Here is a 72,089-nt window from a genome sequence, read left to right on the forward strand (position 1 = left end):
GCAACTATTTCCCAAATTTTCCATACCAGGCATTATTTTCAGAATTATGTGATGCTATCATTTCCTTATCCTCCTGTTTTCCCCAGGATGATTTTCTAGCTGTCTCCACATCAAGATAACTGGATGAAAAGTTCAGGGTTCAGAGAAGCATTTGGTCATGTAGTCATTTGACAATATTAAATAGTTTGACTAATTTCTTTTCCATTAAAATCTCCCTTTCTAAAAAAAAATGGGACCTAGAAATGATTGAATCAAATTGCTGGTTGGTTGATACAGTAGTTTGTACAGAGTAGGTCCTTAGAAAATGCTTATTGAATTTTCTTCCTATAGACATAGACACAATATCCATCAGGAACCGAGTACAATGAGATGGAAGTTGAAAGGAGGAAAGAAACTGTATATAGACGCACACATACCTTCTTAGGTACACACTACTCTCCCTTGACCAAGTTAAACAGTAGCTGTCTCTCCTGGACCCTGTCTTGAGAGGGAAGGTCTCCATTCTTTCTCTCCCTCTCTCTTTTTACCACCAGGACTAACCCTCTATTACACCACCCATCTGTGAAAGGGCAAGCACCGGATGTAGCCAATGGACTGGTTTGTAAATAAAGTGTATATTCTAGGTATACAATGTATTCAAAAGACTTATTGCTATATGATTTCACCCATGTGGTATGCTCTACCACAATGCAGAACACAAACTCATCCATACCTTATCAGAAGTTACTCAGGTCCATGTCCACCCTAAGGGTCAAAGCTGAAGTGACTTTCCTCAATTTTTCTTGATATCTTCTAGAAACAATGGAACACAGAAGCTGTCTATTGGTATTCCTTTCTCTTGCTAGGACCAATCCATCTTCATTTTTGTTTATTCATTTCTTTTTTTTTTAAACCCTTCCCTTCCATCTTGGAGTCAATACTGTGTATTGGTTCTAAGGCAGAAGAGTGATAAGAGCTAGGCAATGGGGGCTAAGTGACTTGCCCAGGGTCACACAGCTGGGAAGTGTCTGAGGCCAGATTTGAACATAGGACCTTCCATCTCTAGGCTTGACTTTCAATTAACTGAGCCATGTAGTTGCCCCTGTGATACCTATTTCTAATTCTTTGGAGACTGTAGTTTTCTGTATATGTATATGCATATTATATATATATAAATATTAATATATAGGTATGTATCTATATATGTGTGTATATATGTGTATATAGGTATGCTTATGTGTGTATATCTGTATATATACATCTACCTATATGTATATAGGTATATGTGTATTTATGTATTTGCATACATATGAATATGTCCCTGCCTTAACATCCCTCACCCTGCTCCTGGTCCCTCCTAGTCCTTCAGAAGTAGCTGGTGGGAGTGAAAACAATCATCTACTAATGGGAGCCAACATCGTTTGAAATGGTACCTCAGATAAATATTGCTATATTTTCTTTGTGAATTTGTCCTACAGAACTGCAGATGGAATTTATATGTATATATATGTATATATGTATAAATGGGACCCTTCATATTAAGAAATCTGACATATTACAGATTAAATGATTGGTCAATTATGTAAGGAGAAAATTTGGGTGGATTATGGGATTGTTAGAATTACATTACATATTTATAAACAATCTTTTCTCACCAAATGTCATTCATTTGAGGGCAATGAAAAACCTGGAACAAAGGAGTTGATGACTCCATTGTTCCAAAGCTAAATGGTATATCTAATAAGGGGGAAATGGAGGAGTATGGGCCAAATTCTTTATAGGAATATCAGAGTGTAGCAATTAAAATAAATGTGATTTTCCAGATCAAGAAAACTTCTGCCTGTTAATTACTCCATGGCACCTCTCCTAGTCATATGAGTTTCCCTCGCAGCTGTTTTTATTTCGTGCTACATGCTGAAATCCCCAGAGTTTTCTGGCCTGCGATTTGACATCAAGACAGTTTCTCTGAAAAGCAGGCTAGTTAGCCAGGGTTTATCATGTGTACAGATGAACTCTAAGTGGCAGGCTCACCAGCCCCATTCTCAGGCCATGTGCATGGCTCTCTCAATGTGTTTCCAATGAAGATAATTTATTGGTGTATACTTCTGCTGAAGTCTGTTGTTTTGCTGCCATATGTACAAGAGCCGAGGTGGCTGTGTATTCTGGTCCCAGATTCTGCCCTGTGTACTTTGGGTAGTCTTGGCAGAAACTCAGGCCAAGGAGCAAGTGTAGTTTTGGGGAAAATGCAACCAGTGCAGTTGCATCAAATGGACCTCTAATAATGTGGTTGAGGGGCTCCGCTTTAATTCTTTCTCTTATAAAAATCAAATGAAAATATCTTCTCCTTATCTACTAGTTGGTTTTCTCTCAACTTCTATAATCACTTTATAAGATTGCTTAATATAACATTGATTTGGGTTGTTCAATTGGTTATTGGGAGTTCAAATGCCTGCGAAGTACAGAACATTCCAACCTCATGTTTCATGTTACATTAGGAGAAAACATATCTTTAAAAAATTGCATATTATTAACGACACAATAAAATCTCATTAGTGGGTAGAGTGATAAATGTAGTTTATCTGACATTAAACAGAAATTGGCATCTTGAGGTAAGTATCAAGATTCAGTGATCTCAGACACTGATATTGAACAAGCAGAGGCCAGAAGCAATCCACTATTGATTAGCCAGTGGAAGTAATTATATTTGCCACTCTTTTTATTGGGTGGGGCAGAAGGTGAGGTAGTTCTCCTTTGGAGTTTAGAGAGAGCAATTCACAAAGATGCTGTCAGTAAATCTCCCCTTCCTTCTCTCCCCACCCCCATCCCCACTCCCTAGCCAATATGATTTTTTTTTTAATGTCAATAGATTTCATGTGGGCTCCTTTTTAGTCCAGAGACTTATTCAGAAATACAGAATATGCAGGAAGGTTCTTGTAGTCTTGCCTGGGCATTTGATGAAGATCCTTGTGTTTGCTTGTAGGGTCTTACCTCCCCCTATTTAGACAAGGCCAGGGTAAGTGTCTGCATTTAATTTCAGTCTTGGATCTTGCCCTATTTTGCCATGGGCTGTGTAGGAGGAAGTTTTTACAGTAGTAAGGAGGAAGGTTCTGAGTTAGGTGGTACAGTGAATGGGCAGATAGGTGGAAAGTGGATAAAATAAACTGGGCCTAGAGTCAGGAAGTCTCATCTTCCCAAGTTCAAATCTGGTCTCAGACACTCATGTGCCCCTGGGCAAGTCACTTCATCCTATTTGTCTCAGTTTCCTCACCTTTAAAATGAATGGAAAAGGAAATGACAAATCACTTTAGTATCTTTCCCAAGAAAACCCCAAATGGAGTCACCAAGAATCTGAGACAACTATAGTGATCTCTCATCTATCATGGGAGTTACTTTCCAGAGACTCCCCTGAAAGGTGAAAATCTGAGAAGTAGTGGTGTTCACTGTCAGAAGCCTTAGAAGGCACAGAATGTTGGGTGGCATAGGACTTGAAATAAATTCAAACTTTTATGAAAACTTCACAAAAACACAACATTGCACAGCAGCACTACACACAGCGACCAGACTTTGATGCGAAGTGACCAAGGAGAGATGCTGAATGTATGGGCACAGTGCTGGAGAACCAATAGACATGATACAGTCACTGAGCCAAACAGCACCCAGGATACAGAACACAGTGCTATGGTTGATTGCCTTTCATCCCATCAGCCAATAATGTGCCTCAAGTATATAGTATGGTATTCATCCTCAAAATCCCAAGATATTGCAAAAACTCCACCATACAGAAGTAGATAAATATTTTTTAAAGACCTGCAATACAGTGAAGCCACAATAAGTGAATCGTGATACAGTGAGGGACAATTGTATTTAGAAAATGACTGAACAAGTAGGATACTTACTAGTTGTGAGGCTCTGGGTAAGTCACTTAATCTCTGTCTCTATTTTCTCAAATGTAAAATGGAGATAATACCACCTTTTTTCCTTTTAAACCCTTATCTTTTGTCTTAGAACCAATATTAGGTATTGGGTTGAAGGCAGAAGAGTGGTAAGGGCTAGGCAATGGGGGTCAAGCGACTTGCTCAGGGTCACATAGCTAGGAAGTATCTGAGGCCAGATTTGAACCCAGGACCTCCAGGCTCTGGGCCTAATTCTCAATCCACTGAGCCAACCAGCTGCTCCAATTCCACCTTTTTCACAGAGTTGTTGTGAAGATGAAATGAGAATATTTTTAAGAGTCTTCATATGCAGTAGGTGCTTAATAAATGCTTATTCACTTTCCTGCTCTCCTCATGGCTTGGGATCTACCACCTCATTACCAAATGTCTCAATTCTGCCACAAAGTCAATTGTTTCCTCTAGCCTCTAGGGACTCTTTTTTTTCCCCTGACAATTGCAGTCTCTCACCCAGAATTCCTCATTTTCCATCTCATGATTATAATGACTACTCATCGTCAAGTGAGGTAGAAACTGAAGTGCTGCCAGTGTATGATAGAGCCATTCTTTTGTACTTGGGATGAGGCTTTTGTTTCCCAAAGACAGATGTTTTCTGACCATTACAAGAGAGTTTCATGAGAAAAGAAGAAATGTATCACAGTGAAATTTTGCAGCCTAGAGCACCCACAAAACGAGGTGGTGAAAGCCCTCTTACTAGTCTGAGTTGATACATTAACAGTCAAATAATTCAGCTACCTGTCTGAGACCTTCTCTGGCAGGTCCCTGGCCACAGTCACACACATTTAATGTACCATAAGTAATCATATAAAAATGTAAGATGATGCTTTTTAAAAAAGGGAAAATCCAGGTAGATAAGAGGCATATAAGACCCAAAAAAGTTCAGATCTGGCACACAAAATGTCTTAAGAAGAAAATCCCTGTCAAGAAGGTCTTGCTTTTGTAAGATCACCAGCACCAGGCTTTCTGTGTATATACATACTGTTTAAAATTCAGTAGAAGAGGTGGTGGAATTGGAGTTAGGAAAAACTGTGTCCAAATACTGCTGTATTCATTTACAAACTGTGTGACCCAGAGCATAGCATGTAACCTCACTTAGCCTCAGGAGAATCAGATGATATAATATTAGTGTTATTTTAAAATATATTCTTTATACACATTCGGGTACTAACTAATATTAACACTCTTGTTTCTTTAAAAATATATTACTTGATTATTTTATTATATTATTATTACATTCCTTATAACAAAGAATAAAACATGGAGATGAAAGGGCATTCAGGAAAAATGAATCAACATCAGCCATGTCAGAGTATATAGAGTACTCCACAGCCATAATTTCCCATTGCTGTAAATGAGGAAGTACATATTTTCAATTCTTCTCTTGAATAAAGTTTAGCCATTGTTATTACACATGGTTCAGTTAGTGAGAGGATTTTTCTTTTTGTCCTGTCCATTTATATTGTTGTAGTCATTATGTATATTTTCTTACCTTTGCTTTCTTCATTCTGCATCAGTTCATATAAGTCTTCACCTGATTCTCTGAATATTTTCTATTCATCATTTCTCATGACATAGTAATATTACATTACATTCTTGGGCTGTGACATCTTTAACTATTTTCCCAATTAATCCCCTCCCTTTCCTTTTTACACTTAGTCTCAAGACAATTGTCAAGAACAGGGAATTTTTCACTTCACATAAAGCTATTTTTACTGGGAGAGATATACACCAGCCTGGGTCTTGCAAGATTCTTCCTTCTCTAGGCTAATGAACTTATCTGGGTGAGAAATATGACTCTAAAGAACAAGGACTATATGACAGAAAGAAGGGTAATCCTTTCTTCCTCATAGGGGTTTCATGTCTACTTAGCAAATCCAGTCACTTTAGATTTGCATGATGCTGATTTCTAGGAAGGCAGTACAAAAGAGGAGAGAGCTCTTTAAGTAATCTGATCATTGCCCATATTATATATTGAATATAAAAGGGGAGACTAGGCACTATGACATAAATAGATGGCCATTGTAGCTGCAGATTCCAGGACTAATATCTTGAGTAAGACCAATGACCCAGTCAGGAATGAGGGCAGGATTGTAGCCTTGGGTTTCAGGGTGACTATAAGGATAGAACACAACTTATCCTAGTTTCTGGTGAATCTTAGCCTAAACATTCTTCTTTTTTGTGTACAAGGAAGTCATGACATTTCTTATCCATTCCAGAAGTTCCTAGACTTCTTTTTTGTACCTCACCTCTACCATTTGCAAAAAAAGAAAAAGAAAGAAAGAAAAGAAAAGAAAAGCTAAAAGAAAAAAATTCAAGTTCAAATTCCACTCACGAACTGATGATGCCTTATTTTGTACGTGAAACGAACTCTTTGTACCCAGAAGTAGTTGTGAACACTGTTAATTGCAGGCTTAGGAAATTACAGGCAGGAGATTGATAATGACTTCAGCCCAATGGAATTGGACAGAGGCCCTCCCTCATTAAGGTGAGACTGATCATTTCAGGCTTAATGGCTGATAAAGGAGTGAAACTGGGGTCAGAGCATCCCGATATGTGATTGGTTTAAATGGCTAGGCAGAAACACAACAAGGAATATTTGAAGAGGGTGGAATGGGATGGAAGGAGGTGAGGCAGACAGAAAAGCAGAGCACTCCCCTTCCCATTTCCCTCTAACCCCACTAGATCCCAAAGCAAAAAGAACAAAGATGGCTAACTGCAGCTTTAGTGATTTATGGTCCTCTAAAGCTAATCTAGAAATTACTTCGGCATTGATTAACACTGACATTTCATGTCAGTAAATCTCAATAGCAACCTAAAAATGGTGCCTGCACTTGAGAGGCACCTGCCAGAGAGAGCCAGGGCATCTTATTGAGTGATTTAAACCATAGTCAGACCCAGCACTGAGCTGGACTTTCTCTGGCCCCACTAACAAATGTTGCCATTCCCTACTAGGATTGTAGATTCCCTCCCTCTTCCAGCTTACAGATGGAAAGAGATTTCTCCCCTCCTTTCTGGGGCTATGGAAGCATCACTAGGAAAACATGTCAGACTTGCATCAGCACTGGTGGTAAAAGGAACACAGATAGAGGAAACAGATAAATATCAGTTGTTGGGAGGCTTTGTTTTTTCACATGATATATGGTTCCGGAGGAGTAGTTAGAAAACAAATTATTGTGTCTTCACCATAGGCAGGTCTTTTAGCTTCACAGACCAGAAAGATGAAATGCTGTAGATTAGCAGTTAGCTCACAATAGGGTTGGGCTACAGGAAAAGTGTCCTAAGTTTATCTATTGTTAAGTGATATAATTTATCGTCTTCAAGGGTTAAGGAGCAATTTCAGTCCTTTCCTACTTTTTGAAGCAGAGATTTATAAGACGATCCCCAGATTTAGACACAGAGGTAATACTTGCAGAAATCTCCCCTGCCCCAAAAGCTGAGTGATACTTGCTGTGTGTTGGAAGCCAAGTCATCCAGGGAGCTAATTTGAGGCTTGCCTCTAAAACTATATTTGCTTTCCGAGTGCATGGCCAGTTTTCATTTGGGCTGGGATCAGCTGACAGCTATGCAAGTTGGTAGATAGGAGTAATTGAATATAGATAACCTTGATTGTTGACCTACCCAGAGCCATCACTGGCGAGTCCCCATTGTTTCTTTCTTTCTTTCTTTCTTTCTTTTTTTTTGCTGGTTGATACCAAACTGCTGCTAGATGAATTTATGTATTAAGATTTCATTGCCCTGGGAATTGCTTATCATTTGTGGGTGTATCCTGTGAGAAGTTCCTCTTTACTTGATTTAGAGAGCTGGGATTGATTTAGAGAGCCACCAGTATGGCTTAGTAGTTGGCATTAGCGATGGGAGTAGACTTGGATGAATTTATTAATTAAAAAGGGGAGTTGTGCTTTTGCTTTGAAAAAAATCGATTCTGTTGTTGGTAGAACTATTTACCTCACAAGGCTATTTTATGATATTGTTGGTATACTAAGTACTTTCCAACAAACATTGAGCCAATCTTAATAGTTATCAGCTTTAATTTAAAAATCAAGGAAGGCTAAATAGCTGCACATTGCCATCACTATAGGGTTTCTCTCTTTTAAGAAAGGGATTCAGAGACATTGAGAGGATTCTGGGAAATACGAATATTTGAATAAAGATGGGAAAAGTCTAAAAAACAAAGGTAGTGCTATATAAATACTAGCTATTAATACATCTCAACTATCATTATTTCATCTATAAAATGAGAATAATGATACTGGCAGAGAATGACCAGAGCTTAGAGGTAAGGATACATTTGAGACCTCTATGTATCCCTCAAGCATTATAGGATATGCACAACAGGAATAGATATATATACACCAGGAGAATAATAAATAACCTCACAGGATTATTGTTGGGGAAGTTGGCATAATTTAAAGCATACTGGAAATGTGAATGATTACTGTTATCCCTCAAAAGATTACTGTTATCCTTCCTACTCTGAGAATGTATAACCCAGAAAGGGACTAGTCATTCTGTGCAAAATAGTAGGGCTGAGCCATTAACTTTTACTAGATGAGGGAACTGGGATAAATACTATATCTTTTTGTGGCCACTCTTTCTTCATCTGTAGTATAGGGAGAAGAGAATAGTAAGCTTTTATTAAGTGTCTTCTATGTGCTAGGCACTGGACTATTGCAAATATTTCATTTGACCCTCACAAAAACCTCAGAAGTTTATCCTACTTGTCTTATTCTGCCTTACAAAATAGTTGGGAGGAAAATGCTTTTGTAAGCCTAAGGCATAATACAAATTTGACTTATTTTTGTTATCATTAGTATTATTTCTTAGTTTTTGCTTCCCTAAGTAGACTGGAGGTAAGTTTTGTGATAGGGATATGTGTCTTTTTCATAGAGAGTGCTGGAGCCAGCTCGAACCAGCTCCAGAATGCTGATTGTTAAAGTTTCAGTGTAAATACTTTGTACTTTGGAAATGAACAAATACCACAAATCAGAAACTGATTTGTTGTTTTGTTGATTTCTAGCCTTAAGAAAGTTTTGGGGGAAATGTTAATAATACAGATTAAAGTTTTAAATGTTCTGAGAATATTTGAAGAGGTAGTTGTTCAACATTTACCACAACACCCCTGATTCTTCTGTATTATTCATAGTGGAGAACAGCGACAGACACATAATAGGAGAATGACAAATGACAGTTGATTGAATTTCTGGTCCTCTTCTGCTGAATTCCAGATCTTGAGCTGGATTTGACATAGGGGATAAAAAGGAAAAAACCAGTGCTCTACTAGGGGCTCCAACCATGAAAACCAAGATGGTAGGATAGACATCTGCAAAAGAATAGTCAGATTTTGTCTCTGACAGGCTAGTGAGATGTTGGTTAACAGGAACCAAGGATGATACTGAGGTTCTGAGTTTTTGAAATGGTGAGGTAGAGAGTCTCAGAGTATTCTCTCATCACCAAGTAACTGTGAGTGACTGCTCAGCTGAGGGGATCAGCCTTTGATGCTTTCAACATCACAGCAGCTCTTCATCCCTAGAAGGAAGGTTCAGGTTAGTCAGCCAGGGCAAATAGCTCAAGGGAAATTTCATTTTCCCTTTGTTGGTTATACTCCTTTCATCTGCTGTGAATACACACACTTCCATCTATACAATTTGGAGTAAATGAAACCTTCGGTCTCTCAGCCCTATCATACTGGCTTGGGTCTTGAATTGATAGGACATTGTCTACCCTTTAAAGGCAATGGCCTTGCATGATAGTATAAAATAGACTTCATGGCAGTCCTCCCATCAGTAAAAACAAACAAAACAAAACTTTGAAGTGTCCCTAGTCATAAAGTGATCTGCACTGGGGGAAAGTAAATGAGTAGGGAGAGAGATCTTTCCAATGGCATCGCACAGTTGCTGCTGTGGGTGCCCAGATTGCACTTATGCATGCCTTGAGAGGCCTATGCCTGGGGCAGAAGTTATTAGCCTAGCAGGCAACAATTATTTATTAAAGTCTTACTGTGTGTCAGGCACTGGGCAAAGGACGGGGGGATACAAAGTCAATTTAATGACTCCCATTTTTATTTGAATTTGACACCTCTGTTTTATAGCACTGAAAAGTTAAGTGACTCGTCTAGGGTCCCAAAGCTACAGTCTATTGTGAAATGTTATTGTTTAGTCATTTTTCAGTCATGTCCAATAATTTGTGACACTATTTGGAGTTTTCTTGACAAAGATACTAGTGATTTGTTATTTGGTTTTCCAGCTCATTTTGCAGATGAGGAACTGAGGCAAATAGTGCTGAGTGACTTGTCTAGGATTCCATAGTAAGTTTTTGAGACCAGATTTGAACTTAGGAAGGTGAATCCTTCTGACTTCAGGCCCAGCACTCTGCCCACTCTACCCACCTTACTCTTTGTGCTATGGGACCCTGTAGCTATTAGGCCAGTTCTCCATCCAGGATGCTATTGCTTCCGCTAGTGTAAACAAGCGGCATCATATTACCAATGAAATCTCACATATAAGAAGTAATATAAAGGATATGGGTCTGAAAAGGGGGTGAATTTCACATGCTTTGGGAAGAAGGTCTAATAGATGGAGAGACCAGAGGTTGTTCTGGTAACTATGCAATAATAAAGGATGAAGAGGGAAACCTCCAAATGTTTGGTAGCAACTTTCTGGAGAACTTGGAGAAAGATGTGGACCAGTATCTCCAAAGATGGGAAAGAGTGATGGGATTGTGATCTCTAGCAGTTCTTGAATTATTATCCAGGCAGCTGACAAAGTCTGTAATCTAGAAGATTAGGTACATGAGACCATGGATGGATGGAATGTCAAAGTGAACTTGATCTTGAGGGCTAGTGATGTTTGCCCTCTAGCTTCTTTTATACTTCCTGCTTGCTGGGTGTGGGTGACCTGATTCCCCAGGTATATGCAAGAAGTTATAGTGATTAGTTACTGAGTGACTGAAGGTGTGGCTTGATTCTTGTCATGGTGCATGTAAGAGAACTCAAATTATAGGGAGGTTTTTACATCTCCTGTTCGATCTTTGAATCAAGTCAAGATCAGGGTTGTACTGTGTATCCCATACAGATATATTCACAGGGTGAGAGAGTGTGGATCTGGATGTTGAGGAAGGAGCTATTACTGCTCTTCAAAACCAAGGGCTGGAAAAGTGATAGTCAATTGTCTCCTGTTATTTGAGAAAAACTAAGGCAGTGGTACCAAACTCAAATACAATAATAATCATGTACATGGGGATCCCTTCAGGTCATATATTGATTTAGAAAATCACAGATTAATATCATCCATGTTTCATTATGGTTTTTTTTATCTTGTTAACTATTTCCCAAATACATTTTAATCTGGTTTAGATTACAGTAGAAAATATTGTAGGCTATAAGTAACCCATGGGCCATGTATTTGGCAACTCTGGTCTAAGAATTTTGAGGATCTGGTAGTTCTGAAACAATGACTTAAGGATGGATAAGACTGTAGAAATGCTGTTTACAAAGGCATGTGGGGTTCATTTTGGAAACACTAGTCAGATACCTTATTCTCAAGATACTATATGATTTTTCACATATCTCAAGAAAGACATTAAATTCATGAAACTATAGAAAGCTTTACCAAATAAATAACTTCTCTAAAGATCTATTAAGTAATGGTTACCCACCATTCATATAATGATTTAAGATTTATTATTCCGTTGTGTATAATACTTTGTGACCCCATGGACTATAGCATGCTTTAAGATTTAGAAAAAATTTTACATATATATTATCATACTTACAATGACACTGAGGGAAATGCTATTATGATTCCCATTTTACATGGGAACATTGAGGCTGATAGAAGTCATATTTTCAGTCACACAGATGGAAAGTGTTTGAAGCAAGGTTTAAAGTCAAGTCTTCTCAACTCCCAAGTCCAGCTCTATCCATTGTTCTGGTACGCTGAAAAAAAGGAATGAGCAGTAGAAAAATAGGAACCTCTTACCACTTTCAATTTCTTTTTCCTTCCTTCCTTCCTTCCTTCTTTCCTTCCTTCCTTCCTTCCTTCCTTCCTTCCTTCCTTCCTTCCTTCCTTCCTTCCTTCCTTCCTTCCTTCCTTCCTTCCTTCCTTCCTTCCTTTCTTCCTTCCTTCTCTCTCTGTCTCTCTCTCTCTCTCTCTGTCTCTCTGTCTCTGTCTCTGTCTCTGTCTCTGTCTCTCTCTCTCTCTCTCTCTCTCTCTGTTTCTCTCTCTCTCTCTCTCTCTCTCTCTCTCTCTCTCTCTCTCTCTCTCTCTCTCTCTCTCTCTCTCTCTCTCTCTCTCTCCCTTTAACCTGTATTTCCCAAATCACTTAATTTGGAGGAACTTTTGTCTGTCTCTTTCCTGTTGAACCCAGAGCGTGAAGATCATATATAATTCACCCTCCGTGAGGGCTCCATGAACAGAATCAAGAAGGAGGGTTACCTTTCTCCTTACCCTTTAACCTTCTTTTTAGGGCTCTTGGCTTGAAGTGTTTGGGTTTCTATTTTTCATTTGTCCTTCAGTCAGAATACCAGCAGACTGAACCAGGGGTTTGAACCATGGCAGCCATGGAGTCTTGGTGCCAAGATTTCAAGTGGAAATTCTGTTGCCAGGTTCTACAATTAAGAGAGGATGTCCTGCATACTCTGGGACAATATCTGGAAAGGGGTTTGGGGTATGTGTGGTGGAATTTGGGGGTGGGCTTTAGAGGAACCAAGTTAAGCTATTTGCCAAATCCCTTCTCCTCTCTAAAGACTGAGCTGGTGGTTGGGGTGGGGATGGTTGAAGGATTATGCTTCCTACAGAATGTGTAGTAATTTTATATATTTGTGATCATACTTTTTCAAGTAAATATTCCTTTGTAACAGTTAATTTGAATAAGGGTGTGGGTATCCCTCCGCCTCTTCCCCATTTCCATTATTGAGGGAACAGCATAAATAGGGGTTAGAGCCATTTGCAGACAGCCTAGACATCCCTCAGTTCCCTTACAACTATGGGAGAACCCCAGGAAAGGCTGAAATGTATCATACCTGGGCTTCGGGCAATGGGGCCAAAGTACCCATTCCATTATCACTAATTAATAACACGTTTATATTAAGCTATAAGTTTGCAAATCCATTTATATATATTATCTCATTAGAAATAGTTCATTAAAAGAACAGGCAAACTCTTACCCTTCTGTCTTAGACTATACCAAGTATAAGTTCCAAGGCAGAAGAGTGGTAAGGGCTAGACATTTGGAATCAAGTCATTTGCCTTGGGTCACACAGCTAGAAAGTGTCAGGCAAGATTGAAGCCAGGACCCCCATTTCCAGATGTGCATCTCTCCAATGAACCATCTTGTTGCCACACAAAATATCAAATTTTGAGTTTTTGCCCAGAAGTGTGACCATTGGTTAGTTTGGAACCTAGTTGACCATATATTGAGTGGGCTATCATCAAACTATCAGCCCTGGTTAATCCCCAGGGCTAAGATAGTGTCATAGCAGGCACCTCACTTCCAGCCTGGGTGCCAATATCTTTTGTCATCCTGTGAGTTTGAACTGCTGTTTAGGATTTTCCCACAGTGAGTGAAATGTTTTCATTTCAGTCCCTGGTGAATTCCTTGGATCCAACAGAAATGTTGTTGCTTCTGTGAACCTTCCCTGAACTCCAATAGCCAAATGTGAGTGGCGTTCTCTGTCACCTGGCTACTGCTCAGAGCCCGGCCACCTATCCCGTGGAGCTAGGAAACCAAGACAAAAGAGGACTTCTGATGGCAGCCAAGGGTATTTTCTTCCCTTATGCACACACGTGTGATGGGAAATTGGGAGAACATTTTGTTTTGTAGGAATTTTAGCTCATGTTTCCTTTGGTGAAAAGGCAAGGTCCTTTGAAGGGTTCCTATGCCTGGTTACTGGCTCTCGGATCTCATCCCTGGCTCCATTTAGAATCAATTCCCATTGTAGCTGAAGAAATAGGAAGACGGTTCCAAACAGCAGCTGAATAATTCCAAGGCATCTGCAGAGATTTCCTCAGGAGTCACTGTTTACCAACACAGTTAAACCCAGCCTTCCCCTCCTACTGTATGGAACACAATCTTATCTACTTAACTTCAGTCGATTAAGCCATAAGCGGTTGGAAAAGGGTAAACAGACATTAATAACAAAACTATAAATGAGTCATTGGAGTGAGCTGGGATATTGTGTCAAGTTTTTTGCCTTGAAAGGGGGAGGAGGGGGGAAAAAGTTCGCACCTTCCTGACACTGCAGGAAAACACTGCAACATTACAACTTTTCAACCATATCTAAAAGGCCAATTTAAGTTTATTCCCATTCGCGGTTTATGGCCATGGTTCAGCAGGTGTAAACTAGTAATAGCTCTAGTCCGGCCCTGGAAAGCTGCCAGGACCAGATGTGTTCAGTCAAATGACTAATTGAAAACCTTAAACAAAATCAGCAGCTCGGCTATTTTGCCTGCATAATAAAGCAGCTCTGATAAAGGCAGTGGAAAAAAAACCACCCCTCTCATCATCAATGCCATTAACAATCATGAGTAAAGATGAAAACAACGCATGGTTTATTCTGCAAATGAAGGCATATAACGAGATGGCATCCCAGGAGCCCATTACCCATTTTAATAATACATCAAGGAGCCTGAGCAAACAGTTTGTATGTGAAAGCCAAACACAGCAAAGTATTTACAGTTACCGCATACAGAGACAACTCCCAGTACTATGAATTTAACAAATTTATAAAGGTACATAACATGATAGCTATTAGTGAAAATTAAAAGAAAGCCATTATGGGCTTACAGCCTTGCTTTGGCTTGTCAGTCAAATAATGGCACCGCCCCAATATCAACTTTCGAATCCCACAAATTTCCTTTTTTCCCCCCCTTCTCCAAGAGAGCTGCCTGAGTTCGGCTCAAATTATGTGCATGAATAATAAAATACAATCTAATTAAAAACTGTAGTTAAATATGCAAAAATTAATGATAATGAGATTGGGCAATGCCTCTGAGTATAGGCACTTTATGAATTACTCACAAGTGTTAGTTGGCTTTGACCTAAACAGAAGATAATGGAAGCAACTTTGAAAAGCCTTAGCCATAGCTTCTTACTTGCTTTGTGCTTCCTGCCAGGGTGGGGAGCTCCTTCCTACAGTTAATAGGAAGTGAAGTATTTAGAACTTCATCTGGATTCTCTCACATCCAGGATAATCTCTGCAAGTAGCCTTAGAGAGCGGAATACAGTCCTGTTCTAAAGGGTGAGCTGGAGAGGGTCCTCTTCTTACATAGAAAGGATTCACACCCACTGGACTTATTCCCTTTTCATCACAAGCACTGAGATAGACCAAATGAATTTGGGGGCAACCTCGAATTCTGAGACTAGAACTCAGTCAGAAGGGTCTAGCCCCTAACCTACTCATGGGAAAATGGGGTAGGATATTGTCATTACCTATCTAAAATCCATTAATTTCAGAAATTTTAGAGCATGCAGTGAATCATTTGGAGAAATTCTGGTATGTTCTCTGGCATCTTTTCTAGTTTAATATTGACTTTGAAGGCAGGGAACAAATAAGGTTCTGGAAAAGAGCTGTTTTAATTGATTGTTGCAAAAACAGCTGAATGCCTATATCAAAATTCAGGACAGTGACCAGAACCAGGACTTGTCTCTTCCCCTTCTCCTCTCATTCTCCGCTCTCCTCTGTGTACAAATTCATATTGCAGTGTGTTGTATAGGAAAGAATTTCAAATATGTGGGATCTAGTTTTAAATTCTGTCTCTGCTACTTACGACTTATGTGACCATAGTTAAAGCTTGGTAAATTGCCTGGTCCTTGGTTTCCCCGTTTGCAAAATGAAGATACTTATACTAGATGACCTCTAATGTCCCTTTTTGTTCTAAATGCTTTATTATGGCCTTGAAAGTCTTTTTGAGGTTGTCTTTTGTAGGATGCTATGTTTTCCTCATCCTTCATTTAGAGAGAAAATTTGTCTTCATATTGAGCTTTTGGGTATATGTTCAGTTTACCTGAAACCACATTGTACATTAGGAACAGAACTCAGAAAGCTATGCACTCAAGACTTGACATTGTTTTGGAGAGACCTAAATCTATGCATTTTCTAATTTTCATAGTTCCTGGATCCTCACTGCATTCTGCGTTTTGGTATTCCTTCCTTGCCGATGGTTCTGCCTTGCAGAGTTGATGACACGCTGAAAGGTATTGGCCTTGAAGAGAGAAAAATGATCCTGAAGTATTAAACAATTTCAGAACTGCTCAAAATAATTTACCTTTTGGCTTTTTATCTGTTGAAACAGAATATGGCATGCCGAAAAGTAAGCGTTTCATCAGAAAGATATTTCTTATTCATGCAGTATCTATGGAAAATTGTTCTCTCAGCATATTGTTGAATACAGTGGTGTCATCTTGAAGCTGCTGTGCCCACAATGCCTATTTCATGTGAAGTCAATAATCATTTAAGCTAATTAATGCATTTCTCACAATTCTATAGGCCTAGCAGATTCATCCGCAATTCATAGTAGCAATAGTTCTGTTCTCAGCAGGGTGTTAATTTGTTTCACTTCCAAATGACCCTTGGAAAGAGCATGAATTTTGAGTAATGTTTCATCCAGCTTGTGTGTGTGTGTTTGTGTGAGCATGTGTGTGTGACAGAGACAGAGAGAAAAAGAGATAGAGACAAACTGCAATAGAGATGGAGACAATAGATAAAGAGTTTGCATTACAAGTACCTTCTCAATTCTTTCCTCAACTTTGCTCCACCTCCACAATTGTTATCCAAGGCTAACTATGGAATTGAAGCTACTAGAATGTCCAGACTTTGATGTGTACATTACTGTCCTCTGGGTACATGTATAACCAGCTACCAAACTTGCACCTAGTAAGAAAACACCAGGTTTCTTTTGATTGTGGCAATAATAATGTAAGAAAACAGAATATTACTGTACTTCTTCTGATGGATATTTAATGTCCAAGATGTGAATGTTGCCTAGAGCAATGTAGATCTGTAGATTACCACCCATCTATACTTGCCCAGAGTACATGATTCTGTCCATACCTTCCCTATTAATCCACTACAATATGCTGGAGGTTTCTCATTTTCTTGACATTTTATGGATACCAATGAACTATGTGAACCTTTCATTGGTGATCTCTTAATATCACTACATGATGGGTCTTTTTTTTCTTTTGGTCATTTTTTAAAATGACATCTTCTACACTGACTCTCAACTATAATTCCTCATTCTTAATGTGTGGCAGCCTCTTCACAAATACCATGTATCTTTCTACTGCCTTTTGAGTAAGAATTTTTTTATTAAAAATAATTTTTTTAACCCTTACCTTCCATCTTAGGACCAATTCTATTTATTGGTTCCAAAGCAGAAGAGTGATAAGAGCTAGGCAATAGGGATTAAGTGACTTGCCCAGGGTCACACAGCTAGGAAGTGTCTGAGGTTGTATTTGAATCCAGAACCTCCTGTCTCTGGGCCTGGCTCTCAATCCACTGAGCCACCCAGATGGTCCCCTCTTTGGGTAAGTTTCAATGTCAGTTCTTTGGAATGACTCAAAGCAATACAATGTCACCAGAAATAACCAATTAATCTATATTTAGTATTTTTTATTTTTTTATTTTAAAAATTTTAAAATATATTTTTAATTTTTTAATTTATTTTTTATTAATTATTAATTATTAATTTTATTTATGAATTAATTTTTAAATATTTTATTATATTTAAGTACCTACTATGTGTCAAGCGCTTCATTAGGTGCTAGGCATATAAATTCAGTGAGTAAAACAATCCCTACTCCCCATGAGCTTCCATTTCAATGAGAGAGGCAGCAAGTACAGAAGAATATGTGTTTTTACCTATATTAAAACTGTTTTAAAAAGTATTTTTGACAGATAGTTTCCAATATTTGCTTACATCACCATCTCTCTATCAACTTCAATCAATGTGAATAATCTCTTAGGTTTCCCACTGGAGAGAAACTGGGGATCATGCTACCTAAAGTTAATGCCATTTTATTTTCCTCTAAAACACACTGGGATAACCTGTAAGTTATTCCTACTTACCTGTCTCGTCAAGTCAATATGACCTTCTATTTATTCATTTAGAGAAGAGTTAGTACCCCCAAAGCACACAAAACCCATAGTCACCTGTCGTCACCATGGAAACACCATTGTTTGCTTACAATCTTCTTCATTGCTTGAGAGAGACCTCTGACCGCCAGATGCAGAACTGAACTGAATGTTGCTGGTTTATCAGGGAGCACAACTACTGAATTTTAAGAAAGTCCCAATATTTGTTTGCAAGCACTAAAGAAAATCATTTTAATGGAGAAAACTTGTTCCTTTTAAGAGTGAGAGAGAGCAGGCCTAGGGCATGTTTTACATGTCTATCTCCTAAATGATTTCTAGGAGCTTCGCTGATTGCTATTGAGAATATTAATATATGTAAAGTGCTTTGCAAACCTTAAAGCATGATATTAATGTCCACTATTATTATTTTAAGAGCTATGAGTGATGGTAATGATTACATTTTGAGAACAGAATACTTTTTGGAAATGATTTTAGTGGGTCATATCATTGATTAAACTGAACCAATTCTCGCTGCTATTGCTAGAAACATGAAGATTTCCTTAAGGATATGTTTGCATGATGCTCCACCAACAACCAAATGCCAAATACCAAATGCTAATCATCTAATCAGTTACTTTATTTAAAAAATATTTATTGCAGATCCAGTTGTGTGTACAGAAAGTGAAATATGACATGGCTCAAGGAATTCATGGCTTAGGAGTCATATAATGCCAAAAATGTACTAGGTTTGATATTTTCATGGAAATGACTGTATGGACTTGGTTTGTTATTACGTAAATATAACTCAAGTCAGATGCTTAAAGGTATTTAGTTTCTGGCCCTTTTGTCTTGTTAAAAAAACAAACTACATTTATGTCAGCAAAAAATACCTTTGGGTTTTTTAAGACTTTTTAATATCTTTTCTTTGTTTCTTTCCTTAAAAAAAAAAAGATGAAAGAATCTTTGCTTAATTGACCAGCATCTGCCACTGTTCTCTGGCAGCCCCCATGAGGGATGTTAGAAGGTGAAGTGTGGGCTGTCAACTCATTTCATCCTAGTTACCAGCCGCCATTTAAGTTTCCTTTCCCAGAATCACATGGGAGTAAGTCTGGCAGCTGAAACCTAAAGAAGGGGGAGAGAAGGTCCCAGCCAAGGCTAAGAATCCTTTAAAAGGAGGACACAACAGGGTTAGCTCTCAAGTCTTTGGTTTGATGGTGACCTGCATTGCCTTAGTTCTAAGGAGTTCTGTGAAACTGAGTGGCCCAAGGGTTGAAGGGACCTCAAGAGACCAGCCTGGAACTCACAGCAGTGTTTCTTGCTTACATAAATGTTCTGCTCATTTAATGAGAGATACTTACCTAGTTTTAGCAGAAATATCTATGACACTGTTAAACAGGGCATTTCAGTATTATACCACTTCAGCAGACCCTTCTAAAATGGCAAGCGGTAGCTACTTTCTGAAGATCTGTGGCTCAATTTATCGAGGATTAATTGCTTATAGTTTTAAGTGGAATAGGGAAAGTATAAAAGAATTGGTGAGCAAACTAAGGATCTCCTTTAGCTACCTTATTGTCTTACTCCAAGGATTCGAATTTTAGCCAAGGAGTTCCTAAATCTTAGGAGTAAGCAAAGATATGCTTATTTTCATTGAACTCTTTAAAAAACATATATATTTTTTAGAATCTTAAAACTAGAAGAGAATCTTTTAAGGCTCATTTAATCCAACCCTTTAATTTTACAGATAAAAAAATAGAGAATTAGAGAGGTAAAGTGATTTACTCAAGACCATATAACTAACCAGCAACAGAGCCTGGACTGGAGTCCATGTTTTCTGATTCAGTCTAATGGTGCTTATTTTTGTTCATTGTTCCACCTAGCAAATGACTATTTCCATAATTAATGAAAGGATAATGTCCCAAGATGCAATCTGACATAAAAATCCAGTAGTATTTTTCCAGGATAGTATATGGCTATGAATCATGAATCACCACAATCTCTGAAAAGCCAAAATTATGGTTAACCAAAAGGGTAACAGAGATATATAGTTGTCATAAGTAGGCTGTAGCATATTAACAAAGATGACATTCATTCAGAAAGTGGCTTAAAAGATGTCATTCAGTAAATGTAGGCTGGGAAAAGAAGGTGATTGTTAGTAATGATGAAGGTACTGAATATTTTGCAGCTAATCCTGAAATGTTGAAAGACTATGAGTAAGTAAAGTTTAATCATTTATGGGAGACTCAAGGACATAAACAATAATCTTTGTAAGACAGTGTAGATGAGAAGGCATGTGCCTTTGGAGAGAATACCCACATTGATTAGATGAGGTATCCATTGAAGTATTGATGCACTCTTTTAAAAATGCTGTCTTGAGGTGACAAAGTACTTCTCCCCTACTCATCAGCATCGCTTTGGCCTTTTCTTGTCACCTCTGCCCCTAATATTTTGCAAGTCAACATTCGTATCTGGATATGGGCTTCTCTGCATCTAAGAGGGCTCCATTCTGGGAAGAAGCAAGCATTCTTTTCTTCCTTTATCCAATAAACATTTATTTTGCTGGGGTTGTGTGGAGGGCCCTATGCAAGGTGCTGGGGGAAATACAATGTTTCAAAGGGCTCTAGCCTTATGAAACATAAAATATACTAGGAGGATAAGATACCAACACAGATGTTATACACAGTATCATAGAAGTACATTGGAGAATTACACACAATTCTGAGTCTTAAAAAAGAACAAGGCCATTCTCAAAAGATGAACTCAGAGAGATGGGAGAAGATAGTATTTAAGCTGAACCTTAAAGGCTAGGTAGTACACAAATTAAAGAAGGGAAAGAAAGGATACTATAGATATAGGAAAGAGCAAAGACAAAAACAGGAGGGAATAAATTATGTAGAGAAAAGTCATATGAGATGAAACTGGAAAGATAAAGGGGTGACAGATTATGGAAGGCCTAAATGCCAAACAAAGGAGTTGCTTCTTTACTTGGTGGGTCAAAGAGAACCACTGAAGATTTTAGACCAGCAGAATAGGAAAAACAACAACAACAAAACAACACTGGATTTGGAGTCAGAAAACTAGATGATTACAGAATCTGAGACTCTACTCTGGGTACAGACTCTGTACAAACCCTTGATTTATTTGGTGCTCATTGCTTACTGTCACTGGCCCCATAACAACAGTAAGTTCAGCCAAGGTGCAAATGGTAGGTAGAGAAATTATATGGAAGATTTTGAGAAGATATTCCAGATAAAATCCATCTACTTGTTTTTGTTTCCTTCCTTCCTTCCTTCCTTCCTTCCTTCTTTCCTTCCTTCCTTCCTTCCTTCCTTCCTTCCTTCCTTCCTTCCTTCCTTCCTTCCTTCCTTCCTTCCTTCCTTCCTTCCTTCCTTCCTTCCTTCCTTCCTCCCTTCTTCCCTTCCTCCCTTCCTCCCTTCCTCCCTTTCTCCCTTCCTCCCTTTCTCTCTTTCTCTCTCTCTTTCTTTCTTTCTCTCTCTCTCTTTCTTTTTTTCTCTCTCTTTCTCTCTTTCTCTCTTTCTCTCTTTCTCTCTCTCTTTCTCTCTCTCTTTCTTTCTTTCTTTCTTTTCTTTCTTTCTTTCTTTCTTTCTTTCTTTCTTTCTTTCTTTCTTTCTTTCTTTCTTTCTTTCTTTCTTTCTTTCTTTCTTTCTTTCTTTCTTTCTTTCTTTCTTTCTTTCTTTCTTTCTTTCTTTCTTTCTTTCTTTCTTTCTTTCTTTCTTTCTTTCTTTCTTTCTTTCTTTCTTTCTTTCTTTCTTCATACTTATCTATCTGTCTACCTACTTATCCCTTAATATTCTTTGGCTTCAATGCAAAGGTGGTTGGTTTTAAGGGGACATAGATTTGAAAGCATGGTTCAAAGGTAAGAAACAAGAGATCAAAGTTTTGTTGACAGCTAATATGTATTTATTAAGCACTTAATATGTGCCAGGCATTGTGCTAAGGACTAGGAGTACAAAGAAAGCTAAAAGACAATCCTTGCCTTCAAGGAGTTAACAATCTAATAAGGAAGATTCCAAGGAAACAAATATGTACAAAGAAACTATATATAGGATAAATAGGAAATAATTAATGAAGGGAAGATATTAGAATTAAAAGGGATAGGATAAAGCTTCTTGTAAAAGAAGAGTATTTGGTGGTGGGGTAGGGGGGATTAAAAAACCTTAAGGAAGTCAGTAGGAGAGGGGAAAGCCATAGAAAATGCCTGTAGTGCCTTGTTCATGGAACCAGGTGATCAGATCAATGTTACTGAACAGAAGAGTACTTGTTAGGATTAAAGAGTTAGGAAATTGAAAAGGAAGGAGGAGGTTAGGTTGTGAAGGGCTTCAAATGCCAAACAGAGGATTTTGGTTTTGATTCTGTAGGAGATAGGGAGCCAGTGGAATGTTTTTGAGCACAGGGGTGATGTGGTCACTTTGGTGACTGACTGGAATGTGAACTCACATGGGGAGAGACTTATAATAGGCAAACCAACTAGTAGGCTATTATAATAGGCCAGAAGTAAAACTCACATGTCTTGGCCATATATTAGATATTGAGGAGTAAGAGATACTGAAGAAACAAGGATGCTACCTAGGTTTCTAGACTATCTTCTTCAATAGAATATAAATTCCTTGACTACTGGAACTTTTCCCCCCTTTTTGTATCTGTAGAGACTAGTACAGTATCTGGCACTCAATAGACTGTTAATAAATGCTATTTGAATGAATAAATGATGACAAAGATTGGGAAACATTGGACATTATAATATTTTTTCAGATAAGAAATCCAGATACCAGAGTCATTTTTAATAAGTTATTATTGAGTGCTCTGTCAGACCATCAACTTTGTAGAGCAAGGATAAAAATCAGTTCCAAATTAGGAAAAAGAATAAAAATAAGAAGATAGAAGACATCTTAGCTTCCAGAGGCAATTCTAAGCTAACCTATAGAAACAAACTGTTAATACCAAAAATCGGAAGATAGATAAAAGACCAGGCTAAATCATAGACATGATTTTCTAAGAAAGTTTAATAGATATAAACCAATACACAGAAGGGATGCCAAAAGATCCTAGAAGTCATCTAAATCAAACACTGTATCTCCTTGACCAGCAGAGTAATGCAATAGCCAAGAATAACACAAATGTAGAATATTAAGTTGTTTGTAAAATAATAATAAGAGAAAATACAAATCAAAACAATTCTAAAGTTCTGTTTCAGACTTATTAGATTGGCATAAATGATATGTGAGGAATATGTCAAAAGGATTATGGAAGAATAAATATACTAATTCATTATTGGCGGAGTTGTGAATTAGTATAATCATTTAGGAAAGCAATCTGGAATTATGCACTTAAAGTGGCTAAAAAGTCTACACCTTTTACCCCAGACATTCCATTGCTAGGCATTTATTAAAAAAATGTAATTAACAAAAATAAGATTCACATATACATCAAAATATATATAGTGTCACTTCTGTGGGAGCAGAGAACTAGAAATAGTGTAGATGCTCATTGATAGGCAAATGACTAAATAAATATAATGGAATATTACTATTTACTAAAATTACTCATTACTAATATTACAAAAAATGGAATATTACTATACAAACATAACAGAGAAATATGGAAAGATTTAAATGAATTGATGCAAAGTGAAAGTAGAGTCCAGAAAATATATACACAGTGACAACAATGATGTAATTAGAGAGAATACTTGTTTGCTTTATAAAACAATTGAAAATGAATGTTGTAAAATTACAAAGTACAAACTTGTTCCCAAAGAAGATATATAAGAAGAGACCTCCCTCGATACCTTTGCAGAAGTGGGGGAATTCATGTGGGATATTGCATATATTTTCATAAATTTTTCTATTTTCTCCTTTTTTCTATTTTCTAATTTCTTTATAAATGACAATTTTATGTGAATTGGAAAGACCTCCAGGAACTGATGCAGAGTGAAAGGAGCAGAACCAGGAGAACATTGTACACAGATATTGGTGGCACAATTCTACTAGCTGCAATGCAACGACCCAGGACAATCCAGAGGAACCTAAGAGAAAATGCTATTTACATCCAGAGAAAGAACTATGGGAGCAGAAATGCAGAAGAAAAACATATGATCGATCACATAGTTTGATAGGGATATGATTAGGGTTTTGATATTAAAAGATTACCTTACTGCAAATATGAATAACATGGAAATAGGTTTTGAACAATGATACATATATAGCCCAGTGAAATTGCTTATCACCTCTGGGATGGGGGGAAGAAAAGGAGGTGATAAATCATGAATCATGTAACTATGGAAAAATATTTTAAATAAAAATAAATAAATAGATAGATAAAGGATGGTTTTCTGAGAGGAGGGAGGAAGAGAACTTTGGGAGGAAATTTAGATGATGTAAAAAAGATACTAATAAAAACATTTTTAAAAATTGATGGAGGAGGGTGGTAGAAAATTATAAGCTGAATCACCTCATAAAACAGTGAGAAGTAGCATAGAAAAAAAAATCTGTAGAAAGCTTGACAGGAGAGCCAGTTAAGCCAAATCATTCTGGGAACATTTAAGGATGAAACCAGAAGGAAGACAACAAACAAATGAATAATGGAAAAGACCTGTCAAGATTTCTATAACAAACTTGTTCTCCTCCAAAGACAGATGAGCCAATACATTTTCATTAACTTCACAATCCCTTATTTGCTGGAAAGAGAAGTAGTGTTAAAGAAAACAGGGATGAGAAGCACAGTTGGACTAGACCAAGTATACTCAGAGAAGATATGGACTGGAGGTGACAAAATGTTCTGTGCATTGATAGACTGATTCCCAAAGTATCTGTAAGTAAGGAATTGGAAATAGGCACTGAACCTGTAAGGTCCTCAGTATAGGAAATTCCTGGACATGGAAACTCCCTTTACTAAGATTGATCCATACCTTTTCTGAAATGTGTGGTCCTAGAATTTTTCCTAGAGCACTGAGAAATTAGGAGACTTGCCCAGGCTTACATGTTTTTTGTCCTTTGTTTTTGAAGAGAACCAGTGACATCACAAAGTGGAGTCTTGATTTGTCTGTGAATTGGATTAAAGTGAGGCAGAGTTGCACAAAGTGATCAGTCTCATTTTCTCTTCCAGTCCCTGAAGACCTGTGGCAAAACAAAAGTCAAGATGACTGGTAATGAGATTGGATATAGTAGATGATCTTGGTGTCTTTGATGTCTGACCAAGCTCCAAGTACTCCATAGTGCTTGTTTAGCCTCCTTCATGCCATTAGAACAAATTGTTCTCATTCACTCATTTTACAAGGAGAAGTGGGGTTGACATCCCACTAACTCACCAATGGGTTTGAGACCTGTCAGTTACTCTCAACCTGGATTAGCTCATCTGCTGAAATTATTTTACTGGGGTATGACCACTGTGCATGCTTACAGCTTTTTGAAGCTACAGATGAAAGTTTGGTGACAGGTAGACACTGAAGGGGAAGGAGGAACCCTGAAAAGGGCTTGGCAAACTCTTAAACCATAGGTGCTACTCCTCCTCGAGTACCCTATATATCCTGGGTTTTCATAGGCAGTATGATATATGTAGAAGGTTGTTTGGGTATTCAAAGAGCACCAACACATTTGGTGTGAAGGCTTCCTGAGCTCTTTTCAGGACTATCTTCTTCTGGTGTACACCTGGCATACAACTCTCCCCTGGGGTTCCAAGAAGCTGTAGTATACACGGCAGTCACATTCCAATAAAACCATCTCAGCAAATGGGATAAGCTAGATTGAGGGTAATGACAGGTCTCCAACAGACTGGTGAGTTAGGGAGATATATACCCCAAGCATATGAAGACTTTCCCTGGTGAAATGGAATGGTGATAATAACTTGTTCTAATGTCCACAAAGGTGGCTGTGAAGCACTTAGAGCTTGGTCAGCTGTTGAAGACCTTAAGTTTATCCACTGCATCTGGAGCCATCACCAGTTATCTTGATGTTTGTCTTGTCACTGGACTTCAATGACTCTGGAAGACTGAGGCTGATGATTTTATGCAACTCTGGCTAACTTAAATCCAATTAACACACAGGTTAAGATATCATCCTGTGATAACATTGGTTCTCTTCTAAAATGAAGGACAAACAGCAACAAGAAAGGGCCAGTGCATGTCAAAGGCAGGACTTATATTCATTTCTTGGGGTTTTTTTTAGGCTAGTTCTCTAGCCACCCCACCTGTTTCTTTCCCCAAAAGAAAGAAGGGTGTTAAAAGTTTGAAAAATATCATTATCCTTATTATCGTATGCTATATGAAATCATATCTATGAACAATGGCAATTTTAATAGATTTATGATGATGATGATGATGATGATGATTGTGGGGGTGGCAGTTATTATTATTATAGTGGTAGCTAGGTATTAAGTAGTCAGAGCATTGGTCCTGGAGTCATGAAGACCTGAATTGAAATCTCACCTTAGACACATCCTAGATAAGTGACATGCAGGTCACTTAACATGTTTGCTTCACTTTCCTAATTTGTAAAAGGAAATAATAATAGCCCTTACCTTGAAAGGTTGTTTTAAGGAAGAAATAAGATAATATTTATAAAATGCTTTGTAAACCTAAAGTTCCATAATACCTCTGTGGGGCTGCTTTTTGCCTTTAATATCTACCTGCCACCCAGCTGTCACCTGTGGCTCTGAGAAACATAGCATTTATAGTAGCCATATAGTAAACTTTCTCAGCAGATGGACTAAATCAGGTTGAGGGTAACCCTCAACCCTCAAACCCATCAGTGAGTTAGGAGGTGTCTCCCCCAGGCATGTGAATACTTCTCCTTAGGGCAGATGGGAACAGTTTGTTCCAATGGCCGTGAAAGAGGTAGAATCTGGCACCATGGAGCAGTTAGAGAGTGGGTTAGACACTGAAGAAGCCAAGGTCATCCAATGCATCCTGAGCCATCACCTGTTGTCCTGACTTGTGTCTCATCACTGGACTTTGATGGCTTTGGAAGGGAGAGTAAAGCTGATGACTGTGCAACTATCTCATTTAAATCCAAATCCAATTTTTGTCCAAGTCAGAAGATATTACCAGTGATGTTATTTTGATCCTCTTTAAGTATGAAGGACAACAGCCAACCAAATATTAGCTATTATTATTTTTATTGAAAAAAGCAATCAGGAGAATAACAATCACCACCAGTCCATATGTCTATTTTCTAATCTTTATAAAAATCTTTATGTCACTCATCTATACACATATCAAGGACATCTTTGATGTAAGTATGAGAGAGAGCAGTCAGGCTTTTATTAACAATATATGTTAGACTACAACTGAAAAGTCAAGAGAATATGAGACACCATTGGGCTTCATGTTAAATGGCACTCATAAGATCAATTTTTCAAAGGAAGTCCCCCTAGGAGAGGTAATTGGCAGCTCTTTGGTATAAAAAATTATATATTTTTATTTTTTTAACATCCTTTACTTTTACTCTAAGTTACTTTAGAGTAACAACTCTAAGACAGAAGGACAAGGACTAGGCAATGGGGGTTAAGTGACTTGCCTAGGGTCACAAAACTAGGAAGTGCTTGAGGCCAGATTTGAACCTAGGTCCTCCTGACTATAGGCCTGGCTGTCTACACACCATACTACCTAACAATTCACCCCGGAATTAAATTTTAAAGACTCTTGGAAATAGTTCTTTTGAGGAGAAAAGGAGTTTTCTAAAGAAATTAAGGTTTATAGCACAGGGGAATAATCTTAATTAGTATCTCTGTCTCTATCTCTATCTCTGTCTCTGTCTGTCTGTTTCTCTCTCTCTCTATATATATATGTATATATATACACATATATTTCAATATCTGTACCATATCTATACACCTATTTCTCTCAATATCTATACCTATACAAATCTCTCTCTACATGTATATTTATACACATAATGTATATACACATACACATATAACAATGTCCTTCAATATGTATACTCAAATCTGTATTGTATCTCTTTATGTCTCTATCTCTATAGAAGATGGAACCAAAAGTAGGTTATAGAGGGTAAAAGCATAGCGTGGTTCTTTAGGAACTGTGTCAAAAGTGCCAAAGCCTTTGCCAAAACAAAGATACCAATTCTGGTGAGAAACATTAAGAATAACAAAGAGGGCTTTTTGATGACTTATTTGGATATGTGTGTATGTATGTGTGTTAGTTGTATTGGGGAGAAGAGAATAATAACTAAGGAATAGAACCACTGTATGGTTTGGAATGATACAGTGATGGTACAAGTATTAGAAGGCAAAAAATATACAACTCATATTTGGCTTCTATTTTCACTACCAAGAAATAATGGAATGAAGAAAGTTGATAGAAAGTCAAGATGACTAGGGAAATAGTAAGAAAGCACCTAGATGCCTTTGATGACTTCAATTTACCAGACCCAGCTAAAATGTATCCAAGGATACCAAAAGAAGAATTAGAGAATTGGATAATTAGCATAGGATGTAAGCTTTTTGAGGCCAGCATCTATTTTACTTTTACCTTTGCAATGCCTACCAAAATGATTGGCACATAGAAGACATTTGTTAAGTGCTAATTGATTGCAAGTTGGTTGCACTGTTGTCAGTGATCTTTGAAAATTTATGGAGAACAGGAGAAATGCAGATATAGATATAGAGATAAATAGGACTGGAAAGGGCAGATATCCCCATTTTTAAATTATGAGAAAAGAGAATGTAGTCTACAAACTATGGAGCAGTGAGATGGACTCTGATTCTACACAAAATTCCAAAATATATTATTAAAGGGATGGTTAGTAAAAATCTAGAAAACGAAGAAATGATCATGAAGAACCAACGTGGCTTCCTCAAGAACAGGGCATGTAAGAATAAAGTCATGTCTTTTGGTGTCAAGTAAAAATGACAGACTCGTTGCTAGACTGGTTGATCAAGAGAGTAGTGTAGATGTAGCAAAGCATGGCTGAAGTCACTTACGCTATTTCTGAAGTCAAGTAGGAGAGATATAGAAAGAGGACTAGGTGACTTCAGAACTACTTGAATGGTTGACAGTTTAATGTTAGCTTGAAAAGGGTCACTGGGGAATACCTCAAGGACATGTTCTTGCTTCTGTGCTATTTAGCATGTTTATCAATGATTTGGACAAAAGCAAAGATGACATACTTAAAAAAATTTATAGATGACAAAAGCTAAGAAGAAACGCTAGAATCAGTACACAAAAATAGATTGAAATCTACAATATTAGGCCATATTTAACAAGAAGCAATTTAATAAATGTAAACTCTGATATTTGGATTTGAAATTTTAATTGCACATATCAGACACATGGGGAGTATATTTATAAAGTGGCTTGTCTGGAAAAAAAAAAAAAAGATCTAGGGATGAGGTTTACTAGATCCTCTAAGCTCAGTATAAATCAATAATATGATAGGGCAGCCAAAAAAGTTAATATGATTTTGGGTCACACTAAAATAGACTGTGTCAGGGAAGTGATAGTCCTTTTGTATCCTGCTCTAACTAGACAATATATATGGAATACTATTTTCAATTTTGTGCACCACATTTTAGGTAGGCTGTTGAATAGCTGGGGTGACCATTCAAAATAGGGTGACCAGGAAGATCAAAGAGCTTGGGATAATGCCACATGAGAGCCAGCTGATAGAGTTGGAGATGTTTATCTTAGAGTAGGCTTAGATGGGAAGGTTGGGAGTGGTGTTATGATTAAAATTCTCTGGAGACTGTATCTTAATTTTATAACTAAAGTGGACCAGAAAAAGAAAAGCACGATCCAGGTGTGGTCAGCTAGTTCTTTCTGTTGCCTTCCTCATGAGCAGGCAGAGACAGCACCAAGCCAGACTTCATGTGCTCTCTAGTCTGTGATCCAAGGGAAGAAAGCAACTTCCTGTCTTCACCAATTTTTGTTATACCCCTTTCCCAAGCCTATCTGATTTAGACTTGGGTTCACAAAAGGAGTGGGTCATTCACACACCAAGAGTAATCACGTGGTGTTTAGAATGGCCACACAGCACACGTACAACATCTCCCAGCATGGTAGACAAAAGAAGGAGGTCTCTGTCCATGGCCTCAGGGAGTACAATCCAGAGCTTCAAACCTAAGATTTGTTGCTTTAAAATCAAAAGGTTGTTTTGGGGTCCAAAAAGGGTTTCAGATTTATATGAACTTTTCTCAGTGGAGATGAGATGATAGTTGTTTTCAAGAATTTGAAGTGCTACAATGTGGAAGAGGGATTATATTCACTTTACTTAGTCCCAGGGGGAACTAAGCACACTAGGTTGAAGTCTTTAAAAGATGGATTTAGGTTCAACATAAGGAGAAATTTCCTAACCATTTGAGCTATACAAAAGTGAAATGAGCTGCTTTGGGTGGAGAATAGGTTTCCTCTTACTGAAGGCCTTCAAGTAAAAGATGAATGATATTTGTGATGGATTTTGCAAAGGTTTTTTTTTTTTTTAATAATGATTAGATAATATGGCCCTATAGGTTCTTTCCAACTCAGAAGTTTTGTGATTCTGAGGAGGGTAGCCATGGAAGCTGACATTGGAAGATCCCCATCTTAGCGAATCTTGCTTCCACAAGACAATTCACTACAAATTGGAAAGTTATAGGAATGATTAGTGGAGACATAGGGGAGCAGATTGATATATCTTTTCCTGTAGCAACAGCAGTATCAAATTGTTTTTTTCCTAGAATTGGAGAGTGGAAGGAATGGCAAAGTAGTGCCACTTTAGTGACAAGGTGATGGATGAGAAATGGACACAATATAAGGTGACAGAGGTTGTCCAGATATATGGGTCATATTAGGTACTTGCAAGACAGGACATGGGGTCCCAGGATGGGAGGTATAGAGCTAAAAGGTTTACATCCTCCAAGTTGAGAGATGGCTGATGAGAAAGAAAGTGGGAAGTCAACTTTACCCAGGAACTTGAAGGATGAGGGTTCACAGGAAAAGAAAGAAGGAAAGCATTTATTTAGCACTTATTATGTGCCTGGATCTTTTACAAATATTATTTTATTTGATCTTTACAACAACCCTGTGAGATATGAGCTATCATTATCCCCATTTTTCAGTTAAGAAAACTGAGGCAAATAGACGTTTAGGTGACTTGCCTAGGGCCACACAGTGAGCAAGTGTCTAAGTTTGTGGGGCAAAGAATTTCAGGGGAGGGAAGATAATTAAAGAAATATTAGTTTTCCATGATGTTACAGTTGGCCATGAAGGTAAATTAAATAAGAAAAGAGAGAGAACCAGAACTATCAGAGGAAATCAAGTACTAGAAATCTTAGGAAGAGGGAAAAGTCTATTTGATGAGTGAAACAATAAGAAAATAAATACTAGAAGACTGTCATTGGTGAAAATCTTGAAGTTTTATGTCTTGTAGGGTGTGTAGTTCTTTAGAATGATGTGCCCATGTTGGAGTGTGAGGTAGAAAATGTGAGAAGGTAGAGAATACTAATAATTTTATAGCTATTTATACAGAACTTGAAGGTTTGCAAAGTGTCTTACACATATTACTCTTCACAATAATTCTGGGAGGTAGGTAATATTATTGTTACCACTTTACTGAAGAGGAAACTGAGGCTCATGGAGATTAAGTGGCATTCATTCCCATGACCACAAAGCTTGTAAATGTCAGGGGCTGGATTCAAGCCCAGATCCTCCCAACTTCAGGGTCAATGATCTTTCCACTATACCACACTGCCTTGAAAGGAAGCTGTCAGAGGTGGAGAAGGTGAGTAATTATATGGTCAAGCTGTTCGAGAAATCTTCAACAAAAGTGCTGGCTTTCTTTAAGATGAAAGCAGGGGATAGGGTGGAGAGTTGTCACTAAGAAAAGTTGGAAGTGTGACCTAAAGGGTGTGGAGGGTTACAATGAAAACCCTTTTGAGTTGAGTGTTTCTAAAAATATGTGAGTTAACAACAATGTTAATGAAAAGAACAATTAAATGGAGCTGAACAATATAGAAGTAGAATAACTAGTCTTTGCCCTAGAATAAATCCATTTCCCCCTTTTCCTTGGAGAGTTTCTGGGGAAGGGAGGGCTGGGGTATGGAATGTGACATACTCTGTCAAATTGGATCGATGGATCATTTGGTTTTGCTTAATTTTTCTTTCTTCATTACAAAGAAAAAAGTCATAGGTAAGAGAGGGTAGAATGGAATATATTCTGTCATGTGACTATAAAGTAAAAGCAAAAGATGATGAAATGACATTAAAAATTAAATATCTGCATCAAATTTTAAAGAAATAAAATGTTTGAGAAAGTATGATGTCTTTTTTAAAATGAGATTCAATAATATCCAACACAAGATACCCTTTGTTAGTTAAGGATTGTATGTGATTTGGGGGTCATCATCCTGATTATGATAAAAGATGAAAGATGGAACTGGAGAAAGGGTGTCTGAGCTGGCCAAAAGTGGGATCTCAAATTCACTAGATTCATCGCTGAAGAGTGATTTGGGAAGAAAAAAAAAGTAATAATACATCTGATTTTTCCCTGATTTTTCTCTGATTCTGATTGACTTTGATTTCAAATTCTGCCTTAAACACATATTAGCTCTGTGACCCTTGATAAATCATTTAACTTTTTCCTACCTCACTTTTCTTATCTGTAAGATGAGGATAATAATGGCACCTGCCTCCTAGGGTTGTTGTGAAAAGCACTTGGCAAACCTTAAAGCGTTATATAAATGCTTGCTATTTTTATTATTATTATTAATAGTAGTAGTAGTATTTTGGGGGTTCTCATTTGCCCTTGCTATACATACAAGTCAGGTAATCACAGATTTAGAGCTAGAAGGTACCTCAGGGAGCATCCAGTGCAACCCCGTCATTTTACAGATGAAGACACTTAGGCCCAGAGAAATTTCTTGACCTCTCCAAGATCACAGAGCCAGGATTTGAACCCAAATCCTCTGACTTCAAATCCAACATTCTTTCTATCTATTCATCCAGGCTGCTTAGCTGATTTTTTGTAGATAGTATATAATAATCTTTCTTTATGCTGCCATGTAATTTTTTTTGGTATTTCAAAGGGTATCCCATTACTTATAATTATCACATCAATATGATTCATAATTCTGATTTTTTCCCTCTTCATTGAAAGTACCCACATCAATTCTGAAAGATCCTACCCAGCCCTCAAACTGCCACTATATAGCTTATATGTCTATAGAGCTCGAAAGTCACAAATCATTTTTACAAGGGACCATAGCCAGCTGTAACTGAGCCTGGGGCAGAGTTGCAGGAGTGTTTAGTGATCGTCAAACAGAGGACAAGTCCATGTGGGTGCTATTATGCCAGGAGAGGGTATTCTTTCTCTCCTGGGCATCTGGTTTTGCAGTGGATGGAGTGCTGGGTCTGGAGTCAGGAAGACCAAAGTTCAAATCTGGTCTCAGACATTTTCTAGCTATGTGACCCTGGGCAAGTCACTTAACCCTGTTTGCCTTAGTTTCCTAATCTATAAAATGAGTTGGAAAAGGAAATAGTGAACCATTTTAGTGTCTTGGCCAAGAAATGCCCAAATGGAAACACAACGAACAGAACAACAAAAGAAATATTAATAGCACTTACCTCACAGGGTTTTTGTGAGGATGAAATGAAATAATATTTGTAAAAGTACTTAGCACAGTATCTGACACATAGAAGGAACTACATAAATGTTTATGCCTTTCCCTTCCCTTCCCAGAGGAGGAAAAGGGGTCCTGGGGATAGGGAATAGTACATTGGCAATGTGTCCTGAGGATAGTGGCCTGGGGTCAATTGTGCTGTGGCCAGAAGACTCCTGGAGCTTAGGTTTGGGAATTTTAGCCACAGGGAGAAAGTACAACCCCAAGGGGACAAAGTCCACTCTTCCCCAAGATGGCAGAGCAGCAGTGCTGTCATCCCCATGTTGCTTCCAGCTTTGCTTTCATATATAGTGTATTAATTTGCCATGGCTTAATCATGCTATATTGTTTGGCATGACTGGATCCTTCCACACTTCAGTCTATAATGGGGCTGGGAGAGTTTTTTCCCATGTTCTGGGAGTTTCTCATACAATGTAGTGGGATCATTGGTTTTCCTGAAAGTCAGTAGACCACTGGTAAACTCATCCCCATTCCAGCTAAGGTGACCCAGGTAGCTTCAGGTCAGGGAAGCCACCCTTCTAATGTCCTACTTTTATCTGTTTCCCTTCAGAGCAAAGGAAATAAAATGCTACTCAGAAGTGATGACAAGAAGTTACCTGTGAATTTGAAAAAGTTCCATTTCCTTCACTAAAACCTAGTGCCACTGGCACTATCGTGGGAAGACTAATGCAACTCTGGGAAACCAAGCTGGAGCATCTGGCTACTTCTACATCTAACCTAACTTACCAGATCAGTCATGAATGAATATCAACTAAATAAACAAACATCTGAGTAGATGAGATGTCACCAGAGTTTTCACTCACACATTAGCGTCTAATCTGACATCTAGTTATATTTGCTAGCCCAGTAATCTTCTCCATAGAGTTTCTAATAGGAAAGAGTTGTATAGAACTGTATTTATTTTTGAACTATTATTCTTTTTTTAAATTTTAAATTAGACCTGTGATTTTTATCAGTTTAGGGAGTTTACTTACAGTGAGGAAATTCCCTCTACCACTTACAGACCTGTCTAATCTATTTTTTTTAAACCCTTGCCTTCCACCTTAGAACCAATACTCTATAATAGTTCCAAGGCAGAAGAGCAGTAAGGGCTAGGCAATGAGAATAAAGTGACTTGCCCAGGGTCACATAGCTAGGAAGTTTCCAAGGCCAGACTTGGAACTTAAAACCTCCGTCTCCAGGCCTGTCTCTCAATCTGTTGAGCCACCTTGCTGCCCCCAGATCTGTCTGTTCTTTACAATTTCTAGTTTTAGAAAGAAGTTTGAGTAACTGAGGGATTAAGTGACTTGCTCAGGGTCACATGCTCAACATGTAGCAAAAGTTGTTTTCAAACTCACTTGTTTCTGATTTAGACATCAATTTAGATCCATTCTACTACATATGCTTCTCAAATATTTAATACTATATGTGAGAAAGCAGAAGCCCTTTCTAGGACCAGACAACTGACAACTGCTACTTAATTCTAACCAGCAAGAAGGCCTGAACTGATGAAAAGAAAGCAACTGGAATAATAGTAGAAACTAACCAAGTTGTCTTATAGCTCATGAGAACTTTGGAGAAAAATACTGCCTTTAGACTTCAAGAAAGCAGTTTTTTAAAAGTTCAAAAAAATGGACGATATAGTCTCAGGGCCTGAGATTCTGAAAGAGAATGTGGTTCAAGAGGATCAAGGGCTCTCAAAAATAAAATTCTAATGATACCCTCATGAATGATCCTAATAAAAAGGGAAAGGAGGAGGCATTTAGTGAGAAGGATGTAGCTTCACAGGGAACTCCTGATGTGCCCAGATTTGGAGCAGATACCTCCAAAAGACAGAAGCAGGCCAAGGAAGAATACCAAAGAGAGGAACAGACTCATGAGAAGAGGGTCATAAAGCCCAGACTGAGCTGAACCTTGCAGAATAGGCAAGGGAACAAAAAGGATTTTTGAAAAACTATTTCTGGAATCTGAGAAGGAATAGGGAAAGGACTGGCTGACTGGGAAGGGAGGATTGTATAATGTTAACAGACAACAGAGAAAACAGAATGACTCTACTATTACTTACTTCTCTCATTTCTGTCAAGGAGGATGAATAGTCAGGCTTGGAAGATTAGAATAAAAATGGATAAGAAAGAATCAAAGCCCAAGATGAGTGAGAAGGAAGAAAGTAGCTAGCTGCTCAAGAGTTCAAGTGTTTTGACTTTCAAAGGGTAATGAAAAACAGAACCAGAACTAGGGTGGGAAGATGAGGGCATTCCCCAGGGCAACAAAATTAGAGGGCACTAAAACATTTAAACTCTTTCAGCCCCATAGAAACAATAGAGCTCAGTCCCTAGTTAGTTAGGATAATTAGTTAATAACAGGAAGTTGCCAGAAGCTGCCAGGGTGAGCTTCTATAGTCTCCCACCATAAAACCTGCCCCCAAGCTTGGCACCTTCCCCAGTATCAGCCTTGTGCTTATGACCTGGGGTCTCTACCTCTCTTTTTCCATACTCTTTGCTCCTCTTCTCTTGCCTGATAGCTCTTTTTATGTCTCTTGCCTCAAGAATGTTTTGGTAGTAGTTGCCCCAGGCACAAAATGTCCTAGTAGGTAGGTGATGATAAAAGTGCTTAAATTTATCATCATCAAATCAGTGACTAGAGCCTTGGGTTTGGAGTCAGAAAGACCTGAGTTCAGTTCTTGCCTCAGATACTTACTAGCCTAAGGTTGCTTGTATGACTCTGAGTCACTCATTTAATCTCTGTCTGCCTCAGTTTCCTACTTTGTAAAATGGAGATAATGACAGTACCTACTTCCCAGAGTTGTTTGAGGATCAAATAAAATAATTTCTGTAAAACACTTTGCAAACATGAATGCATAAAATTAAATTTATCTTAAACATTAAATTTAACATATATATAAATGCTAGTTTTCATTAGCTGCTATTACTATGTCTTTTTTTTTTTAAGAATCATGGACAACAAAGTACTAAGAGATTGGAGATGGACATGTATTGTGCCAGTTTTCAAAAAGTGAGGGAATGGTAGCTTCTAGAATCTGCAGAAGGATAAGATTAATAGCAAAATTTTAGAATGTGTTTTATAAGCACTTAGAGAAGCCCAGTTCACTAAGACTGAACAATTCATTCTGTACTAATCCAATTCCCTTTATCTACAGAGTTCTTCAGGGGAATGCCATGGACATAGTACAGTATATCTAGTTTCATCAATTTATTTCACAAAGTTTTTCATGGCCACATTGTGATTACAGAAATTACATTCATTACAGAAAACTGGAGCCATACATTTCTAACTATCTGAGCAACCAAAGAAAGCATGTTGATAAATGGATATATCTCAATTTGAGGTGTATGGGTTATGCAGGGAGAACTGGCACCTCTGGCATCTCCAGATGGGGCTTGTCAAGCTCTTTTCAGGATAGCTCATCCACCTTTACTGTCTACCTTTCACCCAACTCTCACTTGTGGCTCTAAGAAGCTGTAGCATGCACAGCAGTCACATCTTGGTAAAACCGTCTTGGCAAACAGGCTAAACCTGGTTGAGCATAAGTGACAAGCCTCAAACTTATTGGTGAGTTAGATGGATACCTATCTCAATCATGTGAAGACTTCTTGTGGAAAAGATGGATGAGAACAATTTGTTCCAAGGACCATGAAGGAGAGGGAAGCAGGTTCTGTGCAGTGTTAACAGCTTAGTCAGACATCAAAGATGCCAGGGTCATCTATTGCATCCCAGGCCATCACCAGTCATTCTGATTTTTGCTTTGCCACTTGACTTCAATGTCTCTTAAAGAGGGAGTGATGCTAATGACTTTGTACGACTCTGCCTTATTTAAATACAATTCAGAAATAAGTCAAGACATCATCCTATGATGTCCTGGGTCCTCTCCAAAAATGTTGGATGAACAATAATAATCTATCAGCTTATGGAACGACCTCCAGGAAGTGGTGCATAGTGAAAGGAGCAGAACCAGGAGAACATTGTACACAGAGACTGATACACTGTGGCACAATCGAATGTAATGGACTTCTCCATTAGTGGCAATGCAGTGATCCTGAACAACTTGGAGCGATCTATGAGGAAAACACTATCCACATCTAGAGGAAAAACAGTGGGAGCAGAAACACCGAAGGAAAACAACTGCTTGATTACATGGGTCAAGGGGGACATGATTGGGGATGTAGACTCTAAATGATCATCCTAATGCAAACATCAACAACATAGAAATAGGTTCTGATCAAGGATACATGCAAGGCCCAGTGGAATTGCGGTCAACTATGAGAAAGGATGGGGGAGGGGAGGGAAGGAAAGAATATGATTCTTGTAACCAAGGAATAATGTTCTAAATTGATTAAATAAAATAAAATAAATATTCTTTTTCCTAAAAAAACAAACAAACAAAAATCTATCAGTTTAAAGAGGTTTTTAGTGGTGTGCTACAGGGTTCCTTTATTGGTCCTTTTGTACTAAACAGTTTTTTAATCAAATACTTGGACAAAGACATGGTTTTATAATTGTCAAATTTGTGGATGTTAGAAAATTAGGATTGATAAAACATAATAATAATTACTAACATTTAAGTTGAGCTTGAAGGCTTACAAAGCATTTTATAAATGTCATCTCATTTGATTCCAATGATAACCATGGAAAGTAGATGATATCACTATCCCCATTTTACAAATAATGAAATTGAAACAGGCAGAAGTTAAATGACTTTACCAGGGTCATACAGCTATTAAGACTGACTTCAAGTCTACCCCTCAGTCCACTGCCAGAGCTGGATAACTAATACATTTGTGAGGAAATCAGAATACAAGAGAATTTCAGCAGGGTGGTTAAAATGTAACAAGTATAAATGTAAAGTCCTATTTTGGATTTAAAAAGCCAACTTTGCAAGTACAGGATGGGGAAGGTATAGATCCACAGCAACTCAAATTTAAAAATATATAGGAGTTTTAAATGACTATGATTTCTATTTCAGTCAACAACTTGACTCAGCTGCCAGTGAAACTCATCATAGATGATAGTTCCACTGTAATCTGATGTCAGAAATCGATCAGCAAGAGCATCATCATAAGAAGGTGATTACCATCATGAGGGACCTTAAAACCACGTCTGATGAATGGATCTAGGCAACAAGGCAAAGTCATAAGCATTTACTTGGCACTTTTTCTGTGTCAGTCACTGTGCCAAGTGCCAGGATAAATACAGGCAAAATGAAAGACAGGTTTCTCGACCTCAAGGAACTTGCACTCCTAGTGTGGGAAGACACATGAAAAGTGCTGAAAAGGAGGAAGGGTTCTGAATTGGGGCAGAGGAGAGTCAGGAGAGATATGAAGGTTGGCTGACCCCAGACCCAGCCCCCAAATGGGAACCCCAGGAAGTATTCATCAGTAGGAAAAAGGGGCCTCTAATGGTAGAGAGATGTTTCCAGGGTGGGGAAGCCTAGACACTGAGGGAAGTTCCCAAATGAGAAGGCTAATAAAGCATGGTAGCAAAGTCTAGAAAGGCAGAAGTAAAACTGAGAGGAATATGAATGAGGAAGAAGAGATGTTTTCCCTGGAAAAGAGATGTAGGGCGCTGGTCTTGCCAGTTCATCCTATGCGACTTCTGCCCATATGCAACATAGTAGAGCACTCTAGCTGTCCATCTGTTATTTCTTGCCCTCACCATGTGACCAGTCCATCTTCTCTTCTAATCACATAATTCCTATATTATAGTTACAGGTTGAATCCTGCTTACATCTATCATGTGTCATTCCATTGTCCTCTGTGATATTCATTCTTAATTTTTCAGAGGCAGCTGCATTCCATATAACATGTTCATGTCACAACAAGTCAATCAAATGTTAGTATTGAAAGGATGGGCCTTTACTTTCATAGGGAGTTATGGATCAGTAAAGACATTTTGTGATTTCTCAAAAACATCTAGACACTTTCCTCTTCCTCTTTAATGGACCCTAATCATTGTCCATCTGAACCATTTGGCTTAGATATACATAGTATTGAATAAGATCTATAGGGTGTCCATCTGAGCAAGAGACATTCTTCATCCACTTGGTTTATCCAATATGGATGGACAGGTTATATTCCTTTGAATGATTTTAGATGACTTCCAAGAAGGCTCAGCAATATCCCGGTACTCAGTGCAATAAACCATGTCACCTGCAAACAGAAACATCTAGAGAGCACCATCATTCATCAGGGAATCCTTCTTCAACCTGAACTCTACCTTGGATCTCCTCCATCACAGTAACAAATACCTTTGGTGAACACATACTTCTCTGTTAGGTCTTACCTGATTTCTATCATCAGGGAGTTGTTGAATAGGGTTATTCTCTGGCTATATTGTCTAAGGAATCATGAATGATCTTGATGAATAGTTGGGAGACATTTTGTTGTAAATGAGCCTGTACAGTGTTGCTTAGTTCTATTGAACCCAAATATCTTTTTCCCCCTAAATCAACTAAAAGATTAGCAAAGTAGGATTTTACATTTTCTACATTTTTTTAGTTATTTGTGCAATGGTACATAGTCCATTGTTGAAATATACTTTCAAAAGCCTAATTGTTGCCTAATACTATCTTTATCAAGGTTGCTCTATTTTTGTGTATACATGATTCTCACAAAGATAAAGGAATATAAATATACTGAATATAAATACGTGGAAGGTCTGATTATGAATTAGCTTGTCCATCAAAACCATTTGATAAAGAAATGATACACATAAAGAGTATTTTCTTGGATTTTCTTAAAACATTTTTACTTGGTATAGATCACAAACTAGTTACTAGTTACTAGGGGGAATAAAGCTTCTCTTTTACATGTGAGTTGCCTTATAGATAAACCTAAGCAAAACTCCATTTGGAGCAAATTGAGTTGAGAGAAAGTGGGAAGTAAGGATATGGCTATTATAATAATATTTTTGAGGAATCATGGGAAATTAAGTGACTAGAGACTTGAGGTGGACACATATTGCATTAACTTTCAAAAAGTGAGGAGAAGGTAGGTTCTAGAATTTACAAAAATGATAAAATTAACCACAAAAATTCTAGAATGTGCAGAGTTCAATGATGGTGGTATTTGGCTATTTGACTCTGTATGTGGGTATGTTTATGTGTTTAGTGGGGCTGGAGAGTGAGGGATTGCTCATTAACTTGAAGGTTGGTCTCATATGGATATAGTCATATTCCAAAGAGCCATGGGCCTTAGTTTCTTCATCTTTAAAAGAGGGAGTTAAATTAGATGGCCTCTGAAGTCCCTTCCCTTTGAAGATTTATATGACTTGGAGATGGTGGTTGCCTTGGGAAGTATGAAAACTCTCCCACCCTGGATAGGAAGCATGCCCCTTGACTTGAATATGGGTGTCCTGGCACAAAGCTCTGTTCATCTCTTGCTAGTTATAGCCCTGAATAGCCTCAACTTCTCCCATGTCCTCCCTCTCCCTACCATTTCCTTGCCACCTGGAAAAGTAAGGTCAAAGGAGATAGCCTATTGCTTTGCTATGTCCTGCTGTTGTCCATCAGGAGGATGGGAAAGCCTAAGTTCAGTGAGGAAGGTTGCAGGACCGAATCGGAATGTGTCTGGAGGTTGAGGGCAATGATCAGGGCAGGGCTGAGAACAGCAACTACTGTCTTCTTGCAGAAGCAGAAGCCAGAAAGGAGAAACACAAACACAACAGATGCTCCCAATGGGCTCAGTGGAAAAAAATGTGCTCTCCTTTGTACATATATATTCCAGTCTCCTTTCCAGTAGTTGTTGCTTCTCTTCCCATAATAATCGCTGATGTTGACTTTGGCCCTGGCGGCTGAACGAGGCATGTTCTAATGTTTCCGTGCTACATGGCCTTTGAGAGATTCCATTTCCAGAGGAGCTACTTTCCTGCAGATTGATACTCAGATAGGAAAGAGAAGTTATCTCATTCGTAGGTCTGCAAAACTACCTCATTAACTTGCAGCTTTTATTAGCATTGTTCTTAGCCAGCGGGTCACATACAGAATGAAAACTTTGCAGCACACTATCCAGAGAAACCAGCTTGAGGACTGGACCTAGCATAGTCCCTTGTATGGAGCAGGCATGGATTCACGGTTTGTTGAACTGATCACAGATCCTAAATTGGTGACCACAATAAAGTAACTCATAGGCTCTTTGATCTAAAGCTGGAATGGATTTCAGGTCATCTAGTTGAATACACCCTTATTTTACAGATGAGGAAATGAGGCTCAGAGTGGCTGCCCAAGGACACAGACTCTCATAGCCAGTGAGAACACAGCACATTGTTCTGTGTACCAGGCACCCTCGACCAAGATAATTTCAATGGGAGAGTCTGGACTTTTCTGCTATCAACATTTATCTTAGTGATGGCTGACACTTGGACCAGAGGACTTTAATGCACTTAGAGAATTAAAAGAGGCCAGGCAGAATAGAATAGCACAAACCAAGGCAGAGTGATAAAAGACTGAGGAGAGTAATCTCTCAAAATAATAAATGTAGCTGAGGGAAAAGTCTTTGCATTTGTCTGTCTTGGACTTTGATGTCATTTCAAACCTGAACAGCTGCAGACAGTGGAGCCTGGGAGAGCCTTAGATCAGGGCAAAGGGAATGTCAAGGAAACTGTATTTTTCTGTTCAAACTCAGTTCTGGGAATCAATGACATGCATCCTCACTTGAGTTATGATGGAAGTATCAGTAGCTATGACATCAGTTCCTGCTTTAATACAGGAAGTGGCCAAGGAGAGAGGGAGTCATTTGCAAAAGGAAAAGAAAAAAGAAAGCAACTAGTGAAGAAGTAGGGTAATAGGAACTTCATCTCTGCCCTTGAAATATCTCCTCTACCTTCAGAACTGTGTCTGGGGCAACACCCTGCCTCTTCATCCCTCTTCCCTCAGATCCCAGTGATGCCCCGGTTACAAAAATGTTTAACTTTTGCAAACACTACTCTTAAAATAGAATGTGATAAATCTTCACACCCCAGTGAGACTAAGAGATTCTGTCTTCCTTCCCAAGATAAACTCATGGAACTGATAGGAAGAAATCAGAAAGTAGCCAGGTGAGCAGGAATAAAGAATAACAACTAAACAGAACAACTTTCCCCTTCTTGTTTAAGCAACTGTGTGTTGTCAGTATCTGCCACTTTCTCATAGGGGCAAAAAGTCTCTCATAGGGTTTTTGTTTTTTAGTAAGGTCCTTGAAGGTCCATGAAGGTCCATGAAGCAGGAGAACTGCTTCATTTATACTTAAGAGAACTGGAGGAGAACCGGTCAGTATTTGCTTTTTTCCCATTATAGTCCTTGTGGATTTAAGTGTAAAGGATAATTACTTCAAGACACCATAATTTGTTTTTTACATTATAAATCAGTAGGACTCCATAGAATCATTTTTAAAATGTAGAATCCCAAATAATATGTTCTTTTATTACATAGCAGATGTTTCTTAATTCACTAGCACCATGCATTGGGGTATTAAGATTATGCCTTGGCATTTTATTATGAATAACATACTTGCTCCATCATTAAGTGGGCCATTAAAGACATAAACAAGCTTTTATGCCCTGGTTTTCAGCAGCTGCTGGTGGTCTACCAAGTGATAATCCAGCTTTCAGCAGATATTCTTCAGCTCCAAGAAGTAATGCATTTAATAGGGCAACCCTAGGTTGTTGGATGGCCCCATGAATCCCAACCTGGGAATATCTCGGCAGGAAAGAAGCCAAAGGGACTTTCCTTCTGGGAAGGCATTATGGCTTGTCTGAGGCTGAAGGAAATGGCCCCATGCCTCTTCCAACCACAGGACTTTTCTATGCTTAGGGCTAGATTCACTCCTAGGCCATGAATGGAAAAAAAAAAAATATATATATATATATATATATATATATATAGTGCATTTTTCCCTTCAAATTTAAAATTAAAGTACATGAAGTGCAGTGGGTGATGCATCCTTTTCCTTCCTAATTAATTGTATGGCAAGACACTTTTGCAAATCCTGTAACCTCTTGCTTTGAAGAGAATCAGATTTGATACTTCAAACAAAAAGGGAGGTGGAGGACAATACAGGTCACAGGCACCATTGGCTGTGACTCTAAGCGGATGTGACCTCTACATGACAATGTTCCCAAGGTGTACAGGGAGGAGATTCATGTCTTATAAATAGGATGGATGCCAGGTCAACCTTCCCCCCAGTCCACCCTCCCCCCCAACCCTCACTTTGGACTTCCTAAGGAAAACAATTCCAGACAGCTGAGCAAGAGAGTTATGGAGAGTGCTGAGATAGGAAATATCTCAGGTCCTGATATATTAGAGTTGGCTCTTGGTTTTCTTGTTTCCTGAGCTAAAGGTAGCCCCGAAGGGTGCTAAACTTTACAGTGCTAATGTACACAACAACATCCTCATACAAGCAGATGTTAAAAGGGGGGGGGGGTGGGGTAGAGAAGAAAAGAAAGGAAACAAAGCTGAAGGAAATTTGCATTAAGCCTATGTTGCTCTCACCCTGGGGACTCTTAGCAAACTGAACCAAAGGGGAGAATGTGGAACCAATTTTCAGGGCTGGCCAATTCCAAATTTATTAAACGATTCTGTCATCAGCAGGAGGAGGGAGAAAAAGTCACAATTTATGCAACAAATTAGGTAACCATGGACTGCTGTACAAATGATATTTCTTTTCCTTGGTAACTGGATAAACATTATTACAGTATTATACTCTGAAGGTGATGAGGAAATGGGCACTTGAGTGAACTATTTATTAAATATCCAAACCTAAATGCCAATCTAAAGAAAGTGTTCAGGAAGGCACGATGTTATTTTTCCTTTGAAGATGATTTATTCATGAATTTTCTTTTTCTTTTTTTTTTGAATATGACAATGATTCATTTTCTTACCAAGTCATATTTCATTTTGCAGTTGCATATATCCATTGTTCTGCATCTTGCCAAAAAGAGGGTGCAGAGGGAGAGGAGGGTGGGAAATTGGCAAAAATATAGTTTAGGAAGTAACTTTCCAGTCTAAGCCAGTGAAGGATCTGTACTGATCTGGTCCCGGTAGGAGGATAATTTAGTAGTCAGGTCACCCTGGTAATGTTTCAAGAACCTTTATGACCCATTGTTCTAGGGCTATGGCATGATCACCCAAATAGTCTTTTTTAAAATTCCCACCTGATTTTTTTGGGGGGTGGGGGGGCAATGGATGTCAAGTGACTTGCCCAGGGTCACACAGCTAGGAAGTATCTGAGACCGGATTTGAACCCAGGATATCCTCTCTCTAGGCCTAGTTCTCAATCCACTGAGCCACTCAGTCCTCCCCCCCACTTTTTTCCCCCCAACATGATTTTGAAGTAGATCCTGGATTTGTTTTCTTTTTCATTGATTCTAATTATTATTAGGGTATATATTTATACACACATAACATGATACCAAATATAAAGTCACACTGGTACAGCTAATGGTTTTATTTGGACATACTCATTTTGCTTGGCACATTTCCTTCAGGTAACACATTTACCTGCAATTTATGTAGGTCACAGATCTGGGTCTGCATGTACGCACACACACATGCATTTTTAACTGTGTCTGACAGAAAACTCTGCTGCCCGACTCACATTTTACATGATTCTGAATTAATATTAGCCTATTAAAAAAAGCTGTAATCAGTGTAACAAGAGGAAAAAACTTAGAACGATTTGCACAGCAAACACATTTCACGGTTGTTTTGGACAAATGCCCTCAGTGAATATGTTTAAAACTATGTACAACAGGAATATGTTATCACAAGTAACCATGTTTTAATAAACACTTCATCTTTTTTGTGTTTCATTCTGTTTCATCACAATAATAGAAATATAACTCCATATATCACTGTGAAACACATTTCCACATAAATGCTGATAAGCACAAAATATTTTTCATCATTTACATTTTAACTGTAATAATATATGGCAGGATTAAAACTGCATCCATCATGTGTCTAACTAACCTTGCTGTAATGAATTTTTAAATGTAATGGTTTCTGTCGCAAAGTAAAATCATACATAATGCCTGGTGACACTGTGTGCTGGTGGACGTGGGCATTTTACAATGTAAATGCGACTTCATTTTTAATTAGGTTTATAAACTTGCTGCCTTGCTTTCTATTAAAAAAAAAAGGAAAAAGGCCATGGGATACCAGATAGGTGGCATTGCCACTGAAACATTGTTCAAGGTATTCAAAACAACTTGTTCATAGGGAACATGGGAGTACACAGCATTCACACGTGTGTGTGCATGTGCGTGTGCATATGTGTGTTTGTGTGTGTGTGTGTAAAAGCAAGTCACCCTGCAGCAACAAAGGCTTGTGGCAATCACAATGACTAAAGCTTTTTAGGAAATCTGGAGGGACTCCTCCACTACCTGGGGCACTCTCTTTCTGGCAGTGTTAAGGATGAGGTTTAGGGCTGGGTGAACCCAACAAGAGGGGGGCCAAGGAGAGGGGGGAGGGGAATCAAGGACAAATAAATCTGGCCCCCTCCGCTGGTAATAACAAATAAGATGGCTCACCAGAGGAGAATCATTAAAAATAATTTGCGCAAGCTTTCTGTTCTGTGAGCTCCCTTTTTTTTTTTGATACAATATTTCCTTCCATGATTATCACTGCGGACATGTTTCTGCCATATGGATGGGAGCTGGGCTGGGAGTCTCCACAATACCTGAGTGGTTAATTAAGAGCTGTTGCTGGGCCACAAGAAGCAGGTTTGAAATCCCTCTTCACTCTCCGACAATGAGTAGCTTTTTTAGCAGCAGAAGTCACTAGGGACAGCCAGAAGCACAGGGTAATTATTTGAGATAACATACAGCTGAAGAGTGTGTGTATGGGGGGCTGAAGGGGGGGGTGCAGTTGAAAGGAGGGCAATGGTAGAGAAAAGTCTATAATAAAAAGGTCAACATCTCCTATTTTTCTGTACAGTGTCGACAGTCTGTAATGCCTTTTTAGAATGAATGACAACGGATTCTTTTTTTTTTTAAATGAATATCTTATTTTGTATTCAAACTTTGCAATTGTGAGTTCAGGCCTGCCAGTCCAATCTGAATAAGCTATACTTACTTTATCAGTGTATGCTGAGCTGACTTTGATTGCATTGTTGCAAAATAGCGGTAATTTTTCCATTAACCCATACAAACCCTCCCACAAGCTGGAGAACAAAGAAACAGCATAGGGATGAAAGCCCTGATTGCTGTGAGGAAAGCCAGGAGTTTCCTTAATGGCTATAAATGTAACTCCTCAAATCGTCTTCTTTGGGTGGCGGGGCTTATTCATTATGCAATTTCAAGCACAGGTTGAGGTCTCTTGGGATTGGATTCTCAATGGGAGCCGTTGACCCTCTCTGCCAAATTCCATTGTTTCCCCTGTGTCAGGAGGAAGACTCCACAGTGTCTAGGACGGTGGGCTTGCTAGAAACACAAACATCTTATAGAATGCTTTGCGCAGTTACCGTTTGCGTCCCTCGCTTACTCAGGACCAGAGCTCTTGCCTAGAGATCTGTGCAGGATTTCTAAAAGCCAAAAAGGGGAGAATGGAGAGTGGATCCATCTGGACCTCTGAGTGGGATTCAAAGTACAACTGCACCCCCAGATACTATTTCCCCCAGGGAAGGAGGAAGACAGGCAAGAAACCTGATTACTTCTTAATTGTGAAAATCAAAGAAACGAGTGCCCTAATTTACTATATTAGTCCATTGGAGCCCCACCTAAGGCTCTGGGGTGGAATTGGGAGCTTCCCTCTAGAGAGGGAAACTAAATGGAGCTAGGTGCGTGAGGGTTCTAAGCCTGTTGTTTTAATGACCAGAAAACCCCCAAAATGTGAGAGCTAGGAGATGCGCTTCTACTTCACCTGCAGGCTCTGTATCTATCAGACTGGTCTGAAATGTTGGCTGCGGAGGGCCATTCAACCCAGAGGTTACGTTTGATCAGAATCCCAAAGCCAACTTTCTGTCAGAAAAGTGGCTCTGGTCCTGCCTGGTGTTCTGGACTGGGGGTGAAGGGATGGAAGGATGGAGAAGGGTTTTCAGGCCTTCCAACGCTTGATGGTTCAGGAGCACCAAGAATGCCACTCTGACTGGGGGGTAGTTTAGCCCACAAAACGGTCTCAGCTTTGTTTAGGAACTGCCCAATATGTTAATTACCTTTTTTCTTTCTTTTTCTTTTTCTTTTTTTCTTTTTTTTTTTTGCTTCGGTGGCATTAGACTGTCAAACTGTACAACCGTCTTTAGAAAATAAAAGAGAACATCGAAAGCCCCTGTACCCTGATTCCATAATATCTATTCACTGACAATGCCTGAACTGTCAGATCAGAAGGAGCGTTCCTGGAATAAAGGTGGGCAGATGTGTGATAATGAGACAGAAGCATACAGATGCTAATATAACTGTTCAGCAGAGCAGGTCTGGCTTCGTTAGGCAGGGCCAGGTAGCAGCTGCAGACTGTCAAGTCGCTGGAATGCTGCTTTCTCTTGATTCTCATTTAAGATCCGCTTCGTACGCTGTCTGTCAGTGAACTTTTCCCTCGCAGGAGCCCGAACCCCTAGGTGATCAGTCACATTTCGACATAACTAGATGTCAAAAGAAGTTTAAGTCGTATGACGAACTGTGATGCGTTCCCTCTGCCTGCTGCCAGTCTCGGCCCTCCGAGGCGTCTTGTTAATGATCCACCTGGAAACTCAGGAGTATTTCCTGTGTTTTGTTTTCTTATTAAAACACTGGCTAAGTCTTTGTCAATATCCATGTCAGCAACTGTAAGCTCAAGACAATATTATCACAAGCATAATTTAATTTTAAATGGGGAGCCCAGACCTCCACTGACCAGACAGTGGGAGATTTGTGTTGAGCAAACAGGAGCTCCCTCCAAACAGACTACTTTGTTGCCCAGACTTGGTGTCATTAATTAGAATGGGATCCACTTCTGATTTAGGATCCCAGGAAGTTGGTTTCCTGACAATCAAGTGAAGCCGACATGATGGGACTCACTGGGGACCATTGCCAAGGGAAAGTGAGGAGGAAAGCTGGGATGATTGAGTAGATGAGGCCTGCATTCAGGCCAACAAAAGCCAGGAAACAGAAATAACCTGAGAATTGTCATTTCACATACCCAGGAAACCTTTGAACTGCAGTATGAACTTTATCAGCTCCTTCTCTGCCTCTGGGAGCTGTTTACTCACTCAAATGCTCTCTCTTGGGTGAGGAGCAGTGGGGGGCGTTTAATGATGTGGGTCTGGGGTGGAGGGCGTGCTTATGACTGTGTAACACATAGGGATGTGTCCAGTGAAGCCAGTGGTCACTGGTGGATCCTGGGATGTGGAGGCTTTCCGACTGTTTAATTGGTTTGGGCCAATTTGTTCTCTAAACATTTCCTTCATCTTTTCCCTCTTGTGTTTACATTTCCATGGAGGCAAATAAATGCGTTGTATCTCTTCTGCCAAGTATATTTTCTTAGAGGTTTTAATCCAAATTCTTTATGAAAGAGTTCCTTTCCCTTCTTTCCTCCCCTAGGCCCAACCCCCAACCCCATCAAATGCTGCCAACTTAAGTTAAAGCTCAATAGCTCATGAAATGCTTTTCTTTTCACATTCAAAGAATGATGGGCTGTGCTATTGGAACTTGATGCTATTTTGACATAATGAAGCTTTCTAAGAAATCTCACTTCTAATAATTCAGTACCAGAGGTCCAGGCAACCTTAGCCGAGGCCAGCTGTAGAAAGGTCAACATCTACTTATCCCTCCTCCTTTTCCAATGTCCCTACCTTCTTCTCTTTGCTGTCCTTTCCCATGCACATCCCTTGACCTCCTACCTTACATAGCCCTTCTCTCCTGTCCCAGCGTGCCCTGCTCATCTCCTCCTTTTCCACAGAGGAATGTAATTCTTTCTTAAATACTGCATAAACTGGTTTTTATTGACCAATACTCTTGATCATAAATTCTATTTTTGTTCTATTCAGATTCTAGTATTTGGAAGCCTGTAGCTCATTAGTGCATGCTCTTTACCCCTGGGGTTTTACATTTTTAAGTTGCTAGAATTCCTGTAAGAGGTCTTAATCTTACAATTGGTAATAACTTAGGGATCACATACGTAAAGTATAAGTTATTAAAAATGGTCCTTTCTTTCACTAGCCAATGATTTGCTACTCCTTGCAATCAGAGTAAGAGCTATTAAGCCAGGTGATGGAAACTGCTCATTTATTTCACTGTAGTAAAACACAAGTGATTATAATAGATTTCTTAACACAGATTGATCTCATCTCAAATGAAAGCACAGGCTGTGAAAAGACACTGTGGAAATGTAAGGAATTAAGTCAAAGGGTGTTGGGAGTGGGTCAACTCCATTGCTGCTGTGTAACAGAAGGGACAGAATATTGCAGGTGTCCGTGTGTCCCTCCATCACCTCTGCACCTCCTCTCCTCCAGCATGTCTACATCAATCACTAAGGATCTGGTACTTGCGCTGTATCCCTGGCACTATGCTAACCTCTAGGGAGGGATACAGGGATGGCAAGATGGTCCCTGCCCTCAAGGAGTTTATCATCTAGCCAGAAATACAGGGTGAGTTCCCTAGAAAGGCAGCCAGAAAGCTGAGGCAGGGCAGGCTATGACAGCTGCCAAATGAAGGCAGTGTGCTTCCTTTCACTCTGAGTGCTTGGAAACGGGGCTGAGCTTGTGCTACAGCAACCAAACTTTGTCTGAAAATTATCTAAGGACCACCTAATGTGTGCCAGTGCTGTACATGTCAGACGTGTCAGCATCTCCCAGAAATGACTCACTGACATAAACAGTAAGGGAGAAATATTACAATTACTGAAGGCAGCACGCAAGGCCCACATACATTTTCATGAGGGGTGTCTGTGAATGGCAGAAGGAACTCAGGCAGGCAGGCAGGCAGTTCGCTGCCAATGAAGCTGGCCAAAGAATGCCCCCCCCCCTTCCAAAAAAAACCTCCCCCCTACTCCAAAAACAATTAAAATAAGTAAAATGAATTAAGAGAGCCCTTCTCAGTTAAAGCACGGTCAGAGGTCAGGAACAGTAGTATTTGGATTTATGAAAATCCTGCGGCTGCCAAGCTACAGAAATTGTGTGCAACAAGGGACCCATTCAAGTAGTAACCCAAACAGCTTTCTAAAATTGAAGGCAATAGATGTAATTTTTAATTTCTAGGAGGCGGTTTTCATCAGCAGGTTCTTTCAGCTCCTTGAATCTAGAAGAAAAGTTCCTTTCCACCAAAGGCTTTAGCATTTTTTGCTTTTAAGAGAAAACAATGGGAAGACAGAGCAGAGACCCAAGGTAGCAAATGGGAACGCCTCTAGCACAGAAGCCATGTCCCACCCGGTATGGGAGGTAAGTAATGAGCAGGCTGTATGTCCATCACCCAGGCTTTCCCAAGGACTACATTATAAGTGGCCAAGAGAGTATAACGGGAATATTAAAGGCATTATTATCAGCATGAGAAGAGATAGCATCGTCACCTGTGCCTCTCAGGCCTGGTGTTCTCCACTCCAGCAAAGGCATAAGAAATTCAATAGCGACTCTTGATCGGAGTAGAAGAATGAATTCTGCTGCTCACGTCCCCCCTTCTCCCCCACCTCCCAAATTCCCCAAAGCACTCAAGAGTGTGTACTCTCTTGCCCATTACATGCACAAACTCCATCAGAAAGCATTTGTCTACACCCTCTTTATTCACTTTCAAAGGGTTAAACAGCCTATTTACTGGGCTGTCAGCAATCTGAAGCCCAAATCGTAAAAAGAAAAAAAAAAGAGAAAAAGAAAAGAAAAGAAAAAAGAAAAAGGAAAAAAAAAGTCTGGTCTAGTTTTGTTCAGCCTGGAGACTTGTCTTCTTGGCCTGTTCTTGTTACCATCATGTAATATCCATGACAATCGTGTTGTGCTTTTTTTTTTAGTGGGCTCTGTGGTGCTAAATCTGAGGGGCCATTTTAAGCCAGTAAAGGGCTTTATTTATGTGGATTTGAAAGAGTCTCGTGAAGGCCCTTGCCCACGAAATCCTCTTCAGCAGGTCATTGCCGTTTCAAAAGGATTGAAATGCAGAGGCAGCGATCAGTACTTCCATCACGTTCTAATAGACTGACATGAGCATTTGTGCCTGAAAGACAGGGGGAGAAAGTGATGCAGATTTGCCCTAAATTGGACTGACGCACAAAGCAGTGAGTCCAATTGACTGACGAGGTAACCCCTCACACCCTCTTTTACACTTCTAACCAGTGCCGCACAAAGAGAGAGCCGTGGGAAGCTGCCCAGGAGCTGAGCGGATCCATTTTCATGGACCATATGGAAATTTTGTTTTGTGTACAGAGAAAGTGTCTGATAACAGTGACCTTAACTGCCATATGTGTACGCTGAATAGCAAGCAGAGCAAACCACTCAGCTCTCTGACCCTTAACATATGGACATCTCCACCAAAGGGAGACCTTTCACAGCCCAGCCACTTCCACTGCCATCTCATTGGTAACCCGGGGGGGATTTCATTAGATTTGTTAATGAATTGCTCTATTGACTTATATCTGAGCTTGCCTCATTAGAGGAGAAGAACACAATTTTTATCTATGTTTTCATGAAGGGAACCAGAATGCTCCGCCTTTGTCGGGAGGTGGGTAATCTGCAGAGGCTGTCACAGGTTTTGAACTAATTCATTGTGTCAGTTTAAGAAGGCCCTTCAGGGCTCATTGATGCTCAAGCCCCACTCCAAGCCTCTTCAAATCAATGTTTTCCTTGTGAACGGGATGTTTCTTAGGCCCCTGCTTGGTTTACAAATAGCTGAACATGAGGTTGCCGGGGTGCAGCCTAGCTTTAGGGTGCCAGAAACAAGCAGATTCAGTGAGCTCCCATAGCACCACCTGTCACAAAATGGGTTTTCCAGGCGGCAACAAGCTTTGTACAGCTTTGCCCCATTCACCTCCCCCACCCACCATCACTCAAGTCCCATTCCTTTATAAACTGCCCTTGGAGTGTTCTGTTCCACTGCTGGATCCCCACGCAACCCTCCTCAGCAAAAACATTGGGGCGGGGGTGTGGTGGGACTCTATGAAGCCCTGTCCACATCCCTATTTCAAATCTTGTTGGGAATCCTTCATTTCTTTGGGATTCTCCATGTTGGAATTACATGATTTTCAAGGAATAAGAGCTATCAATTAACATATTATTAAGGGTAAACCAATAAAGAGCACATTATGTCTAATAGCTAGTGTGGAATCACAAGGAATTAGCAAAATGAGATTCAATAAAATGGAAACCATAAAGATAAGCTTCTGAAGATTGGATCTGGCTTTTTGAGCTTAAGGCTCCAATAAACAAATGAAAGGCATAGGCCAAAGTGATTCCTAACTACTTTCTCTTCTCCCAAGCAAAGGAAGCCATGAGAGAGAAAGAGAGAGAGAGAGAGAGAGAGAGAGAGAGAGAGAGAGAGAGAGAGAGAGAGAGAGAGAGAGAGAGAGAGAGAGAGAGATAGACCTTTCAGAGTTGGCCATGGGAAAGCGATGGAAAGTAGAATGCAAGCATTATGATTTGGACATTGGCTCTTTCCATGGAGAACAAAATCCAGACAAGTGTTTAGAACAGATGAGAACTTGGCCTGAAATCCTCCATGGGCTGCACAAACTTCCCATAATTCTATGCACCAGAAACTCTCCACATCTGGCCATTGACAGCTTTGGCATTTTCTCCCCATAACAAGAGTCACACATGTGGGAAAACCTGGCCTGTCAGAATTAGAGAGGAAATCTGGGCATCTGATAGGTCATCTTGCAGTGTCTTTGTGTAAGAATGAATAGCCCAGTCTCTGTGAATAAGAATGGTAGGTGTGAATGGTCCAGTGGATAGAGGGCTGGACCTGGAATCAGGAAGAGTGGAGTTCAAATCTGAGAGCAGACACTTACTTACATGATCTTGGACAACTCATTTTACCTCTTTTTGTCTCAATGTCCTCATCTATAAAACTGGAAATAATAATAGCACCTATCTCCCAGGATTATCATGAGGATCAAATGAGATAATAATTGTAAAGCACTAAGCATAGTGCCTGGCACATAGGAAGCACTATATAAATGTTAGCTATTACTGCTACTATTAATATTATATACACCCATTGAACATCCTAAGCTGGTTTTCCAGAAATGAAATTCTGTATAATTATAATGACCAAACTTGTTCCAGAAGAAGAGATGAGGAAACTCTCTTCCCTCTCCATACTAGAGAATGATTGATTAGTTTTGCTGAATTAACTTCTCTACCCCCTTCTTATTCCTTTCTCTTCTTTTGTTATATGGGATGATAGATGGATAAGTAAAAAAGAAGGCAGGGTTTATTCAGAAATGAAGATGATGCAAAAGTAAAAGATACCTATACAAATGAAAATAAAATAAATATAACTTCCAGGTAGCAAAATAGTTTTTTCCTGTTTAATTCCTATACTTTCATAGGTAGTACTATAAACATATATATATATATATATATATATATATATATATATATCATTAGAGCCAGAAGGAGTCAATAGCCCAGCCTCTTCATTTTAACAGATGAGGTAACTGAGGCTCAGTGGATAAGAGACTTGAACAAGATCACATACACATAAAATGATGCACCTATTATTCCCATAAGGAAAGCTATAGGGATGATTACCCAAATAAAATCATCTCAGGGATGGGGGAGGGAAGAGAAAGAGCAAGAGAGAGAGGATCAGAAGAAGGGAGAGAATTTGAAACTAATTATATTTAGTGATCAATTGGGGAGACTAGTCTCCCAATCATCATCAGGGAGGATTGTGAACTTTAGATTACTCCACCCTACTTAGTCTAACAAAATCAGGAATGTCTACACCCATACTTAAGGATTAAGTATTTTAGAGCATGGCCTATGACAGACATGTGCTAGCAAATAACAAATCAGAAACAACTGACACACCCCTGAGCTGTCCTAAGTCAAGCCTAAGATATCATTGGTACATGTGAGACACAGTGATGTAAAACTGTCTATATATTTCGCGTCACTTCCTCTCTCTTGCCTCTTGGATGGCAGAGAAGTGGCTTGTGGCAGCTGGCTGAGCGTGTCGGCATCTTGGCATGGCGGCTGCTTTTGTCTGGTTTTTAGTGGTGAGTTTTCCTTGATACCATACTGGAGGAAGCCTAGTAACCTAGTTTGGTGAGGCATCTTCTTTGAGATCTCTTGGAGTTTTAGGCTGATACTTTCTCTTTTCCCTTCCAAACACTATCTATTCAGAAGCCTCTAATCTTCTTCAGAAACCTTGTGGTGGAGGATTTTGAACTCCTCCTGGCACAGGCCAGGTGGGAGAAATCCTATACCCTCTCCCTCTCTCTTCTCCTTGATTTCTTTCCTATATATTGATTAAACCACCATATATTTCCAAACTGACTTGGGTATTTTTATTTGGGATATCCCCTGGTGGCCAAAAATTAAATTTATATTAGGTCACGACCCTAAATTATCCTTATAGAACTTAAAAACAGTGAATGTTAAAAATTATTTTTACACATAATGGGGGAAAATAAAACATTTTACAATTGAAAAAAAGAAAGCTGCAGTGAGTTCTCTTTGTGTCGAAAGAGACAGAGAAGCAAAGAACAAGTTGTAAATATTGCATATTGAGGGATAGGCAGGGCATATCAAAGCCTGAAGAAAGGTAAAGATGCAACTTTTGAGAAAAGTATTTAACCTGAATAAAAATTGAGCTGTTGCTGCACATAAGGGACAGGCATGGTATGGAAGTCCTGTGGGGCTTGCTGCCATCATCAGCTGGGGGCAGAACCACAAAGTAGAAATTAGCAACACTCTTCTTATGATTTCATGAAACCACTGCTAAGTTATTTGTCTGAACTTGCTCTACTACTCAAGAAGATGGGGGAATGAATGTGTGCCAGTACACTTAGATCATGATCTTTAAGACTAAAAGGATGAGACAGATATGGTATTAGGCCACAACTAATGGACAACCTTGTGTAATTGCTATCTTCACAGCTTTAAACATCCAGAGAAAGGAACCCTGCTCACTGAGGGGATCTCTCTGTAGGATTTATAGAGGGACATGCATGTATGAGGAAAATATAGCATGAGAGGTTAGAGGGCATACTCATATTGATGAGATCATAGATTCATCAAAATATTAAAGGATAGATTGAATTATACCATTTTCCACTTTATTTCTTTTTCTTTTTTTTTAACCCACCCACTTGCCCCCTCCACTTTATTTCTTTCATGACATTTTCCTTGTATGTGATGTTTCTTCTTTCATAACATCATGAATATGGAAATATGTATTATATAATAACACATATATAATTATCAAATTATTTGCCGTCTTGGAGAAGGGAAGAGGAACAGAAGGAGAGAATCTGAGTTGCAAAGTGTCAGAAAACAAATGTTAAAAGTTGTTTCTACATGGGAGTAGCTAGATGGCTTATTGGATAGGGAGCCAGGCCCAGAGATGGAAGGTCCTGAGTTCAAATTTGACCTCAGGCACTGCCTAGTTGTGTGGCCCTGGCAAGTCACTTAATCCTCATTGCCTAACCCTCACAACAATTTTGCCTTAGAACTAATACACAGTATTGATTCTAAGAAGGAAGGCAAGGGTTTTTAAATTGTTTCTATATGTACCAGGAAAGAAATACAATAAAATATTATTAGAAAAAATATTAAAGTTACAAGTATCTTTATTTTTATTCCCACTTGCCCAGATAGGTTAGGTCCCCAGAGCTCTGCTGGCTATATCTCCTACTCAGAGTTATAGGACTACTCCTGAGGAATTGAGATGATTTTTCTCTAATGCTGACAGCCCATTCTTTTATGTTGTCCCACATTTTAAATACCAATGATTAGTGTTTCCATATCATTTATCAATTCATATCCATTAGCTTTTATAAAGGGATACTTACTATGAAACTATAGAAAGAAAAGAATTTACAAGGCACTTCCCTCCATTATTTGAGGGTAACATTCCCTCTACCACTATGGTCCCTAGGGAGAGTGGGTTCAAGTTTAAAGCAGTTTCTACAAAGCATTTTCCCACAACAAGTTCACTTTCGAATACAGCACACTGGAAGAGTCTATCTCAGCTACTACTGAGCTGAGTCCAGCATGTAATTCTTCAGGACTTCCATTGGTCACCTCACCTGGACTTGGCCCTTGGTAAATCCTTGCATGATGTCCACTCCCAGACTTCTGGTGCTTATTTTTCCAACCCTTTAAAGCTCACAAGATTCCATGGCACACCTAAAAATTGGAGAGAACAAAGGCGAAGAGGCAAAGAGTAAAGGCCCTTATTTATGGGTAACATGTAGACTGTAGCTAGGAAAGGCTGGAGGCCTCCCCATCTGTAGGTTGTTGGCATCTCTCTCTCTCTCATTCTCTCTCTCTCATCAGAATGTAACCAGGTGGAAAAGTGCAGGAAGTGCAAGAGACTCACTTTGTCCAGTTGGTATCTTTGGAATGTACTTCAGTCCAACTCAGAAGCTAATTAAAAGCTTTGTCTCTTCATCAATATATTATATGACTGGGACTAATGACAAAACATCTGTGCCTACACTGAAGCAGGGAGTGGACCTTTCCGTTGCATGTTGTTACACCTTTCTGGAATAATCTTCCTTAGTCTCTTCCAAATGAAGCAGAGAGGATAAATGTGCGCGTACTCTGGAGATGGGGGTCCCCTTATAGAAGCAAAACTATTCCCAGGAAGGGTGTTTTTAGCCCATTATATCAAAAAGAATGGAAACTCCAACTCCCCAAATAATTTGTGGAAACCAAACAAAAGTCCAGTATGGGTTAGTAGGGAGGAAAGATGCAGTAGAATTGAATTCCCAAATCATCAACTGCTTTTCTTTGGCTTCAAAGTGTTAGATTGGAGACCAACTAGTCTCAGGACTCAGAGGGGAGGGTAGATTTTTCTAGGACTTAAACTCTTATAAGCAAAAGACATCTTAAAGATCATTTAACCATATCTTTTCATTTTGATATATAGGAAAATTGAGGCCTGGATAGTTGAAGGCCCCGTGTAGGGATCTCTCATACTTGACTAACCTAATGACATTGGTGGAATATTAAAAAGTCTGTGTCAGAAGAGAACACTCAGACGTTAGGAATGCTAAATGAATAATACCCAGACCTAAATTAATAGTTTATTTGGAATGAAGGACCCTATTTTCGATTAGGGGAATTCTCTAGACCTCTTTTTTGCCACTGGACTTTTTCTAGCTCTGGAGCAATGCCCTAATATACAACTACCAGGAGTTTTTGTTGAATGTAAGCTCCTTGAGGACATAGGTTGTTTAGGGGCTCTTTTTGCATCCTTAGCACCTAGGCTATACCTTTAGGGTACAAAATACTTAATACATGCTTGTTGAATGAAAGAGGGATATTCTTAATTTTCCATAAGGCACTCATTTGGCAAAGTAGAATATATGGTCATTTTTGTTGTTGTTGTCTTAATTAATTAATTTTAAAATGCTTTATTTTTAAAAATATTTTTCCATGTTTACATGATTCTTTCCCTCCCCTTTTCCCTCTCCCCTCCCAGAACCAATGAGCAAATCCATTGGGTTATACAAATGTTATCACTTGATACCCATTTTCATTTTATTCATTTTTGCAATAGAGAAATCTTTTAAAACCCCAGCTCCTATACCCATATAAACGAGTGATAAGTCATATGTTTTTCTACTCCTACAGTTCTTTCTCTGGATGTGAATAGGGTTCTTTCTCCTAAGTCCTCAGATTTGTCCTGGATCATTGCATTGCTCTTAGTAGCAAAGGTCAGTTATATTTGATCGTTCCACAATATTGTAGTCACTGTGTATGACATTCTCCTGGTTCTGCTTATTTCACTCTGCATCAGTTCATATATATCTTTACAATTCTTCTAGAAATCAGGTAGTTCATCATTCCTTATAGCACATCATAAACCTATGGGGTCGTTTTTTTTTTTTAAGAATCAAGAAATATTTATTTATTTGTTTGTTTGTTTGAAGTTATATTTAATTAATTTAGAATATTTTTCCCTGGTTATAAGTTTCATGTTTTTCCCCTCCCCTCTCCAAACCCCTTCCATAGCTCACATGCAATTTTTCTGGGTTTTACATGTGTCATTGATCAAGCCCCATTTCCATACCATTGATGTTTGTACTAGGGTGATCATTTAGAGTCTACATCCCCAATCATATCCCCATTGACCTATGGGGTAATTTTTAAATGACAACTTGAACCAGAAATTTTGTGCATAGAGCATGGCTCATGGGGGAAAATCCACTATGAGGATTAAATAAAACCATTGCTAGATGGACTATCTCACTATTTCTTCAGTTATGATGTGGTACAAAAGGAGCAGCTGTGGCCTGTAGTCTTTGCTGGTCAGAGGCCTGGGTTATCAGTTTATCAGGGCCTTCAAAATGATCCTGGTAAACTCTTGCCTTGGGCGCCAGAGCTTTTTTTCTTACTAATGTTTAAATCAAAATGCTATCTCATCCCAGCTCAAAGTGGCATAATGGATAAAATGCTGGGTTAGGAATCAGGAGGATCTGAGTTTGAGTCCTGTCTCAGACACAACCTATGTGATCCTGGGCAAATCATTTGACTTCTTTTTTGCCTCAGTTTCCTCCTCTATAAAATGGGGATAATAAAAGCATCCACACTTATAAGGTGTAGTAAATTCTATGTAAAATATTTTGCAAACATTAATGTCTATTTTAAAATTGATTTTTATTAGCCACTCAAGTAGCCTGAAGTTTTAAGATTAGCCCCACTCAAACCCCTAATTACCTTTCTCTTATTTGATAGTGATTCCTCTAAATTCTACTGTAATATCTAAGCAATCATTCTCTCTTTCTCTTCACATTGTTAAGGATTTACTCTCTGAATCACAGGAGTGTATTTTTAGGATTTATTTATAGGAGGTAAGAGTAGCATGTAGATGATTGGTTATTTGCATGGTAGTTAAGCTTGTTAGCTCATCTACTTTTTCAGTGAAATCTTCCTAGGCCTAGTTTCACTTCTGAACCTTCTGGCTTAGAGATCAGACCTTGTTCCCATTTGGCCTTCTTTTTTCCCCAACACCTTCCAAAAAAAAGAATGGTACCTTTCTATAGCATTATAGTATAGTATCATTACTATAGAGTAAATCTTTTAAAGCTAAGTATGTAATTTATTTATTGCGTGATTGTTTTGGACATCGACCAAGAAAAGGTTTTATTTCTTGTAACATCTATTAAAATAAATGACTCATAATTGTTTTTTAGGCTAATTGAATACATATACTACCCCCTGCTTTCACAAGAAACAGTATTACATAGTTTTTTAAGAGTACTTTACTAAAGTTATTTACTAAATAAAATTATTTTTATTTAACACACAATATAAGACTTGGAGAGTTTCACACAGTACTTTGCCTGTGAAATATCCTCTTTCTGTCCCAATCAGTCTGTTGGGTCTCCATTTGCCCAGATAACACATTTTTAGCCTGAGAATATTTCTCAATGGAAGAATTCCATAGTTAGTACTTACATTTCCTAGGGAAAAGTCAGAATGTAAATCTCTAGGAAATGATTCTTAAGTGATGTATCATAAAACTTCATAGGATTTAAGGACATTAGCAATTTGCTGAAAACTTCTGGTCTTGTAGTTTCTCCCAAACTTTTAGGTTACTTTTAAAATTCATTTCCATGAAGAGATTTCAATTTCATGCAGCTCATTCTTCAAAATTCTTTTCTTTCATCACATGCCTTATTTGAGGGCTACAAATATCCTCTCCTCTTTATTATCTTCATTGATTCTTTGAAATTTATTTTTCATATAAAGTAAACCTGTTTGCCTTGAAAAAAATATTTCAGTAAACCTAGTTTAATGGCAATAATGGTAAGAAAACTTCAAGACTAACCAATGGTTGACTGGCTATCTATTTCTTTTCTGGAATAAAATCTTTCCTTTGGAGACATTAAAAAAAGTCTGTTACTAGGCCTAGTGGCTTGTGTCTACAGTACCTGCTTCCAGAAAGCCTGAGACTGGTAGATCATTTGAGTTTGGGAGTTCTGAGCTATAAAAAATATAAAACCAGTTGGGTGTCCACACTAAGTATGATGCTAATATGGTGAGCCAAAACCAAGCAGAAAAAATGAAGCAGCATGCTGATCATTATTGTGATTAGGCCTAAAAGTGGACTCTTTATTTCCTCTCACTTGGGTGAGATAGGAATACAAATCTCAAAAGTTTTTTTAATGTATTTTTTAATCTATCTTTTGTTCCATTCATACATAAATCAATGGTAAATATTTGATATTTCCAAGCTGTAATCCTAATAGAAGAGAATTCATTTTCAGATCCAATAGCTATACCTCAAATCATACTTAATTCTTTCTTCTCATGGTGTTTTATGTTATTATAAATATGCTTCCTTTATATGTACAACACATGCTAAGGATGCTTATGGGTACTGATTTTTGTTATGGAACGGAGCAAGTCATGTCAAGTCAATACACATTTAAATGTCTACTGTGTACTAAGCTCAGCTTTCATCTTCAGTTCTGAGAATTCTGGAGAAAAGAGTCATTCATTTGAATTGTACTGTTGTCTAAGAGCTCAGAGAATCTGAATCTTTGCAATATATTAAATGGCTTTATTGAGAAAATAATTGATACACTTTTGACATTTGTGAAAGAATGAATGAATACACATTTGGGTGCTTTATTTTTATTTTTATTTATATATTTTTCCAATTATATGTTGAAACAATTTTTAATAATTGTTCTCTGATATTTTGTGATTCAGAGTCTCTTCTTCCTTCCTACCTCCCTGAGGTGATAAATAGGTCAATATAGGTTATTTTAGGGCTGTCAAGCAATACAATATTTCCACATTCCTCATGCCATGAATGAAGACACAAAGCTCACATACAATTAAAAAAAAACTTATGAAGGAAATAAAATGAAAAATGGAATGCTTTGATTGGCAATCAGACTCCAACTGTTCCTTCTATGGCTGCAGGGAGCATTTTTCATCATGAATTCCTTGGGATTATCTTGGAACCTTGCTTTGTTGATAATAGTTTAGTCCTTCACAGCTGATCACCATGCAATATTTCTATTACAGTGCTCTCCTAGTTTTTCTCACTTCTCTTTGCATCAGTTTATTTAACTCTTTCCATGTTTTTCTGAACCTATTCTGTTCATCATTTGTCAGAGTACAAGAGCATTTCGTTATAGTCATATATTGAGTGTCTTCTTATTAGGAGATGCCATCCTTTTAGGCTACAAGCAAACAGTTTAGTTTTATTTTTCAATAAATTAAGATCATGAGTTGACAAATGCCTACTATTTGCCAAGCACTGTACTAAACTCCAAACATTCAAAGAAAGATCAAGTCCCTGCTTGCAAGGAGCTCACAATCCATCATAGCAGGCAACATGCAAATAACTATATCTAAACAAAATATATACAGGAAAAATGGAAAAGAATCAATAGAGGGAAGGCACTAGGATTTTGGGAGATTTGGAAAGCCTTCGTGTATAGAAGGTGGTATTTTAGCTGTGGCTTGAAGGACATCAGGGAAGCCAGGAGGTAGAGATGAGGTAAGAAGAGCATCCCAAACTTGAGGCGCGGTCAGTAAAAATGACTGAAGCTGGGAGATTGAGTGTCTTGTGCAAAGAACAGAAAAAAAGGCCAGTGTCATTGGATCAAAGAATATGCAGTAGGATATAAGATATAAGAAGACTGAAAGGAGCAGGGCAGGTTTTGAATTTAAGATGATTTTGGTTTTGATCCTGGAGGTAATAGGGAGCCCCTGGAGCTTATTGGGAGAAGGGAAGAGATAGGTAGTCAGATTTGCACTTAGGAAAGCCACTTTGCCAGCTCAGTGGAAGATGGACTAGAATGGGGAGAGACTTATGGCAGATTGACCAACCAGCAGGCTACCATAATAGTTCAGGTATGAGGTGATGGTCTGCACCAGAGTGGTGGCAAGCTCAGAGGAGAGGAGATGTGCACAATGTTATTTAGCTTTGCGTGAGATATTAAATGAGGTTGGGGATAAAAAGGTTACTTCAAATAAGAAATCACCACATTGCTAGTCTCTCCTGTTGTCATGCTGAGACTTAAAATTTCATTCTGAAGCATCGGGATTTATATTCGTCCAGATAACAGGTTTCTGGTGGTTTTTAGTTTCGATTAGTATTTTACTGTATAAAACAGGTCATATGAGTAATGGGATATTTGGCTATTATATAGTATGTTTAGATATAGAGGTGATCTTTAATATGACTGTTTTAAAAATCCTACTTAGTCAAGTAGGTTTATTGTTTGTGTTTTCCACATATTCAGAGTTTCAAATATCATCTGACAAGACAGAGTGGTATAGTGGATGAACTTTAGGTCCAAAAGACCTGAGTTCAAACACTGGCTCTGACATTTAGCATCTGTGTGACCTTGGGCAGGTCACTTAATTTTCCTGGAATCCAGTTTCCACATCTGGAATAATGAGAAGGTTGAACTAGATGATCTCTATCTGTAAATTCATGATACCACGATCCATATATTTAACCAATTAATATCTAATCCAAGTGATTCAACACTAGTGAGTAGCCCACACCTTACCTCGGTCTCCTTTTTTGCAACCAAAATAGAATGTAAATGCTTTCTTAATCAGAAAAATAAAATTTCATCTCTGAGTTTTCAAAGCTCATCACATACATGCCAAAAACAATACACAAGGCAGGCTGAGAATGTAAATAATGTACATCATTAGCTGCAACATTCTAAACGCTTGAGAAAATAGGATTAAGGATAATGATATATACCCAGTGACCCCCAAAACACAACTGACAAAACAGTCTGTTGCATATTTAGAGTTTCACTGCACGACTCAATATCTGTGAAGGTGTCCCAACTTGCCCCAACCCATAGCTCATGAGTTGTGTCTACCCACAACATGGAAAAATAAGGCAAGTAGTAATTTCTCACAATGTTGCAACCCTTGACAGCCCCCAAAGCTAATGTGATCTTGAGCTGCCATCTTGGGTTGCTCTGAGAGGAGCAATAGTCCCTCTGTATTCTACTGTGGTAGAACTGCTTCTGGGGCGCTGTGTTCATTTCTGGGGGTCACAGCTTAAGGAGGGCATGGATCACGAGAAAGCATTCAAAGAAAGACAAACAACAGTGAAGGGTTTTGATTTGGGGTCATAAAAGCAGTTGAAAGAATGGGAAATATTTAGCCTGAAGAAGTGAGCATAGATTCCTTTCTGTACTTTTAAGCATTTGAAGGACTGCCATATGAAGAAGGAGCTTGTGAACATTTAGGTTTGAGGTCAAGAAAAACTACCTGACAATTAAGAGCTTTCAGGGGGACAGCTAAGTGGCTCAGTCGATTAAGAGCCAGACCTGAGGATGGGAGGTCCTGGGTTCAAATGTGTCTGTGTGATCCTGGCCAAGTCCCTTAACCCCTAATGCCAAGCCCTTACCACTCTTTTGCCATGGAACCAATACATAATATTGATTCTTAGATGGAAGGTGAGGGTTTAAAAAAAAAAAAAGCTATCTAAAGATGGAATGGTTTGCTTCCGACTTCACTAGAAAGCCTGTTCAAAATGAACTGTTTCAACCAGGTTAGTCAATTAGCAACTATTTTAGTGTGTGCCCCTTTTCACTGTGCCCTTTTCTTCCACATTATTTTGTACTTTTAAATATATATTTTATCCAGTATATGCTTATTTCTGAACATTTTCTTCTGAACTTAGCACAGTGCCTGGAATACAATAGGAGCTTAATAAATACTGCTTTATTGATTGGTTTGATGTATGTGTGTGTGTGTGTTGTTTTGTGTTTGTGATGTATTTTTACACTTTCTCCTGTGCTAATGATCTTCAGGGTTATAATCGCCTTCTCTCTGGATACCACAGGCGATCATCTATGTCACCATGGTGGCAGATTTGAGCCTGATTGTCTTTTGCTTCAATCCTATCCACTCTTATCACATCCTCCGTATACTTTCCTATCCTGTCTCACAATACGCCCCACAAGTTCTTTCAGGAAGTCAAGGAACTCTTACTTCAGAATAGTAACAGACACACCCCACTTGTAATAACTAAGTGCAAGCTGGCAGACAATAGAATAACTATAATAGGAGGTTAATTCTTTTTCAACAAATTTGACACAATCTAATGGGAACTTCCTTTCCCCTTTGCTCCCCTTGGATCCAGTCTCTCCTGCCTCTCTCTGTGTCGGTTTCTGATTCTGTCTGTCTCTCTCCCTCTTCTCTGTCTCTATGTCACCCTTTGCCTCAATTTCCTTGTCTTTCTGTTTCTGTCTCTCTCCCAATCTTTCAATGGGGGATGGGATAGGGGAAGAGAGAAGGGAAGAGTGTCTGGATCTCGGCATGATTTTATCAGTGCAAGGAACTCCCAGTGTAAAAAGTGCTAACACCAGTGCCAACACAGCTGTATCTTATTGTCTTAGAGAGTTGACTGGGGGCACTAATCATTTGAATGATTTGCCCAAGGTCATACATGACAGAGATAGGACTTGAACCCAGATCTTCCTGATTGAAAAGAAGGTGCTATCCCTAATCTGTTGTCTCTTGTTTACTCTTTTAACCTGGTTAAAACATGCACTTGTCCCTTCCATCTTCAATGCCACTTTCCTTGGGTTAGTGACCTTAAGTAGTAGTTGTCATAGTTTGGTCTAAGGACATATGGGGTCCCCTAGACTCTTTCATAATAATATGAATAATAATTATATTAAAATGTTTATGTTTTTTACTAAAATATTCTCTCCTTTTCCAACTATGTAACTGTGTGAAGTCAGATTTTCTTCATAGGTTTCAAACAAAACATGTAGCAGCAGACTGAATGCAGAAAATGAGAATCCAATTGCCTTCCAAGTATCTAAGCATCATTCTAAGCAATTAAGCTAGAAATTAAAGGGATTTGCAAAAATATGTAAAATAATGCTATTTTTCTGTTTTCTTATTTTGGAAAAAATAATTGTGCTTAATAAAATATGTTAATTGTGTTTTTGTGTGATGGCTTGTTATTATTTTTAAATGAATGAATAAATATTAGTAAAATGTATCTGTTTTAATCTTGAATATGGTATATATCAATAGATATAATCCACATTAACATAATACTATTTGGGGTCCTAAATAATTTTTAAATGGCTTTCTGAGACCAAAAAGTTTGAGAATCTCCAAGTTAGAGAATGTAGCCCCATCCTCAAATGATAACAGTGGTATTTGAAGTCTATTACTGTTGTCAGATTTCAAAGTATATGTGAAACTTTTTCTTCCTTCCTTCTTTCTTTCTTTCTTTCTTTCTTTCTTTCTTTCTTTCTTTCTTTCTTTCTTTCTTTCTTTCTTTCTTTCTTTCTTTCTTTCTTTCTTTCTTTCTTTCTTTCTTTCTTTCTTTCCTTCTTTCTTTCTTTCTTTCTTTCTTTCTTTCTTTCTTTCTTTCTTTCTTTCTTTCTTTCTTTCTTTCTTTCTTTCTTTCTTTCTTTCTTTCTTTCTTTCTTCCTTCCTTCCTTCCTTCCTTCCTTCCTTCCTTCCTTCCTTCCTTCCTTTCTTTCTTTCTTTCTTTCTTTCTTTCTTTCTTTCTTTCTTTCTTTCTTTCTTTCTTTCTTTCTTTCTTTCTTTCTTTCTTTCTTTCTTTCTTTCTTTCTTTCTTTCTTTCTTTCTTTTCTTTCTTTCTTTCTTTCTTTCTTTCTTTCTTTCTTTCTTTCTTTCTTTCTTTCTTTCTTTCTTTCTCTCCTCTGTCTGTCTCTTTCTCTCTTCTTCCCCAGCAAGATAGAAGCAATAGGCAATAGGAAGAATATAGACTCTATAGTCAGAATGCATTTACTGTCTTATAGATGGTAACTATCTAGTTGGTAACACAGTGGATAGTGCAGAGAAACTAGGTTCCAAATTCAGTCTCAGACACATACTAGTTGTGTGACTCTAGGCAAGTCATCCATTTACCTCAGTTTCCTCTACTATAAATTAAAATAATGATAGCACTTACCTCCCAGGGTCACATGAGGATCAAATGAGATAATATTTATGAAGTGCTTGATACATTGGAAGCACTTATTCAATATTCATTCCCTTACTCCTTTCCTGTGTGAACTTCACCTCCACAAGCCTCAGTTTCCTCATCAATAAAATTAGAAGATTGGATACCATAGATTCTAATGTTTCATTCAGCACTAGATTTATGATTTCATGATCACTGTAGTATGATTCATTAGCAGCAAATTAATTCATAGCCACAGAGAAGCTGGGCACAAAGTACTTCACATTGTGTATATAGCATCAACTCTAGATTTTTTTGAGTTTTCTACTATTGTAGATGATCTCTCTGCATAGGTACAAATAGTAATTTATGCAGTAGAGCCTCATTTAACCAGAATCTGGGAGGAATAGATAGATTTTGGATAAGCTAGAGGTTAACCTGAAATCCGTTGCTTCTGGAAAATCTATCTAGAATGTATTGATATTCTCTCATACTTTCCAGGGTACAGTAAGCATATGGTGGCTCTAAAATGTTGTGTTTGTATTACTTTTCCTTCATGTGGTGATATGGATTTTGGAAGCCTTGAGTTATAACTTTGAACACCAGTTGTTATTACATGAGTGGATTCATACAGAAGGTGCAGAAGACCTTAAATTATGACCTGGAAGTAAATTTTTTCAAGTTACTTTTGTCAGCAAATGTGTTTATTATTTACCCTTTCCCTTAACATGGAAAACAAAGGAAACCCAACATTCTGGTTAATTGAGGGAACCTGTTAGTTGGTTTCCAGTTGAGCAAGGTTGTTGTGGGGTTTTTTAAGTGTATTTGGCTTTGGGGCATGTTGCATACTTACATTTGAATATGGGTGTTTGATGTTCATTTCAAACCAAATAATGAAGTCAGCTGGGAATACCTGACTGGAGAAGCCCAGAGAGCTGACTGGTTTTTGCAATCAGCTCTACTGCACAACAGCTGACAATGCATTCCAACAAGGAAGAGATGGCGTCTTTCAAGCTATTGCAATGGTGAGCTGTCAAACCTTCCCTGGGGCAGAAGTGGTCAAGTGTGTTTTTTAAAGGAGCTTAGTGCAGTAGTTAGGGCATTGGGCCTGAAATCAGGAAGAACTAGGTTCAAATCCTACTTTGGACACTTACCTGTTGAGGGAGCACGAGCCACTCACTCAATCTCTAAGCTTCAGTTTTTGCATCTGTAAAATGGGGATAATAATAATACTTCTCTCAAAGGGCTGTTTGAGGCTTAAATGGGAATGTTCAAAACATTTGTGGACTAAAAAATGAAGTAGAAGTTATTATTTTTTAATTGGTCTTCTCTTACCTTGCATAGAAGGTAAATAGAATTGGTGCCAGATGAGCAAAAATTAATTGAACTAAGTGTTGTCTTTAGATAGTGACCAGTTATTAATATGAATATTATTATTTCTAATGAATGTAAAATCAAACATTTGACCCACAGTTTCATAAAATGTTAATTGAACCCAAATGAGACTACAGAAATCTATGTGGCTCATTCACACATGTTCTAGGTTTCTATCAGAGGATCATGGTAAATGCTGAAGACCCCTGTTAGATTTAAAATAGTTTTGAGCGTTAAATAGTTGTAGATAAGAGAGTGGGAGCCATAAACTGTGATAATTAAAATGTTTGGGAGCAAGGGAAATATATAACAATTATGACCGCTGAAATATGTTTTCTACTGTGTCTTGGTTTTATATAAATATAAGATGGTCACCAGGGAATATATTCCCAATTTATGAATATGCCCAAGCCAACTGGGTTTTATAGAGAAATTTAATTTATAATACACTGATTAATCAATAGAAAAAGAGAGAAAGTAAGAAAATAATAAGAATGAATAAATCAGTCAGTTGGTTTTATCACTCACCCAAGATCTCTCTAGGTAAGGCTTCTCATGCCAACCTCAGGCTCCACCTTCAAGAGAGCCTCCTTTCAAGAAATGTTCCAGAGAATTCTCCTCCTGACTCCTCCTGAGCTCTCCTTCCACAGCCTCCTTCAAGACCTCTCCAGGAGCTCTCCTTCCAGGACCTCTCTCCTCTCAGACTCCTTCAGAGCAAAACCTCCTCCTCTCAGAGCAAAAAAACTCTCCTCAGAACAAAACCTCTCAGAGCAAAAAACTCTCTCCTCTGTCCTCAGACCCCACTATCTTTAAGGAAACCATCTAAGTTCCCTCCCCTCAGTTCTCACATCTACCAATCACTGTCGATGTCTCCCCTGTGCCAATGGTGGCTCTAGCTTAACCCAGGACCACCCAGAGGTCTGCCCTTTTGCACATGTCTGTTGAAGGTCATATTCTCAAATAATTAAATCTTGATCTTTGCTGCAGCCCTTCCTAAATCCTGTCACTCTAAGTAGGGTGGAGATTGTATTTTCCAAGACCTGGTTCTGTCATTCCAAGTATCTCTATTGTATCAATTCTAAAATCAATCATGACTCAAAGAACTTCCTGTTCTATGCTTAAGCATAGGTCAAAGCCCTTTCCATTGTTTAGCAAAAGGTTTCTGTCCTAAAGTAGTTTTAAGTAGGGAGGAGAAGGATCCTCCTATGCCAAGGGGTTTCACATTCCAATAGAGTTCTTACTATCAGTAGGAAATTTTTTCCAAGTATAAAATTTCCCAATGGTGAAATTTCCAACATTCATAAGTCTAAGAAATTTTAAGGTTTACACCCCCAAGCTGAAAGATCTTGTCCTGGGTTTAAATCCTGTTTCTGCTATTCACTGTCTGGATGACCTTGGGTAAGTCACCTAGCTTCTTTAGACTTCAGTTTCCTCATCTGTAAAATGTGAAGCTCAGTCTAGACAATGTCTACAGCTCTTACCAGCTATAAATCTATGTTCTATGAGTCTAATGTCACTTTAAACAGAATGATATTCATGAATGATCTGGAAGAAATCACCGCTCAGCCCACAGGAGAACATCTCAACTTTGGCAAACTGACCTATTTACCTTATGCTCAAGGTAAGAGAAGAACAATGAAAAAAACAATAACTTCTAATGCATTTTTTCAAGTCTGCAAAGGGCGTTGCACAATCTTAGTTAATGTAAGGAGGAAGCTAATTGTTTTAACTGAAATTCCCACCAACATTTTATCTTCTACCAGGCTTTCTTGATCCCTCTTATTTCTAGTGCCTTTCCTTGATTATTTCCAATTTATCCTGTGTCTATCTTGCTTGTACATAAGTTGTTTGCATGTTATTTCCCTTATTAAACTCTCAGCTCCTTGAAGCAGGGACTGGCTTTTGCTTTTCTTTATATCACTGGCTCTTAGCACAGTGCCTGGCACATAGCAGACAATAAGTATTGACTGACTGACTGATGTGTAAAGAACTGGGAAGCTGGACACACAGAATAGAAGAGAAAGCACACTGTAACTTTGTCTTGGCATTGCTTGCTCTAAGGCAGAATTTCCTCTAAGACCATATTACATGTTGGATCCCGACCAAAGGGTATTAATGCAACTCAGTTCAATTCCACAAGAATTCATTTAGCAACATTAATGTAACAGACACTGTGCATTTGTTATGTAGTGAGGAAGCAAAGGCAAAATGGGAAAACAAATAAAAAATGAGGAAAAAAGATCTTTGTCCTCAAGGAGTTTACATTCTACTAGGTGTGTAGGAAGGAAGAAAGAGCACAACATTTCAGATAAGTAAATATCAGATAATTTATGGAAGTAAAGAGTACAAATAACTCTACAGACCAATCATCACCCCCAAAAATGTTTATTAGGCATCTCCTAGGTGCCAGGCACTATGTTAGGAGATACAAAGACAAAAGGAAAACAAGACCTGAATAGAAAGAGCTTACATTTTAATGAGGGAAGAAATGTTCATATATAGGTAAATACAAAATATATATAAGACAGGTACAAGACATTCTCACTGAATCTTGAAGGAAGCTAACGATTTTAAGAGAGGGAAGAATAGAGGGAGTAATTTTCAGGTATGGAAGAACACAGGGATATGAGAGGGAGAGTCATGCATAAGATTAGAAAAGGCAACCTGTAGAAGGCAGGCAGCTAAGTGGGACACTGGATAGAGCCCAGGGCTTGGAATCAAGAGGACATATGTTTATGAGTTAAAATCTGGCCTCAGACACTTATTGGCTTTGTGATCCTGGGCAAGTCATTTCACCTCGTTTACCTCAGTTTCCTCACCTGTAAAATGAGCTGGAGAAGGAAATGACAAATCACTCCAGTATCTGGACCAAGAAAATCTCAAATGGAGTTACAGGGAGTCAGTCACAACTGAAAGATGACCGAATTATAGCAACAGCATATAGAAAGTGACCTCTTAGTTAAGAATGGAAGGATACTGAGAAGCAAAAGAGATGAGGGAAGGCATTTACTCCATAGCCAGCCTCAAGAAGTACTGAAAGTCCCTCCCAAATAACCTTTCTTCAAGGCCCTTGTTTAAGACTGAAGTAAATGTAACATGGTACAAGGTTTATGCAGTCAGCCTTGTTGCCTGTGTTTTAAAGCCAATAATAATAACTAATATTCATATAGGACTTTAAATTTGCAAATCACTTTACATACTTAATCTCATTTTGAACTTAAAAAATTTAATGGGTGTATTCAATTGAGTATGCTAATCAAATTACCCCCACCTCCCTTAAAGTAAGTGACAAAATGCTATGCTTTGGTACCTTACCCTAGTTGGGAACCTATCTTGATTGAATCCAATCATTCAATCAATAAAAATTTATTACATTCCTACTATGTACCAGGTTTTGTGCTGTAATATTTTAATTGTTCAGTCACATCCATCTCTCCATGATCCTGTGGATCATACACTCCCTGGGGGTTTCTTGGCAAAGATTCTAGTGGTTTGCCATTTCCTTCTCCATGGCTTAAAGCAAACAGATGTTAGGTGACATAGCTTGGAAGTGTCTGAGGCCAATTTTAAAACTTTTAAACAATTTTAAACTCGGATGTTCCTGATTCTAGACCTAATGCTCTACCATTGAGCCACCTAGCTGTCTCCTTTGTAGAGATACAAAAATAGACAAAAGACGATCTTTGCCCTAAAATCATTACAACTAAGTATATAAAGGTCTTGATTGATTTTTTATGTCTTCCATGAGCCATTGAATGAACTGAAGTGATATTGCACTGGACAAGGTAGGAATAGTGTTTGGATTGGCTGAGGAAACTCATCCATGCTTCATAGTTCTTCTATATAATAACAGGCCAGTGTGACACTAACAGATATGGACATTCCTTAGAGAAATGAATAAAGAAAGAGAATTCTGACACCATACTCCTTTATCCCACCTTGGAAGCAGTCACTTGGAGGGAGGAAAGCATTTCTTGCTCAGCCTTGGTCTCTTCCTCTTCTTTCTCACCCCCCTGTCCCTTAGACCAGAAAAGAACCTTGTGAATTTTGGAGGTCAGGACTCCCACCTTCCCACTGGCATATTAGCAATGTCCCTAGATCGGCTGATCATTGTGCCTACATCAGAA

At 38.5% G+C, this 72,089-nt stretch overlaps 1 long non-coding RNA gene across 1 annotated transcript; it reads right to left on the reverse strand.

Moving 5' to 3' along the window:
* Positions 1 to 8,721: 8,721 nt before the first annotated feature.
* On the reverse strand, positions 8,722 to 18,075 carry LOC103094273 (uncharacterized). Its single transcript, XR_458276.2, has 3 exons — positions 17,995 to 18,075; positions 11,700 to 11,862; positions 8,722 to 9,162 (listed from the first exon to the last, which is right to left on the reverse strand). It is a non-coding gene; the product is annotated as an uncharacterized LOC103094273 (long non-coding RNA).
* Positions 18,076 to 72,089: the final 54,014 nt, after the last annotated feature.

Source organism: Monodelphis domestica, chromosome 1, assembly GCF_027887165.1.
Source record: "Monodelphis domestica isolate mMonDom1 chromosome 1, mMonDom1.pri, whole genome shotgun sequence".
NCBI classification, from domain to species: domain Eukaryota; kingdom Metazoa; phylum Chordata; class Mammalia; order Didelphimorphia; family Didelphidae; genus Monodelphis; species Monodelphis domestica.